The sequence below is a fragment of the Pteropus medius genome, unplaced genomic scaffold, assembly GCF_902729225.1.
Source record: "Pteropus medius unplaced genomic scaffold, Ma_sr-lr_union100, whole genome shotgun sequence".
In the NCBI taxonomy this organism is placed as follows: Eukaryota; Metazoa; Chordata; class Mammalia; order Chiroptera; family Pteropodidae; genus Pteropus; species Pteropus medius.
The window spans coordinates 2,387,547-2,459,635 of NW_024351647.1; the positions used below are offsets into that span (position 1 = coordinate 2,387,547).

Genomic DNA, 72,089 nt, shown 5'->3' on the forward strand with positions numbered 1-72,089 from the left:
GAACGTCTGACTCTTATCCGCACAAAATTTTCCTGTTTTCAATTTAAGGTCAGGAGGGACATGTGAGAGAAAAATGAGGTTTCCCTCCCACTTGAGGTATAAAGTAGAACGAGGAAAAATCAAGAATAAATGTCAGTGCCTAGCCTCATACCAGACATATGAATGATGTGTGGTGCATTCTGTCTTGTTTGTCTCATAGCTCTGGGGAGTGATCAAACAAGGATATCGATGTAAAGGTAAGGCTCAACTTGGTCAACTGCATTGTTTTCCCTTGTCTTAGGGACTCTTCTATAAAGCGCAGTTTACCCATAGTAGTTGTCCATTCATTCCACAGCTTCTCGGCACAGCCTCATCCCCAAACTTGCTTCCCTAGACTACCTCCTAAGACGGACTGCCACCACAAAGTATAGAGAGGAGTGCCTGAGTGACCAGTTATGCAGCTTCCCCTTACAAGATCCTCTCTCTGCCTTGTTTGCCCTAGAAATAGGGATGGCTGGTAGATTATGCTCTAATGGTCATGGAATGTGGATCGCGAATGAAAGGTACAGAATCCCTTTGGGAAAAGAAGTGATTAACCAAAGGCCCTTGTCAGCTTCCCTTTTATCAGTAGATACCTCCTTGTGACTAGAAAAGTTCAAGAGTAAAAAAAAGGAGGCCTTTTACTCTAAGGGAAAAATAATATGGCCTAACAGCTGGAAGCTCCAGAGGGTCTCCTTTGAGTAGGCACTATGCATGAGATAACCAAGACGCCACCTCTTCCCAAGGTGCCACTTCCACTTCAGAGACTCATGATAAGGGTAACAAGACTGAGAGGTCCAGGGGCTGACCAAGTGAAAATGCTAAGTTCATTAGGAATGTTGGGTATCCTAGTCCCAAAAGATGGGACAAGCATGTGTGACAAAAGAATACTGCATAAATGTGGTTTTGAGACCCCGGAAGAAAGTGAAAGACTTCCTGACTAGGGTGTCTTTTCCACAGACTGTGGGATGAACTGCCACAAACAATGCAAAGATCTGGTTGTGTTTGAGTGCAAGAAGCGAGCCAAGAACTCAGCAGCTCCCACAGAGAACAGCACCTCTGTGGGGCCAACTCCTAACCTTTGCTCACTGGGAGCCAAAGATCTGCTCCACGGTAAGTAGGCGCTGGAACTTTCCTCTTGTAAAGTGAAATGGAAAGGATAAAGTTTCCAGGGAAGAAAGATTACCTTTGTCCTTCCCTTTCTTAATAGACATCACCAGCACAGATACCACTGTGGAAGACATGCCTGTATATTATGCAGCCTATATTTTAAGAGTTATACATCACCTTTGGGCAACACAATTCTGTCATTTAAAATGTAAATTTTCATGGAAGAAAAGTGGCAGAGAACAACATAAAGGTGTGGGGCTTCAGTGTGAAGCCTGGAAAGGAGCTTGTACCTTTTTAAACTTACCTACTTTTCCTTTGTTAAAATGTACAACTCTCCTGACTTTTATAACACTGTGGTCTCCTGGAACTTTTCCTGCCATTTTAAGGACTCCTTTTCTGTTGCTTTTTTATTTGCTATTCTTTTTGCTCCTAAAAAGATAGAATGTGTAAGAATCTATCCCAACCTTTCTGTATGTCTAGGAATTTGACCTAAATAATAGAAGTGTTTATAATTTCGGCTGGTAAAAGGAGCATACTGCTACAGAAAAGTTGGAAAATAGAGCTCCAAAAATATCACCCACGATATTCCTCCAAAAAAGACAGTGTAATTATAAGTTTGAGATTTAGGTAAACACCTAATGTTTAATTATGTTCCCCTAGGAAAAAATTAAACTAGGATCTTTGTAAGCTTTCTCATATCAAAACTGCCAATTCAGATTACAAATGCTAATTAGAGAACTTTTGTTCATGTCCAGAAGTCATTTTGACTACACCAGGCCACTGTCTTGGCTAGAAAGTTTAGTAATGACTAACGACCTATATAAAACATTTTAATAAAATTGCACAACACAAAATTACTGCTGAATCTTAGCAGTAAACGTAGATCTAAAATATATCCACTGCTATTATTTTTCCAGGCACTTAATCCTTTTGGTTAATATCTAGGCTGGGCAGGGGTGTTGGTTCAAAGAATGACTCCTCTTTCAATCAGTATCAAACCAAGGAAATACATTTTGATTACCTGCACACAGCTAGAAATGCCCTCTCACAGTTAAGCTGTGTCCACTGTACAAAAGGGAAAATAGGTGCCATAGCGAAGTCCTACCAGCTGTTGAAGGCCACCTGTTTCAGGACCAAAACCTGAGTGCTGACAGCTCCCAAATCCCAGGGTGCACTGAAGGTATTTATAAGGCATGTCTGTCTATATAATGACCCTGCTCTAATTTATGAAACTTTATAGCATTGATGCAGGGGCTTCAATTTTTCTGCAGAAATAAAAATCCTCTAGAAAACCTTTGTGCAAATAGAAAAAGATGCCCTTCTCCCGGGGAGGACGCAGCCTGACACTAGGCTGCCCCTTTCACTCTCCAAATTGGGTGCCTGAAAATGAGTCCATTTTAGACCTTTGGAATTCCTGTAACAATAAGAAAGATCTCATTTGAAACTAATGTGTCAATCTTGAGTCTCTGCTTTTCTAGAGTACTAATATGTCATGTATCTTCCCGCAGCACCCGAGGAAGGATCTTTTACATTCCCTAACGAGGAGGCTGTAGAACAAAGTGAGGAAAGTAAGGATCGGACCATCATGCTCATGGGTGTGTCCTCACAAAAGATTTCTGTTCGGCTCAAGAGGACTGTCGCCCACAAGGCCACCCAGACCGAATTACTGTCTTGGATTGGCAGTGAGGGCCCTTCTGGTCCTTTCACATTGTATTCCCCAAGGAAGACAGCCCAGGACACTCTGTATGTGCTTCCCAGTCCCACATCTCCATGCCCCAGCCCAGTATTGGTCAGAAAGCGGGCTTTTGTCAAGTGGGAGAATAAAGACTCCCTCATAAAATCAAAGGAGGACCTCCGTCACCTCAGACTCCCAACTTACCAAGAGCTGGAAAAGGTACCTTTTTTTTTTCAGACTTTCTGAGAGAAGTGGGGCTAAACCAGGGGAGGGTATGTGAACTGAATAGTCAGACCAGGTCGATTATTAGCAGGATAAAGGATGGAAAAAAAGGATTCTGGCTTTCTCTCAAAGAAACCAATGGGGGCCCTGGTTCACATTACATGAGTAGAACAAGATATACAGGGCTCCTTATTACCATAAAGGTACCATTTTAAAGTGTTGGTGCCAGGGCCAAAAGCACTGTTCACAATAGGCTCCTTGAGAAAAACCAGTTTCTACTCATCAGTTTTACTGTGCTGACACCACATCCTTTTTCTAGATGGAACTTCAAATAAACTTGCCTAAATCCTTCTTCCTTAGAGGTCTTTGTTAATTTAGTCATCAGGATTATGTTTGGAGACATTCATGGTTGCCTAGGTATATTCTTAAGAGGAAGGTAGGTGATCTTTTTGCTACCAAGAAAAAAAAAAGTATATTATACCTCACCAAAGGAAAAAGCCTCCCTTTTAATATGAGGGAAATCTTTTCTAACAACATCTCAGGTAGAAAGAATAGCTAAATCTATAGTAGCTGGCCAATGCACAGTTGAATATAATTATAAAATGGTAACAACTGTTGATATTGGGAGCTGCTTTTTTGTTAGGCTCACAATATCTAATAAGGTACCTAATGGAGGCAAAATAGGAGTTTGGGAATATGGTGGCCAAAGGTTTGAGAGGAAGAGATAAAACAGCAGTCAGTTGTTCAAACACTGAATTCTGTGGAGTCAATTAACTAATGTACTTCTTTTTGTTTAAGAGTACAAAACTCGAGTTGAGCTGACTTAGACTTCTTATGGGGACAGTAGTTTCTTACCAATAACAGGCAAGCAAGGATATATCAGATCCAACATTATCATTTGCTTTATTAAAGGGGAGGAATGACTATCTGCCTTGTTTCAAAACATCCAGGTTGACAATGTGTTTTTAGAGACCTATCAGTATAAATGTAAAACCAATATTCACCTACGTAGAATTCCTTTAGTAATTCTACACAGTGAAACTGTACAAGAAGGTCTCAAGATTTCCTACCTTGTTCTCAATGTTGTACCCTCCCTGTCAGACTCCCAGGAATTGAGTTAGATATACATGAAGAAACCCTTAGTTTGGTACCTGGAACAAAGAATATAATATTAGGAGGAACATAGAGAAAAAGAACAGATTTTCTGGATGAAAAGTACTCTCTTGCTCAGAGTATTTTTAAGACATGCTTTAAGACTAAAGTCAATCAGATGGCAAAATGTGGGTTACACAAAGCCCTCTCTTTTTAGGGGTAGAAATTGCCAAGAACAACTTTTAAGAAAAATGAAAGAAATTTTGAAGAGTGAACTCAATAGAGAGAAAAGAACTTTGGCCTTGAGGACAAAGATTGGCATTTCTAGTCCCAGATATTTCTTACATTAGCTGTTAAACTCTATGACCTGTTTGGTGCTCTGTAAAATACAGGGCTGGGTTTCCATGCCCTCCCTGCTGTTTGCTTCAGATCTTGACATTTTACATGCACATGAAAAGGTACCATGTAGTTGGCAACGATGACTTCTTGCTGCGAGAAGGTGGTAGAAAGATTTCAGATGCGTTAGGTCCAAAATAATTCCCACCCAGTAATACCAGAGCTCCTAAAGCCTCTCGCCATCTTCCCAGTTGCCTCTACTTTTATCCTTGTCATAGAAACCTAGGGAAAACTATTACATTTTAAAAGAACAAGTCTCACTTTACAGTTAACTAAAATGCTTACAATGACTTGTCTATCTGTAATTCAATAGCCCCACTCACAGCTCACCATGTACTTTGTACTCTAACAAAAAGAAGTACATTGGTTATTGACAATACAGAATAGAGTATTTGGACACCTGCTGTTGTCCTATCTCCTACTTTCCGACAATACTCTAGCAGAGGTGAAAAGTAAAGTCAGAATTAGAAAACTGTAACTATTAGATTGGTGTTAACCAGTTAATTTATAAAGGCTTAAAAAGTATTACAAAGTGTAATCATTGTAAATATATATGCAACCATCACTGCAGCAATGAAATATATTAAGCAAATACTAACATCGAAAGGGAGAAATAGACAATACAACAATAGGGGGTTTCATTACCCCACTGTCAGCAATGTATAGATTATCCAGACAGAAAATTAACAATGAAATGTTGGAATTAAACCACACTCTAGAATAAATTGATTTAGCAGCCACACGGAGAAAATTCCATCTAAGAGCAACAGAACACATACTCTTCTTTAGTGCACACGGAACATTTTCCAGAATAGAGCATATAAGGCACAAAACAAGTCTCAGAAAATTTAAAGACTGAAATCACACCAAACTATCTTTCCTGACCACAATGGTATAAAACTAGAAATCAACAAAAGAAAAGCTGGAAAACCTACAAATATATGGAAACTAAACAACATAATTCTGAACAACCAATGGGTCAACGAAATCAAAATGGAAATAATCTCAAGACAAATGAAAAAGGAAATACAACATATCGAAACTTACGGGCTATAGTTCTAAGAATAAAGTTTATAGCAACAGTGCATATCTTAAGAATTAGAATGATCTCAGATAACCTAACTGTACACCTCAAGGGACTAATAACAAATTAAGCCCAAAGTTAGTAGAGAGTAGGAAATCATAAAGATCAGAGCAGGAAAAAAATGGAATAGAGACAAGAAAAATAAAGACTCAACAAAACTAAAAGCTGGTTCTTCAAAAAAGAAAATTGACAAGCCTTTAGCCAGACTAAAAAAAAACTCAAATAAAATTAGAAATGCAAAAGGAGACAATACAACTGTTACTACACAAATACATAAAACCCGTAAGAGACTATTATGAACAATTATGTGTCAACAAATTAGATAACCTAAAAGAAATGGATAAATTTCTAGAAATACACAACCTACCCAGACAGAATCAGGAAGAAACAGAAATCTGAATAGACTAATAACAAGAGATTGAATTGATAATGAAAAACCTCCCAACATAGAAAACCCCCAGATCAAGATGGCTTCACTAGCAAATTCTACCAAACATTCAAAGAAGAATTAACACCAGTCCTTCTAAAACTTTCAAAACCTGAGAAGGAAAACTTCCAAACTCATCCTATGAGGGCAGCATTACCCAGATACCAAAGCCAGATAAGGATGCCACAAGAAAACTACAGACCAATATCACTTACAAATATAGATATTAAAATTCTCAAAATATTAGTAAACCTAATTCAAAAACATATAAAAAGGGTTCTACACCATGACTAAGTGGAATTTATCCCTGGGATGCAAGCATGGTTTGACATATGCAAATCAGTAAATGTATTACATCACATTAAAATGAAAAGTAAAAATCGTGATCTCAATAAATGAAGAAAATGCATTCGACAAAATACAACATCCCTTCATGATTAAAAAAAAAAAAACTCAGCAGATTGGGGAGAAGGAACATACCTCAACATCAGGGCCATATATAACGAAACCCAGCTAACATTACACTTGATAAAAATTTGAAGCTCTTCTAAAATCAGAAATAGACAAGGATGCCTATTCATAACACTCTTATTCAATATAATACTGGAAGTTTTAAAGCTGAAGGAGTTAGATGAAAAAAAAAAAAAAAAAAGTCATCCAAAATGGTAAAGAAGTAAAACTATTATTAAATGCAGATGAGTTTGTATATAGAAAAATCCCAAAGACTCAACCAAAAAACTGTTGGAAGTAAAGTTGCAGGATATAAAATCAATATATAGAAATCAGCTGCATTTCTATACACTAAGGATGAAACATCTGAAAAAGAAAACTATCCCATTTACAACAGCATCAAAAACAATACTTGGAATAAATTAACCAAGGAAGTGAAAGATCTATACAATGAAAATGACAAGACTTTGCTGAAAGAAACTGAACACATGAACAAATGGAAAGACACCTGTGTTCATGGATTAGAAGAATTAATATCATTAAAAGGTCCACGCTACCCAAAGCAATCCCCATCAAGATACCCGTGGCACTCTTCACAAAAATGGAAACAATCCTAAAAATTGTATGGAGCCACAAAGACCCTTAATAACCAAAGAATCCTGATAAAAAAGAACAAAGATAGAGGTATCACACCTCCTGATTCCAAACTATACTACAAAGCTACAGTAATAAAAATAGTATAGTCCTGGCACAAAAATATAGACCAATGAAAGAGAAAAAATAGTCCAGAATTAAACCCTTGCTTACACAGTCAGCTAATATTCGATAAGGGAGGCAAGACCGCCCAATGAGGAAAATATCCTCCCTTCAACAAATGTTGGGCAAATTGGAAAAACACAGAACAATGAAACTGGACACCTTACACCACTCACAAAAATTAACTCACTATGGATCAAAGACTTAAACATAAGACCTGATACTATAAAACTCTTGGAAGAAAATGTAGAGAAGAAGATCCTCGATACTGGTCTTGGTGATGATTTTTTGGATATGACACCAAAAACACAAACAACAAAAGTAGAAGTCAACAAATGAGACTATATCAAACTTAAAAGCTTTTACACAGCAAAAGAAACAATTAACAAAGGCAACCTAGAGAATGGGAGAAAATTTTTACAAACCATGTAACAGATAAGGGGTTAATATCCAAAATATATAAATAACTCATACAACTCAATAACAAAAAAAATCCAATTTTAAAATGGGCAGAACTTAATAGACATTTTTCCAAAGACACACAGATAGCCAAGAGGTACATGAAAAGATGCTCAACATCACTAATCATCAGGGAAATGCAAATCAAAACCACAATGAAACACCACTTATTAGAATGGCTATCATCAAAAAGACAAGCGAAACAAGTACTGATGAGGATGTGGAGAAAAGGAAACCCTTGTGTACTGTTGGTGGGAATGTAAATTGGTACACCCACTGTGGAAAACACTATGGAAGGTCCTCAAAAAATTTAAAATAGAAATACCATATGATCCAGCAATTTAACGTCTGGGTATTTATCGGAAGAAAACAAAAACACTAATTCAAAAACAAATGCACTACTATGTTCACTGCAGCATTATTTACAATAACCAAGATTCAGAATAACCTAAGGGTCCACTGACTTGATAAATGAAGAAAATGTGGCATGGAATATTATTCGGCCATAAAAAAGAATGAAATCTTGCCATTTGTAACAACATAGATGGACCCTGAGCACATTATGCTAAGTGAGATAAATCAGAGAAAAACAAATACTGTATTTTATCACATATGTAAAATTTTCCAAACTTGTAAAAAGAGAGTAAAACGGTGGTTACCAGGTGATGGGGGTTGGAGGACAGGACAGATGTTTAGGGTACAAACGAAGAACAAGTGGTAAATAAGCCCTAGAAATGCACAGTGCAATGAGTATAGACAACAATGTTGTATTAAAGTCATCATATTTGCTAAGAGACTAGAACTTAATTATTCCAGCTAAAAAGGATGATTACATAACATGACAGAGGTGTTAGTTATAGCTACAATAGCAACCATATTACAATATATAAGTATCAAATTAACATGTTGTACACTTTTAATTTACACAATGTGTCAAATATATTTCAATTGAAAAAAAGACTGGAAACCAACTGCTGCTTTATAATTAAATCACTGAAAATTAGATAACTAGATCTCAGTTTAGAGTGAAGAATAAAATTCCTATCTTTATCAAGAGTCCATTAGTTTTCGGTGATTTGGGGAGGAGGATTTTAAATGAACTGTAATATCTCATATTACAGTATGCTGAGACACTGCTTTCATACCTTAAACCTGAACACAGACTCTGTTTCTGCCAAGTTTAGGTCTCCTACTTCACAACATCCAAAGGTTTTGTCATTAGTCACCTATCGCTCAGGAATGGTTTATTCTGCCTCTTAGCCACTCACATCTTTGATATGAGTAACGAAAACTAATTGCTGTTTGCACCTGATCATTTGATATTTAACTTGTTATTTCCTATTCAGGGCAAAATACCTGTTTTGAAAATAGTTTTTAATTCTCAGCCACAGTGAATAAGAGATGCCAATCAACTGTAGTACTCCTCATACTGTAACTGATTTTACTATTCATTGTTGCTTTATTAACTTACCTCATTTTCCTTTCCCTTTAGGAAATAAATACCCTGAAAGCAGATAATGATGCTCTAAAGACTCAACTGAAACATGCACAGAAGAAGATAGAAAGCCTCCAGCTTGCAAAAAGCAATCATGTCTTAGCTCAAATGGAACAGGGTGACTGTTCTTAGCCCAAACACTCAAGGAGCACAATCTGTAGATAAGTGTTATCAGAGATCTTTCCTAAACTGATTAACACAAAGACCCAGGGAACCTTAGACTGACCAGCTTTGAAAAGGGTATTTTAAAAAAGAAAATCTCATTACCATTTTTTTAATCTAAAAGAATCTTACAGTGTGGTACTGTTTTCTCTTCCAGTCAGTTGAAACAAAGGGGAAAAAAACTGAAGAATGTAAAAGTTTTGCCATTAATACCACAGACTTTTCCTCCCTTAAGACTAATAGCAAAAGCATGATTTAAAAAAAAAAAAAAAAAAACATGACTAGTTAGCTTCTCCTATGTGGCCTGCTTCTTCCTTAGAACTAAAATCCCTGGAAAATGAATTTGCTTCCTTCCCCAGGGTTTTCTGTGAACTGAGAGATTTACTTTGTTCCATCCAAAGATTGCTTATAATATTAAAATACCAATATTCCAAAAGTAGATTCACTTGTTTATATTCCAGTATTCTTTATGAATCTGGTTCCCACTTCACTACCTCATAACTAATCAGTTAGCCTTTTCCCCATCCTTCCTCACTACACTCACACACACATGATATCTACCTAGAAGTGAACTTCTAGAGAACACAAATTTTTGCAGGTGGGCTTATTAAACAACATGACATTATCTAACTGCAGATCAACTCATAGTTTTAGTCTCACAATCATAATAAAGTAGCCAAATTAAATACCTGAAAATATGGTTATTACCATCTCAGACATGACTGGCTAAAGTAAATAATACAAAAAATGTTTGTCCTCATATAATCTATAGTGGATAGAATTGAGACTTTGTGGCTGTTTTTTTAAAGTCTGTTTAGTTTTACATGTACCATCTTTACCCTTTTTTGTGGAAAAACTGTTTTTGAGCTGAATTTGTGCTTATACTATCTATTAATATTATTTAGAAATAAGCTAATTGGATTACGACCTTCAATAACAGCTGACAAGCATGTACATATGTATATATACAATATCAGGCATGCATGTGACTTGGAATTTTGTTTCCTCCATAAAATGTGGAAGTGAATTAAACAACTTTTAGTTATTTACACAAATTCACAAATATAAAGTTCAGTTTGTTATAAGATGAAGAACTTGATCACAATGTAAACTGCAGTATTTGGCAAAATCACAAGTAAGAGTTCTGTAAGTTATCTATTAGTGAAGGTTAATGATAAATGGGCTCATTTCGTTGTCTGGGCAACTGTTCACAAATTTGTCAGCCTCTTTATTTCTCTAAAAAAAATTCATATGGTCATTTTCTTTTTGAGTGGAACTTACCTTCCATGCTTGGAAAGCCTGGTACTAAACCGACTTGAAATTCATGAGTTGACCAACTGCCAAGAATATAATCTCAATAATTAGAAGTTCCAAACCTAAAGCCAACACCACCAAGTCTTAATCAGAACACAAAGTACATATATACAGGGTAGCTTCCTTAGAGGATTCAGACCATTAAGAAGCTTCTTTGATGAAAGGCCAGCTCCTATTTGTGTACCTCCTTGTACTGAGCTTTAGGGACAAAGCTAGTGATTTGCTTTCGATTAGTGTTTTAAAGAATCATTTCACAAATTTACCCATTTCTAAATCCAAACTCAAAAATCCTACAGCAGAGCTGCTTAGGTCTACCACTTGGTATATAAACTTACAGAAGCACTCTGCTACTTACCTTATATGGAATGACATGAGGTTATGATAATATTTAAAATTCATATTCTTCACTATTATTTTCCTCTGATATAGACCAAAGACAGTACAGCTCAGTTTCTTTAAACAGTCATGTAACACAAATTTTTTCATTCTTCTTACCTGCTATCCAAAATACAGATTCCAGGTTAGTTTTGTGCGAAAAATCTGTAACTTATTGGAATTCAAAAGATCACAGTCCCCTTAGTCAAATTAACAAGGATAGAGGGTCTCAAACATTCCAGAATTTATCACTGAAATGGACAGGAACGAGTAGCTTCATCACAGGTTTTTACAGTCCAGCAAAGGCCAAAAAGTACAGTATGTAAATTAATATTATTTGTACTGAGCTACATGGGATTAGTGGACTGTTCCAGAAATAACTTGGAACAAAGTTTTCATTTGCCAAGCCTAGGATACAAATTTTTGTGTCTTGTACTGACTTGAAATAAGTTTGAGCATATGTTTATCTGCCAAAACAAGTACAATTTTGTTTTGTTAAGAGCATTGTCACTTCTCATTTTCTTTGGTAACTAACTTGCCTTTTTACTATATGTGAATTTCTGTCTAAAGATATATTATGTAAAAGAACTATAAGGAAAAACAAAATGTATAGAATGTAAAGATTTTTTATACCTAATGTAAATTTTCTTTGTGTAATATTTATATGATAAAAGACATTAGGACTCCTATAACAAGATGTCTTGTCTTCTAGTTCACAAATATGTAGAAACTTCACCTGAATTTTTACCATAATCCACAGCTATGACCACTCCCCTATCCTATTAACCAAAGTTTTCCTGGAAGGAAAAGCAAAGCAATTATTCGGTATAAGTTTTATACATCTTTTTATAACACGAAGTAACCTTGTCCCATCTTATTACATAATGACTTACAGTGATCCCAAATATTGTCTATAAATATTTAACACTGAAGGAGACAAATATGAAGTTGTCATTTCTCTGTGGCTTTCATCTTTAATTACGCAGTTCTATCTAAGAAAACTAGCAAGAAGAGAAGAGAAACTTTGAAACTGTGGGTGAAATTGGTAGAGGATGGTTCAACCCAGTGTACAGTCCATCCAGAGCAATTCATTTGTGCTCATGATTATTTAGTGATTAGAGATAGCCATGATTTTCCCTTAATTTCCCAGCCAACTTTTGTTTAACCAAACCAATGAAGGGAGAAAAATTCCAATCATGTTTCACTGTGAAATTTATCTTCATATATTTGGATGTGGGTTTATCATTTTGGCCATTCATAATACTTCATACAAAATAATGAAGTCACACTGACAACCTAAAGAAGAGATTAAATTGGCTCTCCCCCTCCAGCGCTGATTCTCATCCCAAATATCTCTAACCTGTGCTCTTTACAAGGTATAGATGGTATCGTTGATCAGAACATTCTCTGGTCACAAATCTTATTTGAGTTATTATACCTTCTTTTGACACGAATATAAGTAACTAAATGTTTTTGTTTAAAATGCTTTTTTCCTGTTTAGTGAGGCAAGGTCTCTCCGATCTGCAGAACACAAGGGAATAAGTTCAAAGAAAACACCTGATGCCCTCTTTTGCTTATGTATAATGGTGTAGTGGTTATGTATGGATAGGACTTATGTTCTTTATATGGTCCAGATGTGAGGTTACTTTCTTTAATCCAGAAACTCCCAATAAAGACCTATCTATAGATGTTATTAGATACCGCAGGCTAGACCAAGGCAAGAAAAAGAAAAAAGGGGAGGGACAACAAGGTAATAGGAAAAAGTGAAAATGAGAACCAGGTAAGAAAGAATGAAGAGAGCACAAAAAAAACTTGTTGGACTTTAGGAAGCAGTGAAGTGCTATTCATCACACACTACATTTGTATTGCACTCAATTTATAAAACATTTTCACATTATGGCCTTTCACGTTCAGGCCCCAGATTGCCTTATTGCTAATCTAGATATTGCTCAGCACATTCTTATACAAATGAATTTTTTACTGAAGATTATCATGAAAATCCTAGCTTACGGGAAAGAATAAGACATTAAAGTCTAGACCACTCAGCTTTTCATTCAAGCGACATTCATAGGAATGTGATAATAAGGTGTGGTTCCAGCTCCAACATGATTCAAGGAGCAAGTGCTAAACTTGGATAAGATTTACAGTGCCTCCAGTGGATAATCGAACAGCACTTCAATGAAGGTACAAAGACATCTTACGGAAAATGATGTTTCTGCCATTATTTGCTATAAACCTTTAGTGATATAAGTTGGAAGTAGTTGTAAACCCCTTCTGTTATCAACTAAAGCTCCCAAAATGAAATGAAGCAGAAATATAAAGGCTTTAAATGAGCGTTTTTCTGTTTAAACTAATAACTCTTGAAATATTTTACTCCAGTGTTCTCTGCTTATATATATATATTATTTTTTTAATTGTTTTTCAGAGTTCATAGCTACTGATAAAAGGGTTTTCTTAATCATGAAAAACATTTGCTCCTAGTATCATAAATGAAATTAAGTCTCTCCATTAAACATAAACACTAAAAAATAAGTTTACAAATAACTAAAAAAATTTGTTTTCCTATCCTGAACAAACTTCTTTGAAGGGCTAGCTTAAAAAGTACATGGCCAAGACTGCAGCATACACAATATTTACTTTTAAAGTTTTAACATTATCTTAGATTTTATCACAGGGTTTACTGTAAAACAAAAAAACAAAACTGCCAAAAATCAAATACCATTTGTCCACTGGTACTCAGCTTTCTATCTACTGAGTTGATTAGAGCACAGAAAGTTGTTATGCACAGGTGCTGACCAGACACCTATGTTGTGATATAGATTTTACAGTAGGAACTGAAAAAAAAAATGTGTGGCTATCTCTTTTTTCTCTACTAAGAAAAAAACTGCATTACTTGGCCCACCTCTTAAACCATTCACAAGACTGCTATAAATTCTCAACAAATTTCATTTGTACTCAAGCATCACATTCCTCATCTCACAAATGAGGACAAATCAATCCCTGAGACCTCCAGCCATTTCAACCATAGCACCCATGGGCTAGTGCTATAATTCGAATTCACAATACCTAGTCCCCAAGCTTTTGACTGTTCCACCCACGAAACCACATATAACCAACCCCTACCTAACCCTGTGTTTCCCAAATCTAGTTGAGAATCAGAATCACCTAGGGATGCCTTGGCCCTACCTCTGTTCTACTGAAACTGGAAATTACTGCTCTAATCCTATATCATATAACTCAGCCTGCCTTTTGATATTCTGATACCTAAAATGAAGGCCAAAGGATGAAGAAACCAATTTATAGGAATATTTTTACACCATCATGTAAAGTTGGTATACTTTTGTCCCTTTAGAGTAATTCTGACCTCAATTTAACTTTGCTTTGTCAAAGAAAATCACAGATTTCAAATCCAATTGGAAAATAAATCAGATATGCAAACCAAAAAGTAAACTCAGCCTTCAATTTATGGAACTTTACCAGAAACCTGGTCAGAGGAATAGCTTCTTATAATAGAGAAAACAAGTCATGACAACTACCTACTGAACAAAACCATCAGTCTCTTTCTCTATGTTGTAAAGTAGAATTAAAAAACAAAACACAGCTAGCTACAGGAATACAGATGAGGCAACAGTCTAATTAACAAGTGGGGTCATTTATGTATCGCAAATCTGAATAAAATACAGGTCACATCTAAATTCAATCATGACAATAAAATACTTTCCATTTTCCAAGTTTGATGATAATAAATATTTACATGTTAAAAAATAGTTTTTGCTCATTTTTTTGTTTTTGTTTTTTAAAAAGACATAACATGCTCAAGGGTACACAGAATATGGGGAAAAAAATCATCACTATGTCTAAGGGATCAAATGGTTGTATAAAACAATGCTCTTACATATTAACCCAACTAAGAATGGTATCATAAGGAATCTAACATGGTGTTTACTTCAAAGATGACATTCAAGTATGTTATTTTGAACACTATGCCTAATGTATCTCTCAAGAAGTAAGCATTGCTAATTTTTGTAGTTTTTAATATCTTCTATACCCACCACCACCTCCTCCATATGGATCTCCATAACCTCTTCCACCGTAGCCCCCTCTTCCACCATAGCCCCCTCTTCCACCATAATCTCCCCTCCCACTGCACCAATCTCCCTGCGGCCCCAGGCCCTCCTCCTCTGCTCACCTCCCCACTTCCTCCCCACCCTCCTTTCCCCTCCCCACCCTCCTCCACCCTCTGACCACCTCTCTTCCACCCCTGCACCTCCTCACCACCACCTCCACCTCCCCACCCCACCCCTTCCGCTGCCTTCTTGTCTCTTTTGCCAAGGTGGCATTTCAGGGGGTGGTGGTTCAATTTCATTTGGCCGTCCTCCCCTGTCAGGCACTCTTCCCATCAGCACCTGTGTAAAAAAACATTTTCTTTCAGTTTCTCATATTTTAAAAGTTAAAATTTACTTAAAGGATTCAAGCGATATTGAGGTTACTATTCTAATAAAGAAACAGAAGCCAAATATTTAAGGACATGAAAGTAACAGACATGGTAGTATGAATTAATATTGAAAATATAAATGTGATGTATGACAAATTCCTCACAATGTGGTATTATTTTTAAACAATTCGGGGAAATAGTTCTGAAACTTAAGGGCTTGTTAACTTTCTCATTTAAATTTGTTTAGCAAATTCTATAATAAATGTGGTACCTATCACGCTAAGAAATTTTTTTAACAAAACATTTTCAAGTACATAAACTATATACTTTAATTAAATTCATATCCATTTATACAACAACAAAAACTCTGAACTTTCTATTGCTACTGATTTGGTAATGAGCTATGTAATAAAAGATTATATTTCTAAGCACATTTTATTTCAACAAAGTATGAAATACATATAACATGGACATAATGAAATCAAGATGAATATAATAACTATAATCCAAGGTATGACTGCAAGGAGAAACAAAGATTCTCAATGAACTATTTCTTTTTTATGAGAAACTTAAGCTAACTTTCGATGATGATAGTAATTATTATATTATTATAAAGAAAATAAAAACTTGCTATACCTCCTTAACTATGTTTTACCTTAACTATGTTTTACAATACTTTGAAGGATAAACCAGGGAAGAGTTTGGTTTAAGCCCCAATGTCCTGTAGAAAGGACTTCCTTTATATATTCATGAACAAAGACAGACAAAAGCGAGGAGGGTGGCCCTCCATCCACCACAGCCAAGGAAAAGCCAATAGCTTCCAAACAATCTCTTTCAGGGAAGAAGGTAAAACCATAACTGCCTCAATTAAAATGACCTATGAATCAGGTTCTACTTCCACTGATCATCTAATCAAAATTATGTTTTAGTAATTTATGTTATAAATGACAGACAAGAAGTACAACATCCTCACTGTGGGGCAAGGTTTGAACGAAGTATGTAAAACATTCTTTTAAAGTCGGCAAAAATGCCCTAATTATCAAATCCCAAAAACGGCTTTTCTTCGTTGTTATTCTTAGTGGTCTCTCCACCAAACAAGCTATGTTGGTGGGTATATGGAAAGCTGCTGCAAGAACTGATCATAAGATTTCCCTCAAATAATCAGACTATAAATTATAAACTCAGAAAAGAGATGGGAAATTTCACTTAAAGAAGAACTCTTGATCCAACAAGACTAGATTGTAACCTGATGCAAGATATTAACATATTTCAAGACAGAACATTTTCAGAAGATAGGCTGATCTTAAAATGGAAGCAGGGAGGCATAAACACTGCTGTCTAACTGAGCAATAATTAGGTAAATTGACTTTATATACAACCATCCCTCAGATAAGGTATCATATATCAAGGATAACTTTCTCACCATGCTGAGTGAGAAACAACGTTTTAAAATTACCCAAATGCCCTAACTCCTGAATTTTTCCTCTTTTGTAATATAGTCTTTTTCTAAATAAAGAGTACATGCTAGCTGAGCTGACAAACATTCTAGATTAGTTTATTGTTGTTGCTGCCATTAAGGTATAAAATTCAGACTCTTTGAACTTGTTTAAGACCTGTCAAAGAAATGGTTCTATGCTCTGAATCAGGAAACAGACCCCCCAAGAGATTCAGTAACTTTCCCAAGGTGATTCCTCTAAGTAAATGATAGAGCTAGAATGTGAATCCAGATTTATGACTCCAAAGCATGTGCTCTTCCCTTTAACACCAAGGGTATAAGAAACCTGTCAATACCTGAAATGATTCCTATATATTTTCACTAACAATGAATGATTACATAGCTGGAAAGACAAATAATTCTTCATAAAGCTATTGATAAAAACAATTCTTAATTCCTCTAATTCAGATAAAACTTTGGTTTAATCTATGAACAAAGAAATTCAAATGAACACACACACAAAACATAACTAAGCCTTGATGGAGTGAAGCCCCCTCTACCACTCTTTTCTAGGAGTTCACCAAAACAAAAGAAAATGTAAAAACATCAAACAAGGATATTATAAATTCATTCTCCACTGAGAAAAACCAACCTTATTAATGGCACATGCCGTCTTCTCCCGGCTAGAGCCACTACTTGTTCTAATGATCTTGGATAGATCTTCACGAGCAGCAAGTAGATGTGCCAATGTAATCGTTGTCTTGGGTGACAAAGCATAACGCTTAGGCTGATAAATTCTTGCTATGTCATCTGTTTTCACCTAAATGACAAAAGTTAGGGAGAAAAGGAACCAAAGAACATTTCAATGAAAGAGCAATGGCAATCATTAATATCTGATAATTTCTATGTAGAATGAAAAAAGTAGACCAACAGATGCTTAAAGAATATACAACTACCAATAATAACTCGTTACAAAAGTAACACAAAAAACATTCTAGTCATAATAACAAAAGACAAACCTAAAAACAGCTTTACCAAAATCACATATAAGACCTTTAAGAAAAAAAAATAAAAACAAAAGGAAAACTTGAATAAATGGAGAGAAATACCAAGTTTCTGGATGGGGACACTGAGAATTGTCGGTTTTCCCCCAGATTAACTAAAGATTTACTGCAATCCTGTTGGAATGGTTTTCGAGCTAAATGGGGGAGAGGGTGATTCAAAGTTAATCCAGAAACTATGTAAAAATGACTTAAAGAATTTTGAAAGAGTTCTATCAGTTATTAATATGCAATATGAAATTATCATCACTGTCATAACAGCTAATAGTCCCTGAGCACTTATTAAATGTGCCAAAATACTGTTCACTTAATAGTCCTGTCTTTAATCCTGAAAATATCCTTTTTAGAGTATGGTTTTTATTACTCCTTTTTGCAAATGGAAAAAAAAAACAACCAGGCCTAGAAAGCTTAGTTTCCCCAAAATACAGAGAGAATCTCAGCTTTGCCTACTTAGTAATAAAGATACACTTGATTCCCAAGCACAGGTGTACAGATAACAGTATACTCTCCTGCCTCAGTATAATGACATGAAACTTGGGGAGGAAAAAAATATATTGATGAAACAAAAAAGGCAATTAAGATTCTGAGCCTCATAGATGTATGAATGCAATAAATGATAGAGGAGCATCAAAGACCAGTGAGAAAAAGGATAGATTATTCTTTTAAATGGTGCTGGAATAAACTGTTAGCTATCTGTAAAAATAATAAGGTGCACCGTATTGGAATTCCAAATACAGAGTTCACTGTTAAAGGTTTTATTTCATAACGAAAAATTTAACTTTATTACAAAGATTAAAATTATATATATATCAAACACATAAAACAAAATCAAAAGCCAACTGGGAAAAATATTTAACAAATACAGCAACTAGCTAACTTCCTTAATATATACAAAGCTCAATCAAAAGGAAAACAGGAAGACTCTAAGGGGAGGAAAAAGACAAGACACAAATAGAAATTCCAAAAAAAATAAGAGGAAATTCAAATGACTAATAAGCTTATGGAAAAAGTTAAACTTTACCAATAATAAATATAAATTAAAACAATTTAGTCTTTCTTAACCATCAAGTTAGCAATAAAAGTGATAATATTCTAAATATTAAAGAAACTAAAGTGAAGATAAAATTTCATTTACCTTACTGACAGGAGTTTAAATTCATACCAATTTCCTAAAAAACAATTTGGCCATGTGAATCAAAAGCACTAAGAGTCATAACCACTGACACAATAAATTTCCATTTAGGAATTCATCATAAGACTGTACTTTGATTCATAAATAAAAATTATACATATTAATATTCCTGGTATTTGTAATATAGAAAAAATATACAAAATAAGAAAATTAATTATGGTACCACTATACAATAAAATATAACAGCCATAAAAGGACACTGAAATGTTGTTACATGAGATGACATGGATGAACCTTGAAACCATTATGCTAAGAAAACAGACACAAAAAGCCACATATTATATGATTCTGCTTATATGAAATGTCCAGAATAGGCAAATCCAAAGACACAGAAAGTAGATCATAGTTGTGGCTGCCAGGGAAGTGAGGGGTGTTGGGAATGACTGCTAATGGGTGCATATTTCTTTTTGGGGTGATGGAAATATTCTGGAATTAGATAGTGGTAATGATTACAGAATACAGTGAATATACTAAAAACCACTGAATTATACATTTTAAGACGGTGGATTATAGCTCCAAAAATTAAAAATTAAAAATTAATTTTAAAAAGGGTATGGAAATAGAGCTTTTAGATAGGAGACAATGATCACAATATATTCTGTAAAAAAAGAAAACAATAAAATTATACTGTCCTAATTCAATATTAGTAAAATAATTTAAAAGAAACCAGATTAACCATACTAACAAAAGTGTATAATCTTTTTGGAAGGTAACTCTGGAATATATGTCAAAAGCACTAAAATCATGCATATTCTCTGATTAAGAGATTCTACTTGACCTGAATCTTGAGAAAGAAAAAAGAAAAACTGATGGCATCACACTCTCTGATTTCAAACTGTATCACAAAGCTATAGTAATCAAACAGTACGGTACTGGCATAGTAACAGACACAGATCAATGGAACAGAGTAGATACTCCAGAAATAAACCCACATATGTCTGGTCAATTAATTTATGACAAAGGAGATAAGAATATACAATAGGGGAAAGGACAGTCTCTTCAATAAATGGTGCTGGGAAAACTAGACAACATGCAAAAGAATGAAAGTGGACCCGTCTTACACTATACACAAAAATAACTTAAAATGGATTAAAGATCTTAAAATGGAATATAAGACCTGAAACTTTAAAACTTCTAGAAAAAAACACAGTTTGTAAGCTCCCTGACATCAGTCTTGGCAATGATTTTTTTGGATTTCACACTAAAAGCAAACTCAACAAAAGCAAAAATATATGACTGGGACTACATTAAACTAAAAAGCTTCTGCACAGCAAAGGAAGCCAACAATAAAATGAAAAGTCAACCTAATGAATGGGAGAAAATATTTCAAAATCATATATCTGATAAGGGGTTAATAACTAAAATATGTAAATAACTCATACAAAACAGCAAAAAAAAATCTGATTAAAAAATAGGCAGAGGATCGAATGTACATTTTTCTAAAGAGCATATAAAGATGGCCAACAGGTTCATAAAAAGATGCTAAACATCACTAATCATCAGGAAAATGTAAATTAAAGCCACAATGAGATACCATCTCACACCTGTTAAAATGGCAATCATTAAAAAGTAAAGAAATATCAAGTGTTGGCAAGGCTGTAGAGAAAGGGAACCCTCTGTGCACTGATGGAGGTTAATGTAAATTGGTATAGCCACTAGAAAATACAGAGGTTCCTCAAAAAGTTAAAAATACAACTATTATATGATTCAGCGATTCCACTTCTGAGCATTTATCCAAAGAAAACGAAAACAATAACTTGAAAAGATATATGTGCCCCCTAATTCACTGCAGCATTATTCACGATAGCCAAGATGGTAACAACCTGTGTCCATCAATGAATAAATGTATAAAGAAAATGTGATACACACAAACACACACACACATGCAGGAATATTATTCAGTCATAAAAAAATAAAATCATGCCATATGCAACAACATGGATATATCTTGAGAGTACTGTGCTAAGTAAAATAAATCACAGAAACAAATACCATATGATTTCACTTTTATATGGCATCTAAAAAAAAAAAAATCAAAAAAATAACCAAGCATAATCAAGCTCATCGATACTGAGGACAGACTGGTGGCTGTCAGATGTGAGGAATGGGGGAGTATGTGAAATGGGTGAAGGGAGTCAATGGCACAAACTTAAAGTTATAAAATAAATAAGTCACGGGGATGTAATGATGACTATAGTTAATAATTCTGTATTGCATATTTGAAAGTTGTTAAGAAAATAAATCTTAAAAGTTCTCATCACAAAAACAATTCTGTAACTTACGGTGATCATTTTGCAATATATACGAATATCAAATAATTATGGTGTACACCTAAAACTAATATATGTCAATTATAACTCAATTTTAAAAAAAGAAATTTTAGAAATATATCATGGACATGTACAAAAATTTAGCTGCCAAGGATTTCATTAAAGGGTCAAATAAGGAATTAAAGGAAACCTCAAAGTCAATCAATAGACTATATCTATATAAAATTTTCTGTAAAGTTTTAAAATGCTGTAGAATAAATGTTTGATGAGTCATTCAACAATATCAGGCATACGAAACAGGATAATTTAACAAGAAAACTCAAGGTATAAATGCATATACTTATATAATCAATTAGAAAGGCTGAAATGAAAGGCCTAAATTGACCCATAGCCTAAGAAAAAAACATTTCTAAAATCTCCCCAGACTAAGGAGAAAAGAATAAAAATACAACTTCCTTTGTCTTAAAACATAATGAAAAAAGATCAAGAAAATAAAATATGAAGGTATTTCCTAAAGGCATATTTTCTCAAAGTCTCCAAGTTCAAGGGTAGTAAAGAGTCAACATGCCCATTAGTCCATGCCACCCTAAATGTTCAAAGAAAAGAACATGTCAAAACTGTTTTGGATTTCTCTGTAAATTTAAGGCCAACACTGAAATTATCCTCTAAGTTACTATATTAAGACATATTTAATATACTACCTTCACAGTTGTCCTTCTATTCCTAAATTCCATTTTCTCATTAAAATTCTAACAGGTTAAACTGATAACCTGACATGTATAAAACTTAACCTATTAAGTTTCCAGAGGTCAGTAAAGCTAGCACCTCCCATACATCTGAACTCTATTGCATTTCTTGAGGCCAGCAATCATGTCATCTACTTCTTTTGTAAGCCACAGCTTAGAGCATCTCAGTTTCTTGCATACAACAGTTATTCCAATGACATGGACACTCACATATCTCTGGAGTTTATCCTGGTGCACATGCAGAAAAGAAATAGGCTTTAACCATCTGAGAAGCTGATTAGGTATCACAGACATGGAAATCTTCCAAAAATGTTCTACACTTAAGCATAGAGAGTACTAAAATGCTCATCCAGAACCTGGTACATCATAGTGCTTGACACATATGAGATGCTGAATAAATGTTTATTGAAAGAAAATACATAAAAGACAGTCTTCAACTCTGCCTTATAACTATTCAATTATTGTGCTTAAAAAAAAATTTTGTTCCCTGAAATAATAGATTTCACCAGCAACTTTGTTCTAAGCACTCTTCAATTTTCTGTATCTGTCTGCCAGGTGTTTGGAGGAGACTCTGTATAATACATGAGGGAGTAATTCTACGTAAATAAGTCAGAATGACCACACTACGTTATAAAAAGGTATACGCATACTACAACAAAAAATGGAAAACAGGAATACAGATAAGAAGGGAACCAACATCTTAGAAAATGAATTCTGGAGGCAAAAATAAAGGTTAACTCAAATCTGTTTGTCAAACAGTCTATTCCTTCAACCCTTGGTGCCATACTGCCACTCCACCTCCTCTGACCAAAGAAAGAAAAGTGTTTAGAAAAAATGAGGTTTTTCTTCTTGAAAAAATGAGCACCTTCAGAGAAAAGACTTCTACAAATCAACATTAGGAATTCTCACAGCACCATAGCCAGTTCCAAAGACTCATATCAACAATTCCAATCACTGACTGTAGTTCCCCATCAGTCTTTCAGCGTCTTGCTCCTTAATATGGACAACCAGTAACCATTGTGCATTTGAAGAAAGTCACCACAAGAGAGAAAACAAGAAAAATAAACAAATAATTACCCTGGAGGAAACAAAAATAATTGAAAGCCAAAAAAAAAGTAATTTTTAAAAATTGTTCATCCTCGTTCAGAAAGATAGCATAACTATAAAAGAAGAAAAATATGAAAAAAAAAAAAAACCTCTAGAATCAAAAAGAATTTCTGGATAAAAATGATGGCAGAAACGAAAATTCAATACCAAGGAAATTTCCAAGAAAGTAAAATCCAAAAGAGAAAGAGAAAATGAGAAAATAAATAAAGCAACATAAGTGGATCTATCCAAGATGTCCAACACCTGACTGACAAGAGTTTCAGAAAGAGAAACACAGGAAACAAAAGGAAAGAAATTAATTTAAAAAATATAAAAGCTAAGAGTCTACAGATTTAAAGGCCCACCTCGTATTTACAATAATGAAATAATAAATACCCAAACCGACATCTACTGTGAAATTTCAGATTCCAAGGATAGAGTCCAAAAGCTTCCAGAGAAAAATAAAAGGTCATCCAAAAGCATAGAAAATGACAAGTTTCTCAAGAGTAGTACTAGATACTAGAAAACAATGAGGCAAATACCTTCAATAGTCAGAGAAAAATATTTTCAACCTAGAATTTTATGTTTACCCAATCAAATGTGACAGCAGAATAAACATTTTCAGAATACAAGGATTCAGAAAAATCACTCCTATGTACCCTTTGTTAGGAAATTACTTTTGGATTTACTGTAGCAGAATGAGGAAATAAACATGAGGTGGCAATTTGATCTAAGAAATAGTGAGATAGCCAAGGATAGCCAAGCAAACAGCCCAGATTTACTACAATAAGAAGACACGTTTTGAGGAGGGAAAGTATACAGAAAGTGGAGAATTCATTAGACTATCCAATTTTAAAAGTCTATTTAAGAAGAAAAAGCAGCACCAGCATATGCTAGAGAAACCTAATACAAGAAAAAATAACATCCAATTAGAAGGAAGATGAGACATCTGGTAAAATGAATAACGGCCACCCGAAGATGTCCACATCCTAATCTCTGGAACCTGTGAATATGTTACCTTGCAGGTGCAGATTAAGGATCTTGAGATAGAAAAATTACTCTGGATTACATGAGTGGGCCAAGTGTAACCATAAGGATCCTTGTAAGAGAGACACAAGAGTGTCAGACAGGGGAAGGCAAAGTGACACTAAAAGCAAAGGAAGAAAGATTAGAGGATCCTACACTACTGGTTTTGAAGATGGAGGATGAGATAAAGAGCCAAGGTACACAGGTGACATCTGGTAGCTAGGAAATGCAAGAAAACAGATTCTCCCCTCAAGCGTCTGGAAGGAATGCAATCCTGCCAATACCTTCATTTTAGGACTTCTGTTCTCTCAAACTGTTAAGAGAATAAACGTGTATTATATAAGCCACTAAGTTTGCAGTAATTTGTTACAACCACCATAGGAAACCAATACAAGACACCACATGGAGAGAGAGACCACATCAGAGCCAAGAAGACAACCAAAGCACCCCAGCAGACAGCAGAACCCAGATATGTGAGACGAGCACCTTGGATGTTCCAGCTTAGCCCAGGTACCAGTTGAATAAAGCTGAATAAGTGCTGATGCAAGATGGGGCAGAAAAACTGTCCAGTTAATCCAAAGAGTATAATAATATTAACAGCAGAGAGTAACATACACTAGATTTACTCTTCCACTTGAAACAACTATAAAACTGGACAACCCATGTGAAATAGGGATTTTTTTTTTCCGACACTGGACATCAAGGAACATAGGACTGTGACCCCTGAAAACAGAGGGAGCAAATGATTTCCTAAAATTGTCCCAGCTTACTGTCAGGAGTTTCCAGTCTATGATGCAAGGTAGGACAAAGCCTGAGTACAGGTTAGATGCATAAAATGGGTGGGATAGAAGACAGATCTCTAGAAAGCTGTATGAAGAGATTCATATTTAGAGATGCCCATATCCTCCAAATCCCTCTTCAACTGGACCACACTCCACAGCCTTAAGACACTTTTAAGAAGACTTGTTCAGGATCAGTACTACCAATACCTATTCCTATGTCTTTCTTTCTTGATCAGTTGCTCACTTTATTTATCTTACTGTCTCATATAATGCCTTCTTTTATACATATCCTTGAATAAATCACAGTTATGTATGAGTTTAAAATAATGTGAAAGATTTGGGTAGAAATAAAATATTTGAAAAAAGGGATTTATACAAGACCAGGATCGTTATATAAGACCAGTAGTTGGCCTGGGTATGTGCTTCAGAGTGATAAAGTACAAATGTGGCATAGTTACATAATAGACAAGAAAGACTGAAGAACTGTCAAAGAGTACCACCTACAGGACACAGACGGCAAAACAGCCCTACCTTTGCTCTATCAGACCATCCGAAGGACTGCACTGTAACATCCAATCGTTTCATCAACATCCGCCGGCGGCACTCATATTCGCAGGAAAGAGCATCGTTGATTCTTTCCAGTTGTTCCTAAACAATTTGGAAACAAATATTACAAGTTTTAGATTCTTTCATTACGCATGGAAATTTAAAAATTGTGGTCAATACTTCCTATTAATTAAAAAAATACTGTACCCAATGACTATTTTCTGATCCAAGAGACTTTAACAGTAAATTATTTAAATAATAGAGTATCTGATAGAACATTTATGATATTCAGAAGATATTAAACATATAAATTAAACTCCAAAACTGGTAGAATTTACCTTATCTTCAATCAAACATATTAAGTAAAACATCTACTAGCTAAGTCGTCTGAACCAATAAGGAAAGAAATACCAGTAACTTCCAATCTTATTGGCTTTAAGCTATTATCCGTTTCAAATGACAACTATGCTAACATAATGGGCTCCATAAATACTCTTGGCCAAGTAGTTTTAAAATTAATAAGCTGATCAAAAAAAATGTCTGGACCTATTACTCTAGAATATCAATCCATTTTAATTCTCCAAAATAATACAAGCTACATATTGTAAAATCTAGATGTCCATTTGTAAAATTAAGTCATATTCACTAACTGAATTATATAAATCTAATAATAAAAAGAAGGGGGATTTACCGCCTGTTCCAGATTTAAATCAATTTTCAGCAGTGGTTTTCCCACATGATTTTTCTGGACTTTTGAGAGAATATCTTTCACCTAAAAGTAAATATAAAAGATTGTGAAACTATATATCCCTAATTTAAAGCAATCTTATTCTTGCTTAAAATGTTATTTTCAATGCTAGATAATAAAATGTTAAAGTGAAATAACTAAAATACACTCCTATATATTGGGAAAGAATATCACTACTATTCAGAATATCTTTTTCAAAGAAGTATTAATTCACACATTACTTTGCCAGAATAAGAAATAATGTAACAGACAACTAAAGTAGCTACTAAAAGGTTTTACTATGAGAATCCGTATGATTTTGGATTTTCTTAAGATGGCACTCTCTTACATCCTGGTAAATTCTCAAAAGGAATATTAACACCTTTGATGAGCACATGATTTTTCTCAATTAATTACTATCTACACATTCCAATTGTTAAGTATTCTGGTTTCACTGTTCAGCAAGACAACACAGATGAACAAGCCCTCTCAATTAGTCTCTACATATACGTTTCATTCCTTTTGCAAAGCCACTAATTTATATTACTTGAAACAGTTTTACTCTGGTGAGTAAGATAGTAGGCATTCTTTTTCACTTTAGCAATATAGGGGTTATTCCAATAACAGTCATTTATCCTGAAGGAAATGACTAAGAAATGATAGCCTAAGTTGGGCTCGCCCTCCTAACTGGAGAATCCTTTACTAAAGAAAATATTTCAAAACAGAATGAAATATTTACAGTGTCTCAGTTATAAGGTAACTAAAGAAAACAATCAGGGACAGTTCGGATTTTGAGGGGTATGAAGCTTATTTAATGTTGGAGGGCATTCTCTTTAAAAGAATTAAAAATTATGAAAATGAAATTAGCATGAAGATTAGTGGTGATAGGGAGTGACTGTAAAGAGGCACAAGGTTTCTTTTGAAGGTGATGGAAAGGTGATGAGAATGTTCTAAAATTAGATTTTGATGATGGTTGTACTCTGCAAATATACTAAAATTCATTGAACTGCACACTTAGAATGGGTGAATTTTATGGCACGTAAATGATATCTTGAGAAAGCTGTTTTTAAAAAATTTGCTTAGAAAGAACTTGTGCAAATGAGGAGTCTCAAAGCTTAAGCTTTATTAGCTTCATAGCAAATCTACCTCTACAACAATTACTGATACAATTCTTACGTATTATAATTATTAACTTATTCTGTTAAAACATACCTTTTGTATAGATTCACCAATTATTGTAAATACCTCCAATTTAATTATTTCATATATTACTAAAAGTTTTAGTGGTAACTCCTCACTCAAGAGGAATTCTGAATGAATATTTGCAGTTTCTTACACGTAATCACAATCCCAGGATTTCAACATTAGATAACAGTTTTAATACGTATGTGATAGTGAGGGAGTGAAGAGTGTAGACTCTGGAGATTGACTGCTTGCGTTCAAAAGTCAGATCCACCAGTACTTAGAAATCTGCTTGTCTAATTTATTAAACTTTTCAGTACCTCAGTTTCCTCATATAGCTGTTGTAGATAATGGGACCTAACTCATTATAGATGATCTAAGGCGGCAATGACTTGTTACATATAAACATTTAGGACAGTAAATGCTATATATCTGCTATTATTTCCATTATTATTACTATAATTACTCTAGATTCACATTTAAATAGCTTGGAGTTAGAAAATGATAATTTTCCTCCCAATGGTGACAAAGTCTCTTCTGCACAATATGGAAATTTCTGATAGAAACTGAATGGAGAAGGAAGTCCTTTTAGGTAAATTATTGAGCCACAATGACCATAGTAACAACTACCTTATAATTAGCCTGCCAGCATTTGAACACTGGTGTTATAGCCTGCTTTAAGTAGGGAAAAGAGAGGTTTGGGGATATTGCTAATACTAACTGAAATGCCTAAAAGGAAAAAAGCCTCTTTGGGGTAAATATGTGAAAGCACTGGGAGATTAGGAAGAGTCTATAATTCTGCCTCAATTTGAAATAGTCCTAGACATTTCAGCCAACCCCAGATCATTCTTAATCCAGAGGAAAAGAGAAAAAACTCTGAAGAATAACTTGTTAACCCAGAAAGTATTTTTGAGCTGGGATTCACAGACATTCCTTGGTTTGCAAGTTCTCCTCCCACCTCAAAAAAAGTTTTAATATTGTGTTTTCATCTTAATGATACTAAAATTCTCTCACGTGAAGACAAATCTTTTTCTTCAGTTCATAAATTATCAATGCAAAACAGTACTTTATTCAAGGACTTAAAGTAGTGTGCCTAAAAATGGAGTTTTAGTACCTATTTTTGAAAGTGAGAATTTTTTCTTTAAAATGAATCCTGTATTATTCTCTAGAGGGTTTCTACAAAACCTAGGAATTAGGCAAAAATTTGATCTATGAGAGCAACATTCTAACATATGGCTTGACTAGGTAGGAAAAGCAGTTTAATAACTGAAAAAAATCAAAAAGCTTGAGGTACATATTTTGTGGCTGTTTTTATGCCATCAGGGTACTCATTTATTCATTCACTATACAACATTTGCTAAACACTTATCCACCAGAAATTGCACTTGTTCACTACCAAAGACAACCACATTGCAATTCCATTAATGCCCATTTTAAAAAATTTAGTTTGCCTTTGACTTTATAGGTTAATTCTACTTTTTTCTTCATAATGTATTCATTCCAACCTTGTTTAGAAAAAGAATCCTTAAATTTGCAAAGTGATTTCTATCACAGCAACTCTCACAAAGCCTAAGAGCACTAAGATGTGATCATTGAATATTAGCTATAAGCAAATTAGGTCACATACATATTAACTCCAAATCTAAAATTTAGTTTCCATGAAGATAAACTTCTCCTGAAATGGAATGAATATCTTATATTTAAAGGAACTATTTACATGTTAGCATTTAGTTGCATTTGGGGAAAGAAAAATAAAACAAATACAATACCTTTGATTCCACTTGGCTTAGCATAAGCGGAATGTCAGAAGTTGTTGACTTAGGAATACCAAGGGTGTCATAGATAGCGTGAATTTCCTGATAAATTTCACTATTTTTATCCAATTGAGAATTTTTACGTTTCTTGTTCTGTAATATCTGTAAAGCTTGAAGCTCTGTACTTAAAAATACTATAATAAGGAAAAAAACAAATAATGTTAAAATCCACACAAACTCCTTAACAATCCCACTTCTGGGCATATATCCAAAGGAATCAAAATCAGGATCTCAAAGAGATCTGCACTACCATGTTCACTGAAGTACTGTTCACAATAACCAAGATACAGAAACAACCTAAGTATTCTTCGAGAGAGAAAATGTGGTATATACATAAAATGGATTATTATTCAGCCTTAATAAAGAAGAAATCCATTTGCAACAACATAGATAAAGCTGCGAGACACCGGGCAAAGTAAAAATGTAGACATAGAAGTACAAATACTACAAATTATTTTTATGAGAAATCTAAATTAGTCAAATTCATAAAGCAGAAAGTAGAATGGTGGTTGCCAGGGGTGGGGGTAGAGGGAGAAACAGGGAGTTATTAAACATAAAATTTTTAAGAACCAATAATCTATTTGAATGAAGTTTTGAAATCAGAGGGATCGTGGCATAGTCCTAAACCAAAGTGGATACATATTGGTCACTTATACAAGATGAGTAAGGCCTAGAGATCTATTACTTTGTAGTACAGTGCCTATAGTTAATAGTACTGTACTGTATACTTAAAAATTTGCTAAGAGGGTAGATCTCACATTGTTTTTTTTTATCACAAAAAGAAATAATAAAGAGGGCGGGAGGAAAGAGGCAGGCAGGCAGGCAGGCAGGCAGGCAGGCAGACAGACAGACAGAGCCTACCCACAAAGAGTTTAAAGTTCAGTAGGAGAAACACAACAGTAAATCAATAATTTAAGAATGTCTAAGAATATGTAAAACTCTGATAAAATAGTCTCACTTATATGCACAGAGTACTCAAGCCAGGGGAGAATGTATAGCTCTAACTGATCTATTAGTAGACAGAGTAATCAGAATAATTGTTTGCCTTCAAGATACACCACCCCTTTACTGTCACCATTTCATTTAACCCTTTCAACAGCCATATTTAAGAAAATTACTCAAAAATCTTAGGTGGTTATTTATAGCCTTGTTTTAAATTAACTCTCACTACAGTAGTTAAAATATTGGGGTTTTGTTTTTATTTATTTTAAGTAATAATCACGCACTCCACAATTTAATACAGTGTCAACTTTAGCTGAGCAGAAAAAATATCTGAGAAACTTTAAAAGTAGAGGTGCCTGGGTCCTACCCTGAGAGATTCTGAACCAGTAGATCTGAAGTAAAAGTAGGACATCTGTGTGGTACATTTTACAACCAAGGTGATTCTCATGGGCAGGGAGGATTGAAAGCCACTGATGTAAAGTCTTTTCCATGCAATCTACACATGTCACACAATCTAAAGAGCCCACAGAAAGTTAAGACCAACATGTATCAAACTTTGCTTCTGTGGACTATGCCAGGGTCCCTCTGGTTTTAAAACCTCATTAAAACAAATCACCCATTCAAAAATTTATATTTTGGACAGAACCTTGGCTGAAGTCTGCCTTTGTTCCACAGAAACATGCGCTATGTTACAGTAACAACAAGAGTTCAGTCTAATACTTAAAATGGCTAATCCATGCAGATGGTAAAAAATACTATGAAGTCTTTCCACTGTAATCCTCAGATTCCCCTTCCCTTGAGGCAATTAGCATTCTTAGTTTCTTATCTTTCTAGTCATAAATATGTATGTATGTATGTATATTTAGTATATGTATCTACCATCTATATATTTTGTAGAAACAAGGTATACTATACATGTTCTCTATTTTCATTTTTTATATACCAATATATCTTAGAGATCATTCCATATCAGCATATTTGATCTGTTTTCATTCTAATAGCTATATTGTGGTATCATTGCAAAGATGTACCATTCCTACTTAACTACTACAATGCCATAATGAACATCCTTTTCATATATTTCTGTACACTTGGGGAAATAAATATGTATTCCTAGACATGGAATTGCCAAGTCAAAAGGCACGTGAATTTTAATTGTGATATTAATAATCTGCCTTTCCAAAAGCTTGTACTAGTCATTCTACCACACGCTAACACCTATTGTATATGAGAATGCTCACTCCCCTAAACTTGTATTATCAATTTTCTTTTTTTGTTGTTATTTGCTAAACTGTTAAGTGAAAAAAAAAAATAGTATCCTGTCATTTTACTTTTTTAACTCTGAGGGATACTGTGCATTTTTTCATGATTAAAAGCAATTTTTAAAAAACTTTTTTCTGTAGAATGCCTGTTAATGTCTTATGTATTTCATACGTTTTTTCAGTGAGTTTTCTTTTTCTTCTTGATTTATAAAAGCTCTCCACATAGTAAGGAATTTGGTCCTTTTTATTTTATACATGTTACAAACACTTCCAAGAAGAACGTGAAGCTTCTTTTGTATGTTTTAAAGATAGTCTAACTAAAGATAAAGATGGAGTAGATGCTGGTAAGATTGTCAACTGGTATAACCTTTCTGGAGAAAACTATGGCGATATATACCTAGACCAAAGATTTTTGTTTTTCACGTTCATAATCTTGGTCTAACTAATCCAGAATTATGAGCAAAGAAATTTAAAATGGAAAAAGTCCAAGTACCCTCAAATTTGAAATCTATTAAGTAAAAGTATGTCCATAGCATACAATGTTATAATAGCCAATTTAAATGATTTTTTTTAAAATAAGTGATGGGAAAATGTTCACATTAATGGAGGAGGAAGTAGTGAAGAAACTGCATTTGTATAGGATCTCAATCTTATTTAAATGTGTATATACAAAGGAAAAAAAGAAAACAAAATACACCAAAAAGTTAGTCATGATTCTCTCTGGGGAGTGAGATTATAAATGGTTTTCTTCTTTACAATTTTATCTATTTCATAAGGTTTATATGATGAGCATGCAATTTTTTAACAGATATAAAATCTACCATTCTATTTTTAAGTGTACATTATCCTTAAGTACAGAGTGTTGTGCAACCATTACCACCATCCATCTCCAGAACCTTTTCACCTTCTGCAACTGAAACTGTACACATTTAACACTAATTCCCCACCTTACCTGGCCTCCTAAGCATGTTTCCGTAATCAGAAGAAAAAAACTATACCAATTTCTCTTATATATCCTCTTTACTTTTACCAGAAGCCTATATTACTATTATTGCTGAGCTTCTTAGCAGCTAAGGCAAAAAGGTAAACATGATGAATTACTTAGCTCTCATTAACTGAAAGAGTATGCAAGTTCCTCTAAGCCATGCTTTTTAGAATCCTTTGTCTCAAAATACCCAGGGGTTACTATGATCTCCAATTAATAACAATGGTTCAGGAAATCAGTGACTCACACTCAATGAAAGGAAGGTGAGGAAACAGTGCAAGAAAGGGAGGGAGCATAATTTTTAAACCCCCACACACACAGACATACAAGGTTATTCAAATATCAAAACTCCTATCATCACACTGGTTAAACACAAACACGTAATTTCAGCTCAAATAAAACAAACATTGCCAACACTAGCGCCTAGAAGGAATATATCACATGGATCTTTGTATAAATGGTACAATCTAATAAAAAATATTCAACAATAGAAAATGTTAGAAAATTTTTTTCAAATGGTCACTGTTTGTACAAGTTTCAAAATAGCATGAAATTAAATTGAATTAAAAATTTTTTGAAGGGACCCAATGGATTAATTACCATAAATAGATTATTTATGGTAATTGTTTAGATATAAGGTAATTTATACTCCAAATGAAAATAAGCCAGACTCACTAAAATTCAAGTGGCCTAAGGGTGCCTTTTTGCCTAGAGCAGTTTCTAGTACAATAGTAAGTATCAAATAAATATTTTTGAAACCACTACCATTCAGTGCCTATCACTAAAACAAGATCCGATAATCTGCTTAGCAGCCTAGTTTCAGAGAGTTTTAAGATTAAATAAGACTTTGGAGATCACCAACTTTTTTGCCTTCTAGTCATAAATACTAAGAGGTGAATTAGGCAAAAGAAAAATTACTAAAATACTATATAAATCACAAACACAGGAAATTCTATATTAGCCAAATAAATCATAAGTGTTAGAAATCTTATAGAGTACATTATAATTTATTATATACAAAATGCTTCATTAATGAAATTTCACAAATCTTGAAAATAACAAAAACCAAGTCAAACACATGCATTTAAATGTTCAAAGATAACTTACATAGAAGTTTCAAACAGTCATCTTTCTTTTTTAAACGGTCTTTAATATCTCCTGATATGAGTACAGAATATGGACATGCCATTTCTTTTAAAAAACCACTTATCTCAAGCTGGAAGCTTTCTAGATCATCTCTCCCTGTAAAAAAAAAAAAGAAAGAAATCATAAGATAGTGATTGAATAATTACTATTTGATCTGATACTATAAAATCCACCACTAGTTGATTTCAATTTTACATTCAATTTTACTTTTTCACTTTGACATTCGATCCTTATGTGTAACCCCAAAGCTTAGGTAAAGGTATCTAATTTCCATATATAGAAAGCAACACTTAAATTCAGAAACATAAGTATCAATTTAAGAACATAAGTATCTAATCGTGGTATTTTTATATTTAAATCCCTGAGGATTGTCCAATGGACTTTCCATAAAAGCAGATAAAATGGAAATATTTTATGTAACTGAAATATTAAAAAGCAATTATTATAGCTATTATTAATTGGCTTCAGAGCAAATGGTCCATTTCTATTGTATTTCTATGGATTCGGATAATTAATGCAACCACCTAATTATGCTTCACTGCTTACCCTTCTTTCATAATCTAATTATGTAGGAGCCTGTATCAAGTTTTGAATTTAGCTTAATTTACTCCACATCACATAAATTCTATTAGATTTGGCAAGGAAAAAAACAATTTAAAAGTAAAGATAGCTTCAAAACGGAAGGCTATTTTGTCCCCTAGCAAATACCCAATAATTTTTATTTTTTAATTTTATTACACTATTTGAAACTCTACCAAAGACTCACAAAGACTCCAGTTACCAAGACAGTAATGAATTAAACTTTATGAGCTAGTACAGGAGTTTTTTTTATAAAAGTATTCCTCTGTGAATCCATGTCCTGAGTTACAGGTTTAGTAATACAATTTAAACTAGGGATTACATGTACTTTAAAAAACAAACAAAAAAAGGACTTTTAATTCAAAATAAGCAGTATTCAAAAATTAAACTTTTTGAATAACCAAATTCAGACTCTACTTTTTCTAAAGAACAATACTAAGGTTAAGACAACAGATAAACAGTAATTGTTTATAATTTCATACAAATTTAAGAATTTTGGGTTAAAATGTACTCCAAAGATATTTAATATAACATACTGAAGTTCTTCATACTGATTTTTCTTTGTACTGTGGGCATACTACAGATGAAACTGAAAATTATAAGCTATCATTTCATTTTACTATTAAACAGAAAAGTAAATAAAACACAATGCCAATACCAGCTGAAGTGATACTTTCTTCCAAGTTGCACAATGATTTTATTTGAGAGCCTAACCAAACACAGAGCTCTGAAAATTCAGGTGAAGATAGTCCATCCTCAGCTGCCTTGGTAAGAGCTTGCTCTTCTAACAGTGGTCCCCTATACCTAGAAAGGAAGACATAAAAGGTTAAAACAAGGAGGAAAAAAAAAAAAGAAACCCTAATAGTCTTTATCATAGCCTACTGCCTGTTTCTGTAAATAAAGTTTTATTGGAACACAGCCAATAAATGTATCCATTTACAGACTGTCTCCAGGTGCTTTCATACTGCAATGGCAAAGTTGAGCAGTTGTGACAGATACATTATGGCCAGGAAAATCTAAAGTTTTTACTATCTGGTCTGTTATAGAAATAGTTTGCCAATTTCTGCTCTATATAGTTTACATTTGGCTTTTTTTCTATATTTTAACATTTTAAAAAGTAAAATTATCAACCAATTTTAAGAGAATTACATATAACACAAAGTCAAATAGAGCAGTCTAATAACTACACTAGTTACAAGAATAAAAAAAGGAAATATAGTGAAAAAAGATCAGGCAAATTTTAAATTAAAAAAATTAAAGCTGAAAAAGACCTATGAGATCATTTTAACCTAACCCATTTATAATTTTATACTTTTAAAACAGTGCCACAAAGTATATTTGAATAGAACCTTAAATTTTTAAATCATTTTATATATTATCTTAGTTGGATTAGATGCCAGCTTTCTACTTTTGTTGTTCTTTCTGCAACTGAACTTTTTTTCACATTATAAACTTAAATATTTTAACATACTTGATAGGTTTTAATCCATTGCAGTTATTTTTCTTTTGATATTCAAACTGCCCTATCTCTGGTTAGTGGGAGGCCATTCATGTTAGCCAATGAGACCTCTGATTTATCCCCAGTATTCTTTGAAAACTTTCCCTGCTTTCTATGACAAGATGTTCCCGCCCTAACACTGGTAATCAGCATTTCTCCACGAAACCTTGATTCTTTTTAATGGTAGTTAAGAGTACTCAACCTGGTACTAAAGGTTAGTTACTGTATCTGTACCTTTTTAAGAGAAATTACATCAGAAGTTCACATTGCTATTTTCTATTCAAATTTAGAACTGTAAGTTTGTGGGAGGGGTTTAAATTTATTTGTCTTACATTGTTATCTATTTTCTCTTACAATGAAAATTCTGGTTTCTAATGATATTTACATAATCTTAGTAAAAATAAATGTAAATTACATATAGTTTCAAAATAGGAAAACCAAAATTATTACTAACACCAATGTTACTAAAAACAATGTTTTTATCTTTAGAATATATTCCAGTTGGATGTGTAAAAAAACGATTCCTTCCCATGTGATTAAATACCTACTCAACATATTCAAAGACCTTTGTTTCATTTTGCTTTTAATTTTTTGTTCTGATTTTCTTAGTTAATTATGTCTTATAATTATGAAAAACATCTATATGGTTTCGAAGTCTAATTTACAAAACAAGGTACATTCAGACAAATCTAGTTTACAATCTTAATCTTGTTCCCTCTACTCTGTTCTCTCTCTCCCCCATAGGTAATTATATTTATTAGTTGTGGTTTGTCATTCCATAACATTTTTAAATATAAACATATAAATACTTTTCCTTTATTTAGATAAAAGGTAGCCTACTATATACTGTTCTATTCATTGTTTTAAATATACACACACTTACATACACATATTTATGTGTACTAGAGATCAGTAGAGCTACTACTCCACCTTTATTGTTGTATAGTACTCCACCACCTAGATACACCATATTTTATTCACTATGGCCCCACTGAAGGACATTTGGGTTGTGTGCAATGCTTTTCTATATTAAGAAATTTGGCAAATTTTTGTCAGTGTGTATCTGGGATAGCTTCCTAGAGATGGAATTGTTAGGGTAAAGGCTAAGTGGATATGTAACTTTGCTAGATACTATTAAATTTTGCTCTACAGGGGTGGTACCATAAAGGTATAAGAGTACCCACCTATTCCCCCATAACTCAAAGTTGTCAAACATCTGGATTTATGACCATTTAGTATCTCAGTATATAGTTTTAATTTACATTTCTCCCATGAATAAGACTATATCTTTTCATATGTTTAAGGCCATTTGCATTTTTTTTCCTCTGAATTCTCTGGTCATATCTAATGAAGGTATTTTCAAATCTCCATTTTGCACATAAGAAATTAAGAGTTAACGATGTTAGGATACCTGCTATTTATAATTCATTTAATCTTTACAACAATGCTTTGAAGTTAATACTATCCTAATTCTGTAGGATTAGAAAATAAATGATGACATGCTGATTTAAATCTAAGCAAATAACCTGGCCAAGTAATGCAGCCAAGTAAAGGCAGAACTGGGACTAGACTGCTGTCTCTACAACTCCAGTCAAGACTGGTTCCTCTATGTGTTACTTTTCCTCCATGTCTTACAATGCCTTTCATTGAGATTTAATAGTAAACATCTTATTTCCTCCAACTTGCTTTCATTTCTGCAATTATCATAAACCCTTGAATTTAATTCACATAGTTTTTAAGTTATTTTTACTAAAATACCAACTATAAAATTCAACGAAAATTGATTAAATCACCAAAAAATTCTAAATTTAGAGGAGAAGAAACCCCACAATCCTTAATGCCTCACCTCACCAAATCAGGTAAAAAAGAAAAAAGAAATACACTTAACAAACCTAACATCTAAAAACAATCATTATAGCAACTAACATTATGAACTGCTCTTAGGCCAGTGCTATGTGCCTTATGTATATTAGCTCATTTAATTACCACAATGTCCTAAAAGACAGGTATTAGTATTATGCTCTTAGTTTGTCCTATAAATTTTTTTATTTAATTAGGAAAATACTACTCTTATTCCAAACACTAAGGATACCGCCCCCTAGGCCCAGAGTCCCCCAGAAGTTCTCCATACACTGGAACCATAGCTGCTGGTCTGACACTACTTCAAGATGGGTGATCCAATCTTCAGTGTGTTAGGGCCATTGGCAAACCCCCACAAAGATACAGCCAGGGCCTAATTTACTTTGTATTCTATTTTCATTAGCCGACACATAAAAATATGAGATCCTTCCTCTCCCCCTATCATTTACCCACCCTAGTGGCTTGCCTCTGATCCAGCTCTCTACTTCTCCCTGTTTCCCAAACTCTTCCATTATGTTCCATCCATGAACAACTCCTATATCGCCAATCTGTTCTCAAAAAGGTTATTCCTACCACCTCTAGCTTTGGCTATTTTACTCTCTCAAGTTCCATAAGATCATATGGGTTTGTCTTCCTTGCTTCCCAATACAGCATTCATATCATTGCTCCCCCATTATCTTACAAATATCTTCTGTTCTCTCCAGGCTCAGGACAGTCAGATTTGCCACGCTCTTTCTCTTGTGATTTTCATCTATCAACCTCTTGGATATTGCTCAACATTCCCTGTGCTCAGTTTCCCTTTCCATTCCCATTTTTGGTATTATATTAAGTTTCTTCAAAGTCTACATATATACCCTATCCAATACCCTGAGCTCTCGACTCCCTAACTTCCTCTTTTCTAACTTTTGCCACCTGTCCGTCAACCACCCCCTGGACCTTGCCATCACCTAGAAATACGCCATCTCTGAAATCACTAATTCAAACATGTCACTCCTCAACCACAACCTACATTTATCCTTCCAGCTTGCTCTTCTGACCACGCACTTATACTCTGTTATCATCCTTACCTCCATTCCATTGGTCCCTCTATATTTTCTGTATTCACTAGTTCCCTGCTGTCTTTACTTTCTTTCCTTCAATTTATATTCCAAGGAGTATCATTTCATTTTGGTGCTCAATAAATACTTACTGAAGAAACGAATCCTTAATATTGTTATCTCCTTCAGCTCTAATATCCAGTCAATCACTAAGTCCTGTAATATACTTCTTTCCATATCCAGTGCCACTAAGCAACCATCACCTCTTGGCTAGACTACTAACTAAATTCTCCAATCTACTCTGCACCTTGCTGACAGAGGTCACTTTTCTAACTAAACATCTAATAACTCCTTTTTATTTAAAATCCTTCAATCATGTCCCACTGTTATGACAAAAAACAAAATCTACAACACAGTCTAAAAGGTGCTGCACGATCTGGTCCTCATCTAACTCTCCAATCCAATCTGCCAACACTCTGGTCTTTGCTCTGACCTCCAGCCACATCAGTCTCCTTCCAGATATTCTAATACAGCATGCTCTTTTCCAGTTCAAGGTTTTCCATATTTTGTTCTCACTATAAGGATACCTTTATCCTCCTTTCCTATCCAACCTCACCTAGTTAACTCCTATTTACTATTCCTATTTCAACACAAATGTCACTTCCTCAGGAATCTATCACTAACACATAAAACTACATAGGTCCTCCTATCCTGTTATGCCACCCTGTTATTTTCCTTTAAATCACTTATTATAGTTAATAAATGTTTGTGTAATCATGTCTCTCCACTAAATTGTAAGCTCCACAGGGACAGGCACTAAGTCTATTTTGCTCACCACTGATTTCACAGAACAACGTCCAATATAGAGTTGTGCTCAATAAATATATGAAATAAACTTCTCTCCATAATGGTGGTCCTCAACCTAGTCTGTGAAGCTTTTTAAAAACATGCAGGCCTACAGAATACCACTGAAGATCATGATTCAGTTTGTAGTATATACCAGACTAGAACATTTTTTGCAAGCTTCATACATGATTTTGATGCACAATCAGGGTTGAGATCCATTGTTCTATAAAATCAGACTGTTGGAACTGAAAGAGACTTCTGAAATAATCTGCTCCAGTCTGCTCCTTTCACAGATGAGGAAACTAAGTTATTTCTACTTTGTTTTCATTTATAATAATACTATATCACTAAATTGTTCTTTCACATAGATTTCCCTTTTTAATTCTTCCCTTTCATTTCTATTTATCTAACAAACTAAAGTATCTTCTCTGATATCCTAAATGTTTTAATCACAATAGAAAATGCATTATTCACAATGTACATGGACAGTATTTTTAAAGTGTTCAGTTATAACATACTGTAAGTAAACAACTACTCTTTTTTCACATTTCATTATCATTAAGGGAAAATTTAAACTTTCAAATCTTGTCTTTAGTTATTCTAGGAAAAAAATCAACTCTAAAGTATGCAAACTGTTACACTTTTCATATTAAATAATCTGAAACTAGTTCTTGATTAAAGCAAAAATTACAGCAAACTTTATTTTTCAAAACATCTATAATATAAAAAAATTCGAGGAATGAAGAAAAAAAGCACTGATTTAACCTTTTTCATTAACTATTTACAGAATCCCACTATTCTTATCTGGAGTACTTAAGAGCTCAAACTGTTTGAGGCCTAAACACTTCAATTAATTATTTTAACTTCTTGCTTTGGTTACTTCCTTAACCAAGTTAACTGAAAATCTCCAAGGGATATCACAAAAGTGAAAATACCCCCTAAATAACTGATGGCTCTGTTCTTTCATTTGGCAAACACTTATTCTGGATCTACTAAGTGCAAGGCTCTATAACACTGGGTCACTGCAAAGTATCATCAGGGTCCAAAAGAATCAGTTCATAGAGTAACAAGTGCAGCTTTAGGGGAAAAAAAGGGGGGAGTGGGAGTTTCGAGCTTCACAATAGCACTATTCCATTCAAGAAACTCCAGCGTGTGACAAGGCAAACAATTGTGCCAGATGGCTCAAATCTCTTAACGTGTATTTTGTGACTCTCAACTATCTGGCCCTATGCTTACCTCTGTGCACTCTCTTCTTTGAACTTTTCTTCATTCATTTACCCATTCATTCAGCCACTATTTATTGTGTCAACACCACTATAGAATGGTGCTGGTAACAAGACAGGTAAGACACCTGTTTTCTGGAGCTGACTGGGGCTGGGGGCAGGAGTAGGGTGGGAGCATTAAAGGGACAAATGCGCAGGACAAGCTAATTTGGGATAAGAACAATGGCTGTGAGGTAAAATAAGATAAAGCTGAGAGACCACGTTGCATTTATTGCTCCCCATACCTAGAAGTATTACCACCATCCCAGGAGTTCTCATAGCACTTCCCACTCTAAATTGTAAATACCAGCACACTCTTTGTAGCCCCCACGACTATGTAAACTACTAGTAACCTGAAATTCTTTCCTCTGTCTAGCACACAAATATGCATTAATGAATATCTATTAATATCAAGTAAATATGTTAACACGTGAACGAAATAGTTGAATGAATGGACTAGCACTGAACTAAAACATTTTCTTCGGTCAAGGAAGCAAGAGAGATTCGCTCCCAAGCCCTAATTAAGCCACAGGTTGTACACCATAGCAGCCTACAGTCCCTGGCCGCAGTCCAGAGTTCCAGCACCTCCCCCTGGGCGCGACAACTACGTCAACAAAAATACCACCCGCGGGGTAGGGACATGCTTCTCCAGAGGACTGAAGCTAGCCTGCCTGGCTGCTCCGCGCCATTGCCGCCAGTACCCGCTGCGGAATTCCGAGGCGAGGAGTTTGGGAGAGGGGGCCGCGCGCCCCAGCTCTCCGGCCCTACTCCACCCCCAACCCCGCAAAAGGATTTCTCTCCCACCTCCCTCTTAACTCCGTCGGCGCCGGAGGGAGTGAGGCAGAGAAAGAGGCCTGCACCGAGCTGCCCGACCCCAGAGTAGACCCATGGGGAGGAGACTGCAGCAGCCAAGCCGAGGGAGAGCTTACATTTAGGGGGAAAAGACGGCCCCAGGAACACTCACCCCAGCGCCTCTAGCGTGTCCAGCACGTCCCCCTCCATCGTAGGTTCGGGACCCGGCTCCGGCCCTCTCATGGTCCTTCGGCCCAAAGCTGTTCACCGCTCTAAGGAGCCCGCCGGAAATTGGCGTTACCGCACCAAGGTTCCGGTGGGGGTCTCGACCAGGACTGTTTAGGACCTTCTCTGACTGAGGGCGCAAAGGTTCCCGGCCTGGAGGCAATCAGTGGTGGTTGCCTAAAACGGCTTTATGTAACAATAACTGTTTTAGGTAATAATAAATAATAATAGTAATAAAAAGACTTGTGTTAAGTCTGTGTATTGAAATCTATCTTAGCAAACATCGCGATTCTACCCAAGATCTTAATCTGACTCCTGGGACCTCTCTTTTTATAACAAAAATTCTGAAATAATTATCGAGCTAAAATTAGTACCTATACATATAATTTTTAAATCAATATACACGGCAATACTCTAAGTTTAAGAAATAAAAGAAATTTGTAAAAATAATATTGTTTCATTATGAAATGTAAATCAACGAAGTGATCAGATGTTTGCACCTACCCGTAGAACCTTCTTAAACACACATACAATGTGTTGTATTGCTGACAAAATATAATTGAGTCGTATAAACAAAATACTGTGAGCAGAGTAGTGTAGTTGTGATTTTCAAAAATTGTGACTAATGCTCCATAAAGTTCCAAACAAAACACAATATTCCCTTTGTGTATTATTCACGGAGAGTTGTGTCTATCTAAATGATGGGAGCGAATGTATGTTCTGAGGGGTTACTGCCTCCCTCAAAGACTTTAAGAGTCATAGAAAGTGCTAGTCTCAGTAATCTTGGCAAAAAGTTCCTGTAAAAAAATCAAATAGAAATGAGGTAACTGTTCATCATTAATGTTGATCTTGAGTGTTCTGATGCTGTTTTTCCTTAAAAATAAGTAAAAAACAAAACTGAAGCACAGAAAAAAAATTGAAATTTTTTTTAAAGTATGATAGTTATATGGGAAAGGTAAAAGAGTCTAACATAGTAATTGGAATAATTGGACTTCAACAAGGAGACCACTGAGAAAACGTGGCAGAGGCAAGAATTTTCTGAGAAAAGCCATCGATTTAAAAGCTCTACTAACCCTAAACAAGATAAATAAAATCACAACTTAAGAAAATATTAGTAAAACTACTGAAAACAAAAGATAAAAGGGAAATCTTAAAATCGGAGAAAAAATATTCAAACTTCAACAATATCATAAGCTGACTTCTCAAGTGAAACAATGAAAACAAGAAAATGGAATTACATCTTTAACATGAATAACTCTAAATCCAGAATTTTATACACGGCGGAAATATTCTTAAGAAATGAAGAAAAATAAAGACATTTTTAGATAAACAAAAACTGATATACATTGTATCCAGCAGACCCACATGAGAAGAAATATTAAAGAGTTTCTTCAATAAAAAGAAAATGATCCCACAATAAAGCAAAAGGAAATGAATAGTACCGCTAGAAAGGGTAAATATGTGAGTAAAATTCAATGTTATTATTGTTCAAAACAGTAATAGCAATGTCTTGCGAAATTTAAAAAATAAAGAGAATTCAAGAGGGGAGGATAACAAAGAGTTAAAGAATTATAAGGTTCTTCTAATGTCTATGAAGTGGTAAAAGAACGAATTTATAGTAGAAAATAAAAGTTGTATGTCACCCTCATTACAATATTCACTAAAGAAATAATCATGTTGTATAACAACTAAGGGAAAAATAGAAAAATATTTTAAAAACACTTGATTAAATCTTAAAAAGGCAAAAAAAGAAAACTTAAACCATAAGATAGCTGTGTAGAAATATTAATATCAGAAAAAAATAGCTACTAATGCAAAAAGTATCAGAGAGACATAAATAGGGACATTTCATAATGATAAAAGTGTCAACATCACAGGGAGCTATAACAATCCTAAATGTCAGCTTAATAACCAGCCTCAAAATATATAAATTAAAAAACAAACTTAAAGGAGAATTAGGCAAATCCAAAATTATAAAAGATTTTAAACACATATCTCTCACTAACTGATGTAACAAGCAGTCAAAAAAAATCATCATACATACATGAGACTTGGAAAACATGATCTATAAATTTGATCTAAATGATATATAGATCACTGTTCCCTAAAACTTCAGAATATACATTTTTCAATAATTGGCTTCACACTGTACCTGAAAGTCTCATTACAAAGACTGAAAGCATAAAAAGTATGTTCTCTAATTACAGTAGAATTAAACTAAGAGCTGAAGATCCCAGAGCAGCCACCATGGCAATGAGGCCTTCAGACTGCAGGAGCAGGGAAGGCAGCTGTCTCTACAAACCACTTAATAGCAAGAGCTATTGTTAGGGCCACTCTGGCCAGGATACAATGTATGTGTGTGGCTCTGGACAGTGTGTAAACTAAATCTAGCCAGTTCAGCCCTTGCTGTATTCAGACCCACTTGTATTCACTTATATCTGGGACTTCTTCCCTGACAGGAGAGATACAAGACCAATCTAAGGTAGTGGATGCTGTGACCTCCTTAGAAGACAACAAAATGGTCAGCAACCCCAGCTGGAATCCAAGCTATAATACAGGCCTACCATTTTCCTCCTCTATACCTATATATATTTTCCACACTCTTGGCCAGAATTTCTGTTAATCTGAGTGACAGCCATATTAGCAGAAATTATCCATTTGCAGACATAACAGGAACAAGAGCAACAAGAGGTGCCCCAGTAAGATTTCGGGTTTCAAACAAAATCCCACCTCTGCTGTGTAGCAGCAACCTGAGATGTTCATGGCAAATAGGTATGTCTGTACAGTATTCTTTGCCTGCAAGTTCACTGGCTTATAAAGAGCCCAAGCTTGTAAAAAGACAATTGCCACAGTTGACATCCTCCCATCCTGGAAGCCGGAGTCTCCAAGCCATAAGAGCCTAAAGTTTTAGAAATAGCACATTCTACAAGTGATGGAGAGGGAGCCAATGCTACTTTCTCCCCTTAGTTCCTAGGTCCATGTTTTCTAGCTCATGAGCACAACTATCATAAGTCATCTGTTGATTCAGCTCATATACCTTAACCTGGAGATCAGCACCTCAATCTGTAGGATGTTCAGCCTAAGCTTATGCCTTTCCTAAGTCTTCAATAGGCCATTACACCATTCTATCTGGACAGCTGATTCTCATAAGGTAAGACTCATAACATAGTAAGTAGCACCTGTAAATATTTTGCTGTTTCACCCATTGTCTCATCATCTTTGCCATAAAATGAGTTCCCTACTTCAAGGCAATGTCGTCATAGGTGAGACATCCTGTGAACCCTCAATTGATGAAGCTAGCAGAAAAACTATGGGCAGGAAAGGCAAACTCTTATCCAGAATCACAACCCTCTCCAAAATGGAATGTAACCAACCTTGCGCCAGGAAGCTGGCTGGAATTCTAAAGAAAAAGCCATGTTCAGCTCTGTTGCTGGCACGTTAACATTCAGTAGTGCAATAACGTACAGTACTTCCATATATTTGCCTTCCTTTCTTGCCTCACTTCATTCTTCCATCTTCCTTCCCTAAGACTGCACTTACTAATGATGTGATAACACCTCAGCTTTTGCCTCAAACTGTTTTCAGGGAACCCAAGCTAGGACAATTGACAGCATTAAGTGCTCTACACTGTTTTAAACACTTTACCTGATTTACTCATTTTTAAAGTAAACTTTTAAAAGAAATTAAAAGCAAAATATAAATACAGACAAGAACAGACTTAGTCAACTTTAGTGAAGGGAAACAGGCTGTTGAGTCAATACAGAAGTCATCCTTGCCACCAAAGCCTCTCTGTTCTGGGCCTTTTAGGAAAGCTCTGAGGTGGCTGAGGATAGAGTCTGGCTGACATTCATGGGCTGGATCAATTTGTCCTCCTATTATTGAATGTATCTTCTGCACTAGATACATTCTCATCGGCCTTAAGATGAAACACAAAGATCCATCTTTTGGGCCCATTCCTTTATATTTAACCATGGACCTCTCCCCTAGACCTTCTAATTTTCCATCCAAGCCATTTGCTTTCCCAAGAGTCAATGTATATCCATACCTCCAACAAGGTGAACTGCAAGAAAAAACTGTCCTATGATAGTCCCTGGGCTGGGGAAGAGAGAGGATATTTATCTGCTTAGCTCCCTCTGTATCTTCCCCACTGGCCAAAAATTTCCCTGCTCTTTAGGTTGTGTCATTTTCCCCTTTGACAGGTTATCTAGGTGCCAGATCCCACATCCCAAGTCTGGGTTTTCTCCAAGTGCAGAAATGACAGAAGGAGCCCAAAACTCCACATGTGTATGGCTGTGTGACAATGACAAAGGAGGAGGATTTAAAACTATTAGGGCAAGAAACAAGTAAGCCTCAGACAGAGGCCCAAGAGGAGTCAAGTAGTTGTAGCAGTGGCTGAGGTGAAACGAGCAGCTAACAGTCCAGGAAGAAATCTAAGAAGGCACATAAAATCTGTGTCCAACATACGCATGACTCAAAAGGCCATGCCTGATCTGGCTTTTGCATACCCCTCCAAACTCATCTACAAACACTCTCCGCATTGTTCACGATACAGGCCTCTAATCTGTTCCTCCATTGCACTGTGTCCCACATTTCTAGAGTGCTCAGAAAATATTTGTGGAATGCAATGCCATGCAATTCAAACTTAGTATCCAAGTATATATTGCTTTGGATTCTGTGAATATTCTCAAACTTGTAGCCTTAATATTACCTGTTATCAGGAGGTATCAACTTCTGTGGCAATTTCTAGATTTCATCAAGAAGACATCAGTAATAGTGCAAGACACTATTAAGCAGTTACTGATTGTTTGATTAGAAGAATGATGGTCCTTGTACCCAGGATCGACTACCTAATGTGCAGGTCCCAGTACAAAATGAAAAGGTTTAAAATTAAGAATTTCGAGATAGCAACAACAGAGCATTAAACCAAGCATGGAGCTCTGCTAAGAGCAGGTTTGCAGCTGCACAGGTCACATGCCAATAAAGCTGGCCCTCCTTGTACCCACCAAAAGGCCAAGAAGAATTTGTGACTTCCAGCATTGAATTATAGGAGGCTCTATGGTAAAACTGTACTCTTTTAGCCCTCCCAGACTATATTATATGTATAGAAAACCCAAAGAGAGTTTCTACTGGGCATTATACAAACTAGAGAAGTCAGTAGCCATTCTCTCTTAACATAAGCTCTTTGGGCCCATGAACAACAGAAGCAAGATTCTTGAAAGGTAGAAGTGTGAGACTATATCCTTGACCAATATACAGTTACTATGTCTAGAGGTTGGCAGTTCTGCTTGTTCCCTGATACTGCCTGTAATGTGATAATGTCCCAGTGGAACTGAGCCAGACTTCAACTCGGCAGCTGGAACATCGTATACTAAATGGCCTTCTGAATGGACTCATCTAGGACTAAATATTCTGTTTGAAATAATGCTATTCTCATTTGTAAGATTTCTTACTCAAGCTGGAAAAAGACATTACTGTGAATCCCAGAGACAAGAGGGTGGCCCCATAAACTGATGCAATGTTATGTGTGGTATCGAGATAAATTAACTGCTGTAACAAACTCAGAATCTCAGTAGAATAAAATACAATTGTGTCTAGCTCATGTCATAGTCTGATGAGGTATTTGGTGGGAGGGTATGTCAAACTGTAGTTCCGCAGATGGTCATAACAATGACATCAATATCATATGCTCTTTGGCAACATGACTTTGCCACTCTCCCTTCAGGAAGTAGTTTCCCTGTTAAATCAAAGCAGGCCTAGCAACTACTTCAATCTACAGAATATGGTAGAAATGATGCTGTGCCAATCTAGGTATAGTCAGTTCTTAATTGGCTGGCTACTTCCATTTCCTGCCTCTTTGAATGCCCTCTGATGGGATGCTTCCTCTTGGAACCAGGCACCAGGCTAGGAGAATCTAGAGCTATGTGGAGAAGCCACATGTAGGCACTCCAGTTGACAGTCCCAGCTGGATTTCCAGCAGACAGCCAGCATCATCTGCCAATTTAAGTGGACTTCTTTTGGTCATCCATCCCAGTTGATCCATCAAATAACTACAATCCTATCCAAAATGGCCTGCAATTGCGTGAGAGATCTCAAGTGGTAAAAACCAGTTAAGCTTAGACAAGTCACAGAATCATAAGAGATAATAATACAGTTATTTAAGCCACTAAGTTTTGAGGTAGTTTATTAGGCAGCATTTGGGGACTTAAGATCCTTCCTGTGACTGCCATTTTGACACGTGGCAACCAAAGTCAGCATATAAAAAGAAAATGAGAGAATAGAGGATTATACAAAGAGTTTTGTGGTAATTCTAAAAGAAAGCACAACACTTTCTGCCCACACTGCACAGATTAAATTACCCCCACATTACCCCAATCTATCTGCAGGGAAGCTAGGATATATAGTCCTTCTGTGTGCCTAGAAGAAAGAATAAATGGTTGGTGAAGACATCACAATTTTTACTACCACAATATATTTTTTAAAAGACTTATCTCCCAGTTAGAAACATCTGGCAGGGAGTATCTGAGTCCCTTGATCCTACTTGCTGGCTACATATACTCTCTCATTATTGGCTCTTTCCTGGAAATTTTGTTTTTTCTAGCACTAGAGATTATAATATTGGCCTGTGCTGTTGCATCACCCTCCAGATCTCAGAATTCTGTTGCTTAGAAATATACTAAGTTGCAACAAAATAAAAATAAAAACAAATCAACAACAAAAACTTAGCTCATATTGGAAACCAAAAGAAAAACACCTTCTTAGCAATAGGCTAAAGAGAGTCCTTTATATAATAAATCTTTCTGGAGAAAAAGCAGAATACACTTCCATTAATGCCCAGGCAGAGAAACAGTCCATCAAATACTACAAACAACCAAGGTGACAAGTCAGCTCAGAAAGAAAAATTTCCAGAAAATAAGCTTAAAAATATAGAAATATGTGACTTAAATGACAGAGAATTTGGGATGGTACTTCTGAAAAAGCTCAATGAGATTTAAAATAACTCATATCAACAATTTCAGGAATTGAAAAACAACTAGATCAGCAGAATGAGGTTTTTAGGAAGGAGATTGAAACCCTCAAAAAGAACCAAGTAGAACTTCTGGAGATGAAGAACACACTAAAAGAGATGAAAAATGAAACAGCAAACTTGAGAACAAGAGTTGGCCAAATGGAGGAAAGGATCAGTGATATAGAATACAGAAATCTAGAAATAAATCAGAAGGAAGACAAGAGAAACCAAAGAATGAAAAATAATGAGAGAGAAATACAAGAACTAGCTGATACCATCAGGAAAGGAAACATAAGAAAAATGGGCATTCTTGAAGGGGAGGAAAAGATGCAGGGATTAGAAAGCATTTTTGGACAGATAGTTAAGGAGAATTTTCCAAATCTAAGGAATGAGCTGGAGCGTGGAATTCAAGAAGTCGACAGAACACTCGATTATCTCAACCCAAAAAGGCCTTCTCCAAGACACATTGTATTAAAATTATCAAAAATCAATGACAAAAAAAGAATTCTCAGGGAAGCCAGGGAAAAGAAGATGGTAACCTATAAAGGAAAACTCATTAGATTATCGTCGGACAAACCTTATAAGCACAAACCTTGTAAGCCAGAAAGGAGTGGAATCAAATATTCAAACTATTAAATGGAAGGAACTACCAACCAAAACAATGTATTCAGCTAAGCTCTCCTTTAGATATGAAGGAGAAATAAAGACCTTTCCAAGCATACAAAAATTGAGATAATTCTCCACTACGAGGCCTGAGTTATAGAAAATACTGAAAGGGGTCACTTCACCTAAAACAAAATGACAAAAAAATACATAATTACTAGTAAGGTGACTAGCAGGCAGATAGATGCAGAGGAGTGCAATCTTTATTAAGAACAGGGCATTATAAGCTTAAACAATAAGAGATTTGCTATTGCAAGATAGTAATGAACATTCAGCATACATAGGGACAAACTGAGACAATGATGACTGAAAAGAGGAGATTCAAAGATCCAAATTCTCAAAGCGAAATGGAGATAAGGCACGTGCAAAAGAAAATGGACTACTATATATATATATAACTGTCCTCTACATATACATAATGGTAACTACACACCAAAGATTCAGAACTGAAGTGTATAACATAAAACAAGAAAGATCAGAGGGAAAATCCACAAAACCCAACCAGAATATTAAAAAAACAAAAACAAAAACAAAAAACAGAATCACAAAGACAAGGAGCAATGGAAACACCAAGCTACCAGAAAGCAAAAGATTATTTCAATAATCATCCTAAATGTAAATGGACTGAACTCATCAATAAAAAGGCACAGAGTTGCAGAATGGATCAAAAACCAAACTCCAATCATATGCTGCCTCCAGGAGACACATCTCAGTTCCAAAGATAAATATAGACTCAAAGTGAAAGGGTGGAAAATGATATTTCAAACAAAAGGCATTCAGAGAAAAGCGGGAGTAGCAGTACTAATTAATATCAGACAAAATAGACTTCAAAATAAAAAAGGTAAAGGAGACCTAAATACTCCACTGGCAGATATAGACAGATCATCCAAACAAAAAATCAATAAGGAAATAACATCCTTAAATGGCACTTTACCAACTGGACATAATCAACATTTACAGAGCCTTTCATCCCAAAAGAGCTGCTTATACATTCTTCTCTAGTACACATGGAACATTCTCAAAGATTGACCACATACTGGGACACAGAGATAACCTCAACAAATATGAGGGTTAAAATCATACCAACCATATTCTCTGATCATAATGCTTTGAAGCTGGAGATCAACTGTAAAAAAAAAAAAAAGTGGGAAGAACCACAGATACATGGAGATTAAACGACATATTACTGAAGAATAATTGGGTCAGAGAAGAAATAAAAAAAGATCAAGAGATAGATAGAAATGAATGATAATGATAGTACAACATATCAAAACTTTTGGGACATGGCAAAAGCAGTAAGAGGAGGAAAGTTCATTTCATTACAGGTCCATCAAAAAACAAGAACAAGCCCAAATAAACAACCTAACACTTCCTCTTTAAAAACTAGAAAAGGAGGAACAAATGAAGCCTAAAATCAACAGAAGGAAAGAAATAATCAAAATTAGAGTAGAATCAAATGAAATTGAAAACAAAAAAAAGAAAAAGTAAAAGAAAAAAGAGAAAGGACAAAAATAAACAAAAAGAGGGATGAAAGAGGAGAAATTATGACAGACAGCAGAAATACAAAGGATCATACAAGAATACTATGAAAAAGTATATAACACCAAATTTAATAACCTAGAAGAAATGGACAATACTTAGAAAGATACAACCTTCCCAGACTGAATCAAGATCTGGAAAACCTAAACAGACTGATCAGCAGTATGGAAATTGAAACAATCATCAAAAACTACCAAAAAGTTAAAGTCCAGGACCAGATGACTTCACCATTGAATTCTACCAAGTCAAAGAAGATTTAATACCTATTCTCCTTGAACTCTTCCAAAAAATCAAAGAGGAAGCAACACTTCTTAACTCATTTAATAAGGCCAATATTATCCTGATACCAAAACCTGGTAAAGATAACACAAAAAAAGAAAACTACAGACCAGTATCTCTCATGAACACAGATGCAAAAATCCTAAATAAGATACTAGTGAATCAAATACAGCAACATATTAAGAAGATTATACACCATGATCAAGTGGCTTCATCCCAGGGGCACAGGGATGGTTCAACATACTGAAATCAATTAATGTGATATGCCACGTAAACAAAAAATAAGAATCATATGATCATATCAATAGATGCAGAAAAAGCCTTTGACAAGATACAGCATCCATTTATGATCAAAACACAACAAAATTGTTACAGAAGGAAAGTACCTTAACATAATAAAGGCCATCTATGACAAACCCTCAGACAAAATCATACTTAATGGTGAAAAACTAAAAGCTTTTCCTCTAAGAACAGGAACAAGACAAGGCTGTCCACTAATACCACTGTTATTCAGCGTAACATTGGAGGTCCTAGCAAAATGCAATCAGGCAAGAGAAAGATATAAAAGGCATCCAAATAGGAAACGAAGAAGTCAAACTGTCACTATTTGTGGATGACATGATTCTCTATATAGAAAACCCTAAAGACTCTACAAGAACACTACTAGAAACAATAAGCAAATACAGTAAAGTTTCTGGATATAAATCAATGTTCAAAAATCCATAGCGTTCTTACACTCTAATAATAAAGTGTCAGAAAAAGAAGTGGAAAAAATTATTCCTTTTGCAATTACAACAAAAAGAATAAAATACCGAGGAATAAATTTAACAAAACATGTGAAGGACCTATATATATAAAAAAAACTATAAGACCCTAGTAAAAGAAATAGAAGATACAAAGAAATGGAAAAATATTCCATGTTCTTGGATCAGAAGAATCAACATAGTTAAAACAACCTTATTACCTAAGGCATTATACAGATTTAATGCAATCCCCATCAAAATCCCATTGGCATGTTTTAAAAGAATAGAACAAAAAATCATCAGATTTGTAGAGAAGAACAAAAGACCCCAAATCGCCAAAGCCATCCTGAGAAAAAAGAACGAGGCTAGAGGCATCACTCTGCCCAACTTCAAATTATACTACAAAGTGACAGTAATCAAAATGGCATGGTATTGGCAGAAAAACAGGCACACAGACCAGTGGAACAGAATCGAGAGTCCAGAAGTAAACCTATATATATATATGCAAATAATTTTTGACAAAAGAACCAAAAACATACAGTGGAGAAAGGAAAGTCTCTTCTATAAATGGTGCTGGGAAAACTGGAAAGCCACCTGCAAAAGAATGAAACTAAACTGTTGTCTATCACCACACACCAAAATTAACTCAAAATAGATTAAGGACCTGAATATAAGACTGGAATCAATAAAATGCATAAAAGAAAACATAGGAACTAAACTCAAGGACCTTGGACTTAAAGAGGATTTTATGAATTTGACCTTGAAAGCAGGGAAATAAAAGCAAAAATAAATGAATGAGACTACATCAAACTAAAAAGCTTCTGTACAGCAAAAGAAACTGTCAACAAGGTAAAGGGACAGCCATTCAAATGGGAAAATATATTTGCAAGCAACACCTCCAATGAGGGCCTAATATCCAAAATATACAAAGAACTCATACAACTCAATAATGACAACAACAACAACAAAAAAATCAATCCAGTCAAAAAATGGGCAGAGGACCTAAACAGACACTTCTCCCAAGAAGACATACAAATAACCAACAAACATATGAAAAGATACTCAACAACACTAGCTATTAGGGAAATACAAATCAAAACTACAATGAGATGCCATCTCACACCTGTTAGAATAGTTGTTATCAACAGGACAAGTAATAACAAGTGTTGGAGAGGATGCAGAGAAAAAGGAAGCCTCATACACTGCTGATGGGACTGCAAATTGATACAGCCACTATGGAAAACAGCATGGAGTCTCTTCATAAAACTAAGAATTGATCTACCATATGATCCAGCAATCCCTCTGCTGGGTATTTACCCCAAAGACTTGAAACCCCAAAGACTTGAAACCCATATCCGAAAAGATATTTGCACATTGATATTCACAGCAGCATTATTCACAGTGGCCAGGACATGGAAGCAATCAAAGTGTCCTACGATGGATGATTGTCTAAAGAAGCTTGGTACATATATACAATGGGATATTACTCAGCCATAAGAAGAGATGAAATACTGCCATTTGTGACAATGTAGATGGATCTTGAGATAATCATGCTAAGAGAAATAAACCAGACAGAAAAAGTTGAAAACCATATGATACCACTTATATGTGGGATATAAACCTAAAAGCAACAAATGAACAGGACAAACAGACTCATATACATGAACAACAGACTAGGAGTTACCAGAGGGGAGGGGGGAGGGGTGAGGGGAGGTAGACAGAGTAAAAGGGGTCAAATACGTGGTGACAGAAAGAAATCTAACTATGGTGGTGAACATGCAATGCAATATATATATGTCTTATTGTCGAATTTTACACCTGAAACTTACTAGTTTTGTTAACCAATGTCACCATAATAAAAAAATTTTTAAATAATAAAAATAAAATCATAAGATCACTTGAATAGATACAGAAAAAGCATCTGACAAACTTCAGCATCCATTTTTAATAAAAACTTTAGGCAAAGTAGAAGTAGAGGAACATACCTCAACATAATTCAGGCCACATAAGACAAACTCACAGTTACCATCATACTCAACAGTGAAAAACTGAAAGCTTTTCATCTAAGATCAAGAACAAGACAAGGATGTTCACATTCACCACTGTTATACAACATAGTATTAGAAGTCCTAGATACAGCATTCAAACAAAAAAGAAAAAAAGGTATCCAAATGGGAAAAAAGAAATGAAACTCATTATTGCAGATGATATGATACTGTAGATAGAGAATCCTAAAGATTCCACCAAAAAACTATTAGAACTGATAAATTAATTCACTAATGTAGCAGGATACAAAATTAATATTCAGAAATTGGTTGCATTTTATACACCAATAACAAACTATCAGAAAGAGAAATTAAGAAAATAATCCCACTTACAACTGCATCAAAAAGAATACAATACTTAGGAATAATTTTAACTAAGGAGGTAAAAGACCTGTAATCAGAAAATAATGCATTAAAAAAAGAAACTGAAAAAGATTCAAATAAATGGAAGAATATACAGTGCTCATGGATAGGAAAAATTAACACCATTGAAATGTCAATACTACCCAAAGCAATCTATAGATTCAATGTAATCCCTATCAAAATACCACTGGAATTTTTCACAGGAGTAGAACAAATAATCCTAAAATTTATATGGAACCACAAAATATTGCCAAAAGTCAAGGCAATCAGGAGAAAAAAAGAACAAAGTTGGAGGGATCACACTACCTGATATCAAACTATACTACAAGATTATGGTAATCAAAGCAGCATGGTACTGGCATAAAAACAGGCACATAGGTCAATGGAACAGAATAGAGAGCTCAGAAATAAACCTATGCCTCTATGGTCAATTAATCTATGACAAAAGAGGTGAGAATATACAATGGGGGAAATATATGCTCTTCATTAAATAATGTTGGGAAATCTGGACAGATAAATGCAAAAAATATATAAAAGTAGACCCCTTTCTTACACCATATATAAGAATGAATTCAAATGGATTAAAGACTTAAAAGCAAGACTTGAAACCATAAAACTCCTAGAAGAAAACATAGGCTAGTAAACTCTTAGATATAGCTCTTAATAATATTTTTTTTGGATATGTCTTCTTGGGCAACAGAAACAGAAAAAAAAATTTTTAAATGGAACTACATCAAACTAAAAAGATTTTGCACAGAAAAGTAAACCATCAACAAAACAAAAAGACACCCTACTAAATGGGAGGAGATATTCGACAATGATACATCCAATAAGAGATTAATATCCAAAATAAAAGAAACTCACGAAAAAACCAACCAATCTGACTAAAAAATTAGGCAGAGGACCTGAATAGACATTTCTTTAATGAGAACATACAAATGGCCAACAGACATATGAAAAGATGTCCAATACCAGTAATCATCAGAGAAATGCAAATTACAACCAAAATGAGATATCATCTCACACAGAATGGTTATCAATATATCAACAAACAAGTGTTGGAGAGGATGTGGAGAAAAGGGAATATTGGTGGGACTGTAAGTTGGTACAGCCACCATGGAAAACACTATGGAGGTTCCTCAAAAAATTAAAAATAGAACTACCATATGACCCAACCATTCCATTTCTGGGTATTTATGTGAAGAAATTCAAAACACTAATTCAAAAAGATATAAGCCCTCCTATGTTCATTGAAGCATTATTTACAATTGCCAAGATATGGAAGCAACCTAAATGTCCATCAATAGACAAATGGATAAAGAAGTGGTACATATATACAATGGAATATCAGCCACAAAAAAGAATGAGATTATGCGAAGTGAAATAAGTCAGAGAAAGGCAAATACCATATGAATTCACTTATACGTGGAATCTAAAAATAAATGGAGATGCAGCTGAGGAGGAGGAAAAAAAATGGCATAGATGATAGAGGTTCTGTTCATCCCTCTGGTGACCAAATCAAAGTTGTGATGGAAACAAGGAGCAGCAGCAAGGAAAAATTGCCTGGGATCTTGATGAACAAGCCATACAACTTAGGGAGAAATACAAGAAATCATCCTGCAACAGCAGAAGGTAGGACAAGGTGAGGACGCTGGGCTGCCAGGTTTCGAGTGGCTGAGTGAGATGGAGGCTGAAGTAGTGGCAGCAGCAGAAGCCTTTTAAAGAGGCCGCGTGCGCAAATGGATTTTTGCAGTGACAGACTTGCTCGCTCTGAGCACCAGTGCCAATTTGGCTACGCGCAGGGGCACCAGGGACTTACAGGAAGATACTGTTGGAGTGGGGCTGAGGCGAGACTCGCTCTGTACAGAAGTGCTGGTGGTATCCATTGTTTCCTGTTGAGCCCTTAATCCCCCAGTGTGCTACAGGCAGCACCGCCATAGCCATGACGCCATCGAACTGGATAACAGAAGTCGCTCTGCCCAGAGGATTCCCTGAAACTCCGCCTCCCCCAACTTGCGGCTGCACCCAAACCACAGCCAAAATGGGAAGACAAGGAAGCAGAAACCACATGAGAGAAGAGAACAGAGATCCAGATATAAGGGAGTCAAGTCATCTAACAGATGCAGAGTTCAAAACACTGCTTATAAAGATGCTCAATGAACTTTTGGGAAATGTAGATAAATTCAGTGAGAACTTCAACAAAGAGATAAAAAACATAAAAATGGAAATTATAAAAAGGAACCAGTCTGAAATGAAGGACACATTATCTAAAAAGTATATTAAATGGAATAAACAAAGGAAGAAACAAAGTGAATAAAGGATCAAATGCCCTATCTAGAGGATGAGAAAGCCGCACAAATGCCCTATCTAGAGGATGGGAAGGACACACCATCAGAATGGCAAGAGATAAGATGCCAAGACTATAAAAATAATTTAAGGAGCATAGAGGACACTATTAAGGGTCCAAATATCTGTCTGATTGGTATAACTGAAGAAAATCAAGATGTTGAACAACTGTTTGAAGAAATAATTATGGAAAACTTCCCTAACCTGGTGAAGGAAATGGACATAAGACCCCAGGATGCTCAGAGAATCCCCAAAACCAGGAAGACAAAGAGGCCCACACCAAGACACATTATAATTAAAATGCCAAAGGTTAAATACAAAGAAAGAATATTAAAAGCAGCAAGAGAAAAAAAGATAGTTACCTATAAGGAAACACCCATAAGACTGGCAGCTGATTTCTCAAAAGAAACTATGCAGGACAGAAGGGTTTAGCAAAAAATATTTGACAGGATGAACCAAGGATACTTTATCCAGCAAAGCTATCATTAGAGTTGAAGGACAGATGAAAAGCTTCCCAGACAAAAATAAGCTAAAGGAATTTATTAGCACCAAGCCAGTACTACAGGAAATGTTGGAGGGACTTCTTTAAGAAGACTCACTTCAGATTAAGAGACACACACAGACTAAAAGGAAGGGGATGGAAAAAGATACTGCTTTGATGGACCTAGAAGGTATTTAAGTCAGACAGAGAAAGATAAACACTATATGATTTCACTTACATGCAGAAATCTAAGAAATAAAAGAACAAACTAATCAATAACAGACTCACAAATATAGTGGACAATTTGGTTATGGACAGAGGAGAGGGGAGGTTGGGGGGCTGGGAGAATGGGGTGAAGGGTTAAAGAAGTACAAATTAGTAGCTGATGGATGGTCACGGGGATGGAGAGTGTGGTATCGGGAATGCAGTTAGCATTAATACGTTGACGTGGAGGGTCTCGAGAGGGAGGGAGAAATTGGGGGAATCGTTTTACGAATTATATAGATATCTAACCAATGTACTATATTCTTGAAACTAATTAAAAGAAATTTTTTAAAAAATTAAAACAAGGAATCCTTTTCATTCCAGCCTCCTCTGTTAATCAGTTAGGACTGTCATAGGATAGAGAGATGGAAAAGGCTGAAAAATACTCAGAGTAGAGTGGTGGGAATAATAATCCCTGAAAAACTAAAAGTGGATAAGATAATGGCCCAGGGAGGAGAGGAGGGTGCAGGAGGTTATGTCTACCTAACCACTCCATCCCCATGTCCAAGACAAAAGCATCAAGATATTAGGGAGTGGAGCCCCTAATAGAAGAAAAGGGATTATAAATATCTGAGAGCTGGTAGGACAAAGCTGAGATTTTCTTGAAGACATTCAGAAGCCCATTTGGAGATGATAATATCCAGAGAAAAGAGTCTAAGGGCTACATCTTAGTTTGAACCATCAACTTTCCTTCTAGCTTGTCCAGCTCCATTCATCAGAAAGAGTCAGGAGTTAAAAATCTATGCCAGGTGGACATGGACAATAGACTAGTGGTTACCAGAGGGGAGGGAGGAGGTAGACAGGGTAAAAGGAATCTAATTTGTGGTGACAGAAATCTAACTATAGGTGAACACAGTGTAAATATATATATATATTTACACACACACACACACACACACATATATATGTATATATATGTGTGTATATATATGCCTTACTGTTAAAGTGTACAGCTGAAACTTATTGCATTTCGTTAACCAATGTCACCATAAAAATAAATAAATAAATTTAAATTAAAAAATCTATGTTGGGGCCCACTGTCTTGCAATGAGGACCATGTCTAGAGCATTGTGGAATTTGTGCCTCAAGAAATGATGAAGGAGAAAATGTGAAGACCACAGGAATCTCCTTATAGGCAGCCTCCTGGTCTTCTGATTCCTGAAGAATGGTAATATTAACAGAAACTGGGGACTTTCCAGTGACCAAGGCAGAGGGAGAGAATAAAATAAAACACAGATTTGTAACACACCCATTCAGAGCTCTGGGGTTTCCTCTTAGATCCCTTTTATCTGAAGAGAAGATGCAACTAACCTGGAGATCTCCACTTCCCACACCACCACCAACTGGAGCAATTTCAGTTTATTTTCTTGTTCTCAGAGTTTATAGATAAAACTAGCATTTCTTTAAACAAAGATTTTTAACTTAAACATTTTTTGAGAACTACTACTGCAAAGCATCATTCCAGATGCATGTTGGTTCCCAGCTTTTCGGTGTTATTTAATACAAAAATAGAAATTTGACTCACTTCACCTGTGATGGCCCAGAAGCAGAGATGTCTGCCACTGAGAACCACCTGGAAAGCTTTCTACACAGAGATATATTCAGGCTCTGTCCTCAGAGATTCTGATCCAGTTAAAGAGATGGGGCCTAGGGAAAATGGATTTGAACTGCATGAGTCTGCTTGTACACAGATATTTTTCAATAAACATATACAATACTGTAAATGTATTTTTCCTTCCTTATGACTTTATTAATAACATTTTCTTTTCTCTAGCTTAATTCATTGTAAGAATATAATATATATGTAACATACAAAATATGTGTTAACCAACTGTTATCAGTAAGGCTTCCAGTCAATACTCGACTATTGGTAGTTAAATTTTGGGAGAGTCAAAGTTATATGAGGATTTTTGACTGCATGGGGGTCAACACCCCCACTCCCTGTTTTGTCCAAGATTCAACTATATTTTAAAGTTCAGATGATTCTAATGAAGAGTAAGCCTTCGAAACTACCATTGTACTAAATATTTACATATATTTTGAATCGAAACAACAGTGTAAATCAGCTAACTTCCCCTATAAGTTACAGATTTAAAAGTTTTTAAATACAATTTTAAAATATATTTCAAAAGTGTGGGGGAGAGATGGGGAAGTAAAGGAGATGTAATGAGGTACCTTTCATGATGCTCGTCTTTCCAGTTCTCCTCGAAATATACACGTGTATATCCATCTCTCTCCAACTGGTCTTCACATACAACTTTTATGTCTGCATTCATTATGCATTTAATACTTCGCTTTTCTGTTTTTTTTCCAGTCTGAGCCACTGCTCCAGCAGCCAAGCCATTGCGGAGTCTCGTTCTTGTTACCCAGGCCAGTGACTCTCCTGCCTGAACCTGGTTTTTATAGATTACTCAGGTGATTCAGGTGATCAGCCAGATTTGGGAACTGCAGCCTAAGTACTATTTTCAACTACCTACCATGCTCTTGCCTGTCTTAACACTTCAGTGTTGTGTCCCTTCCAGGTGAATAATACTAAAGGTGATAAACTCTCTTCCTTTGGAAGACTTTGAAACTAATCAACAAAGCATTAGTTTCACAATCTGAAACACGTTTCTTCACACAGATATTGAAAAAGTTGTGCAAATATCTAAGCCCTGAATAAATGCATGAATTAAAACCTATTTCCCCATACATAAAAGAAGGGAAAAAACCTTATGAGTAGGTTTGTGAGGAAAGAGAGTTTTGAGTTATGAAGTTTCCTGCACTGAGTTAGGAATAATGTGAACTTAATTCAGATTGATTATTAAAAGCACTTTGTTTAAATGTCACTGGATAGTTCTAATCTGATTGAATTTGTAACTGGAAATTCTGTAAAGGTAGCAGGTTCTGAATTAAAAGTATTGCTCAAAAATAAGCAATTGCTATTATGTATCGACTTAAATTTTGCCCAGCCAGCAATAACTTCTGAAAATACCTTTTCGGGGAGATGTATGTCTTACACTTTTTAGAGCAAAGTGAAAAGTCTGATGGGAAAGACTTTGTTTAGTGGGTTTTTGTGTTCGTGAAGGCTTAATATGTCTAAATAAACATTTTTCAGTTTCTAAGATGTAGAAGAAGAGATTAACTTTAGCAACAAATATATAATTTGATTCCCTCAAGTGAAATAGCCACTGAATTCAGGAAGAAAACGTACAAGGATTTAAAAAAAAATTCCATGCTAAATAAGAAATATTTTGAGACTGTGATGGGAAACATCTGATAGAATTTAGTGCAAGTTATAAAGATATATACTAATTAAGTTCTAGAACTGAGACATGGGTCAGATTAAAGCATAACTGGTAATAGATCATGATTATCAACTAATTACTGTATTTCCTTAATTATAATGTAACACTGCTTGCGAGATATACTATAGATCTAACAGTGGTTTTTATCAAGGTGTGGGATGTATATATAGATTTTAAGATTTTCAAGATATCAAAAAATGTATATAATAAAAACCAAGAAATAGGATAATTTGTTCATAAATGAATAGTCCTTAAAAAGATATGTTGACTTTTAGCAAGTTCTTGTTTAAACTATCATTTATTTGATGAGTGAAGTTTTTTAACTTGCTTTGCTGAAATTTTAAAGAGATGTTTTTCTGGGCTGAAACAGTAATTGTTGCTGTGCAGTTAAAAAAAATACATGTTGACAAAAATAAATTGGACTTCCTCAAAATTAAAAATTTTTGTGCATCAAAGGACAATGTCAATAAAGTGAAAAGACCCACATAATGGGAAAAATATTTGCAAATCATATATTTGATAAGACACTTGTATCAAGTATATCAAGAACTCTGACAACTCAATAATAAAAAGACAAGTAACCCAATTAAAAGATGGGCAAATGATCTGAGTAGACATTTCTCCAGAGAAGATGTACTAATGGCCAATAAGCATGAAAAGATGCCGGACGTTATTAATCACCAGGGAAATGTGAATGAAAATCATATCTACTAGGATGGCCGTAATCAAAAAGTCAATTAATAATGAATTTTGTCAAGAGTGTAGAGAAAGAGGAACTCTCACGCCTTTCTGGTGGAAATGTAAAATGGTGCAGCCACTGTGGAAAACAGTCTAGCAGTTCCTCAAAAAGGTAAACAGATCTGGCAATCCCACTCCTATGTATACTCCCAAGAGAAATGAAAACATGTCCATAAAAATACTCATGTGAATGTTCATAGCTGCATTGTTCATATCCAAAAAGTGAAAATCACTCAAATGTCCATCAACTGATGAATGGATAAACAAAATGTGGCATATCCATATAACAGAATATTATTTGCTTTTAAAGAGAAATAATGATATATGTATAGATGAACCTTGAAAATATACTAAGTGAAAAAAAGTCAGTCATAAAAGACTATGTATTGTGATTCCACTTATATAAAATATCTAGAATGAGTAAATCTATAAAGACAAAAAATATATTAGTGGTTGCTTAAAGCTGGGGCAGGGGGTTGTGGTGGATTTAGGAGTGATATCTGAAAGGTACAGGGTTTCTTTTTCAGGTGATGACAATAGTCTAAAATTAATTGTGATGTTTGCACAACTCTGTGAAGGTATTAAAATAAGTTGAATTGTACACTTTAAATGGGTGAATTGTATATGTGTGCAATGTTTCAATACAGCTGTTAATTCCTCCCAAATAATAATGTTAAATTTGTATTGCCTAAAGCAAAAACAGAACTGAAAATCAGTACTCTCTGTCCCCTAAAAATGCCTCTCCTGATTTTTCAATCCTAAAGATACCACAATTCATTTAGCAGCCCATGCTGGAAACCCTGCCCCTTCCCCTGAGCTCACTTTTCACAACCAAGGTAATTTCTGGGTGTATCATGGTTAAAGAAACACAGTCCAGCAACCAAAATACAATTTCAAAGTAACTGAAGTTCTTTACTGAGTTTCTCAAAAATTCTGGAGGAGATACATAGTTCCCAGTAACACTCTTAGAAATCCCCCATTCCTCTTCCATCTGCTTCTTTCGTGCCTCACGACTTCTCCAGCATTCACTTACCCCATATTCCCCCCAAATTCCTCTTCATGCTCTTCGCTTTATATGACTTTGTTCCCTCTTTACTCCGAGGCCTACATTTTAAAAGCTTTACAGAACCCATCTAATGATGACAGAACCTTTTCCAAAAGGCTGGTGTGGTGGAGACACTGAGTAGTCAAAGCCAGTACTCTTGAAAAGGTGGAGGCGAAGAAAGGCTTCTAAGGCTTCTAAGGATGGAGATCTTGTTAGGTTAGTCCATTAGGGGAACCTATTTAACAGGGACACAGCTGCCCAGAGTGTTCACCGCACGACCCACACCACTCAATAGACAAAGCTCCGACTCCCTGGCCTCACACTTCCCTATGGAGAAACTTCCATTAGTTTCTGGGCTCTCTGGACTCCTTTACTCACCTCTATGCAGGAATGAGTTATCTAATCCATGCAGTTGTAGGAGACCGATGTGCCCATCAACCACTTCCTCTTTGTCTTTTCAGTTTTGCTTCCCCACCGGGAGTGTCCATGCTATTCGTTCTTTGCCATGTGAGGGAGGCCGTGCAGTTGTCCAGCTGTGCCAAGGTCTGCATGTGTAAGTCTAATTCATAGATGGCCACAGATTTAAAGCCACACCGTCCAATCAGCTTTATTAGATAATAAAGGTGAATTTTTAACCCTCATTTTTATAAATCCTTCATATACCTCTCACCTGTTCCCAAAGTCTGGAGAGGAAGAAAGGGGTGTTATATACTGACTCTTAAAACTCTAGCATGGTATTTCAGCTTTTCCTTCAATTCCATTAGCCACCATAGTTAACAATTTCTTAAGTTAATTTCTGTTGTTTGTAATCAAGCAAAGCAAATGGAAACATCACTCAAAAATATTTAACTAAAACTAAAATTTATAATAAAATCAACACTAACTTAGGAATACATGTTATAGAATAATATTTAGAGGCATTTAAAAGGAAAGAATGCCTTTATCAAGAGTCCTTTAGATGCTACCTATAACTTAAAAATACTCTGGAGCCAAAGTCCTATGTAAATTATACTGTTGACCGCAGGACTCATTTTTCATCCCATTCTTATAATCCTATTATTATTAACTTGGTATAGCAGGTTCTTCCTAAATTATAGCCAGTTCTATTCATTATTGTTTTGTGGTTTATTTCAAATTTATTGCAAGACAAATATAATGATCACTAAACTAGAAGGTATGATTAAAGCTTCTGAAAGTAGGTTAATTTTACCTGGAGTCTATATGCAATATCATTAAAATATACTTTTTTTCTTCTCCAAAAGAAATAGTATCAAATTATTCCTTGCTCTGATAAAATAATTATATAAAGCTATTTTCTAAGAACTAAGTAATTTTCATGTCATTCTAAAGTGCACACTTAAAAAGAATTATATTAAGTAAGGTTTAGCACTGTTGGAAATGAAGTAATCTCTCAAAAAGGAATTAGTATTTTTATATCTGAAATAAGTAAAAGCATAAGTATGTTGCAGGTATTTCCTTAGTCCATTCGTTGTGTACAATTTGTGACAAATGTTCATGATGCTTTCTTGAAATACTGAGATAGATGTTGGCCCAATTACTTAGAATGATGAGGTCACGTGGCACTGTTTGATGCAAATCAGGAATGAGACAAAATGGAGAAGCACTGAAAGGACACTTTAGATATGGGATCACAGAAGAATTTTGGAGAAATTTCTGAGTCTTTTTATATGCAGACACTAGGAAGCTCAAATGTTCACAAGCAGAGAATGTTAAATTCCTGATTACCCATGCAGATTTTGGAAGCAATAAGCAAACTCTATTTTTCCAGCCCCTCAAATCATCCTCACCCACTTGCTAATTCCACCAGACATCCTGTGTCGGCTGTTTGGCTTGACATTGTGTCAATTGTTAAAACACAAATGGGACTGATAATGGTTTAGAAGCTTGGGACTGATAATGGTTTAGGAACTTGGCATAGTTTAAAGAACCTATTTTAATCCTAGCTCAATCACTTGCTAGGCTACAGAAACACCTGAGGCAGAGATTTAGGTTCCAGCGGTACATGCCACAGTACTGATTATTTTATAAGAACTCTTTGAAAGAGGACAACCTTCCCAGCATTCTGCTCCACGAAGAAAGTTTTGGACTCTCACAGAAAAAGCTTCTTGTGTGACAGGCCACTTTGAGAGCATTCCTTTCAGATCACAACTTGGCCACTCTGAGGAGGGCTGGGACCATCTCAAAGGCCTAGACCATATCATCCCTGAGTCAGTGCCAGACTTGGGCACTAATCTAATGTCCTTGCTGCTTTAGGGTAATTTTGTTTCAAAGGACCTTTAGCCCGAGTCCATCTCAGTGGCCCATTGCAGCAGGGCTCCCTAATGTTGACTCTTTCAGGGCATAGAGTTTGGGATATTAGTTCCTCCTAGCCCAGGAGGCCCTGGCTGGTCTCCTTATGTCAGTTGGTCCACCTTCTCCCCAGAGGTTTTGCTTTCTGGTTCAGGCTGCTTCCCAGTTTTCAAAGAGCAACAGCAAACTGCAATATCTGGTAAAATGAAAGAACTATATCAGAAAATGTAGAGAACATTGTGTCGTGATCTGATGACATAGGTTACTAGACAGTAGTGGGTAGTCTTTCTATTCTCACCATTCTCATCCACTTTAGCAAGGTACCAGTAAGAGTGGAGCAGAAGATCAAGACAATGCCAGACCAACAGGTAGGGAGGGGTACAGAAGGAGGGTCTTGGGGGAGTCATGGCAACCCAGGGGTGGAGCATCTTGTTTAGGAAAAGTAATGCCTGGCAATGATCTGAGATCCATGTGATGGAGTAGAAGAGGAAGGGGAGATCAAGGGGGTAGCAGGAGGATGCTGGTGTTGAAGGACCATGCATGAGATAGTCTAGCACAAGAAGGATACAATTTCCTCAATGGAGACTCAGCCAGAAGCTATGGTTCAGTTGCACTGATTCATAGGCCTCTATCTAAATTTTTATTGTTAAAATAAAAGTTAATTGGCTCATAAGAACAGAATAATTTAAAATTTAGAGTTAAAATCACAGATTCTTATAAGAGTTGGCAAGGACTTTAAGAGTTTATCTAGTTCTCTGCTAACTCCCTGTGACCTTTTCTGTACACCATCCCCGACAAAGCTACCATAGCCCCTCCTTAGTACTTACTCCCTCAAATGGCAGCACATGTTGACTGTTAGATCAAATTGTCCGATTGCTAGGCTCTCTATAAGACTCCAAAATGGATGGACTCGATGTCCTCACACCATTACTATTTACAGGTCTACAATTCTGGATTAAAACAATGTCACAATCTATGAGCGGTCATGGTCTATGCCGATAGCTTTCAGTTTGTCCCCAGAAGGGGTGGAAAACAGGAATGCTTTTTATTAAATAGTGTTTATCTCTTCAAGGACTATTTTCAAGTATTAAATGATTCTAAATGGGGAGTATGCCAAGGGAAATAATGCATTTTCCCTATGAAACCAGAGTTGAGATGGGGTGTCATATACAAAACTAGTATGTATTCATTATTGTATTGTATTCAGTCAACACATTAAGCACATACTACATGCAAGACTTTATGCTCAGAGACAAAGGAGTCCAATACTCCCTGGGCTAGTGTACAATTCAACAGAAGAAATTTCTAGGGCCCTAGAGCCTCTAAGATATACTCAAACCACTTGAAGAGGTTAAAAGAACTGCTTAGTTCTCTTACAGCATCAGGGCTTTGGAGCACAGATGAACAGACGTGTGCTTAAAGCTGGGTTTCCTAGGAGTCGACCATTGGAGGTGCTGTGTCCTGAACCCGCACCTTCAGTGTCTCTGTGTACCTGAGCCCATTTGTGTTCTCTTGGGCAGAACATGGGAAGGATTTATCTAAAGAGAGCAGGAACTAACAACGAGAGGAAACGAAGAATTTCAATTATCTACTACTTCCATGCTTCACGGACCTTTTTCATTTAAAGCCACGCAATATGAAACACAAAGCCCTGAATACAACTGATTTCAAAGACATGCAGAACTTGATGAGATTCCCTAATTCAAACACACTGGAGCCACCAGCTGGTAGGCGGCGCAGCCCAACTGAATAAGGAAGACGCTCGCTGCAGAGCCACTAGGGGGAAACCGCAGCCCCAGGGAGCAGAGGGAGACTCCGGCACACCCAAGGAAGCCACAGGAAGGCCGCTTGTTGCCACTAATTTTGTCCTTTAAAATTCTTAACCCATGGATTTCTGCCTCTTCTCTCCAACACCTAACAGAAGAGCATGCAGTGCTGTATTTATACTTTAAGAACAATCATTAAGAATAAGAGGATATTAGATGATAGAAGCTAATTGAGGGCTCCATTAAAGGGGCAGGACATTTAGGGTCTCATCTCAATCTGTCCTTTTAAATCTGCCATAATTTCATCATGAACACAAAATAAGAAATAAATGGAGTATAAACTGCTCTACACGTCGTCGATGGGAGAAGACGGTCAGGTGGAGTAATAGGATCACAATGAAGTATAGCCATAGTCTGGCCTTGCCTCGCCTGCATCAAAACTGTAAATTAAATACAGCGGACTATTAACTACAGACCGGCAAAGGCAATGTTTTCAGAAGTGAGATTGCGTCTCGATTGGTCCAAGAATGAGACCTGCCTCTCCCTACAGGAACAGCGCTTAGCCATTAATGCTCAAAATGCAGTGGGCCCAACTTTCAGAAAATTCAAAATAAATGTGAGATGAGTCAAAACCTATGAAACAATAAAATACCTTGCAAACAAGCCAATATTACAACAGCACTATCGCTTTTTAAAAGGATGTACCTACTGTGGGATTTCATTTGAAATAAATCTTCCTAGTGCATTTAAAAATGGTAAAATTACAAAAAGTTTATAAATGTTTTCAGCAATGTATTTTCAGCATACTGAATTATACTAATAACAGAAAAAAGCATCATCTTTATAAATAATCAGTGCCATTACTATTAATTTTTATTCAAAGGTTAGTTTTATGTGCTATATAATTGTCTCATAATGGTGGTATTAAAATATTAGATGTACGACAGCATTAAAATTTAAATTTGGGAAGGAAAATGCCAATCAGTTGTTTAAAAAATATGGTGGACATGTTAACATCAATGAGAACAAAATTTCTACAATTGTTTTTTCCTTTGTGCCTAAATATTTAATACTTTGACTATTTAACTATTTAAATGCAAAAATTTCCATCGTATTGCTGAGTTGGAAATTGCTGAGATCTTCAAAAATATCATTTATGAAGGAAAAATATTTGCACGATCCCTATACTAATTAAGGCTACGGATATACATTTTTCAGGGACTGTTTAAGCCTTCAGACTGAGGATAACATGGGCTGCAAGAAAAGATGGAATATGTAGAAGCTGAAAAGCCCATCAACCCCCAGGCAACCAGAGTGCCAAGCCAAGAATGCCTTTGGCAACGAATTTGTAGGGTCTAAGCTTTGCACAAGAATGACCTAGAGCAGCAGTCTTCCATTGGCCTGTGGAAGGCTGAGCATCCAGCAGATGGTCCTGCAGGTCTTTCATGGGCAAAGAGAGTCATACTAAGCAGCTGGGTCCCAAGTCTCCTGCCTTCAATCCAACTGAAGCATCTTCATCTGTTTACATATTGGGCTTCCGAGTGCAATTTTATTTGAAGGAAAGTTTTTGCTGCCAAACACACATACACACACACACACACACACACACACACGAATTAGAGAATTTAAAAGTGCTGAAAGTTTATCTTTGGCTGGTTTTTATTTTTTGAATCATCAGTGGTTGCTTTCCTATTTTTGCTTTCTGCATCTTCTAAATTTTCAACAATGAAGAAGTATTGCTTTTGTAATTAACACACACACAAAGTTATATTAAACTAAAGAATAAGCTTTGCCTACTTCTCCAAAAAAAAGTGCTGAAAACAGGCTTTCTGTTGGGATCGTAGCATTTTGAGTGTGAGTTGCAGTTTTCAAACATAAAGCACAGCTGTTTTGTCTCTTATCCTGAAGCTGTGAAAAAGGGGAAAGATTTCGAAAGTGGGAACAGGAAAAGACTATTGAGAAAAGTGGCTGTTATTTTTAGGCTAAAGTCTCCCTGGCAACACTGTTCTCAGAAGCTTTGTCTTCCGAGGGGGACTTAGTAAGGTTTATGAGTCATGGGACCCAAATCAGCAGAGACCAGGAGAGATCTGAGACCAAGCAGAGAGTCAAAGCAGGTCAGAAAGATGTGACAGACAGATGGTTTACCGCATTCAGTGCTGTGTAGAGGTCAGTAGAGCCATGTGGCCCACGGAGATCTGCAAGAAGATAGGAACAGAGAGGTCATTGAGTCTCTGCCATGCAGGTTCCTGAGATGAGAGTGGGCCAAAGACCTCAGGGACTGTGGCTAAAGAAAAGTGCAGCTTTAAAGAATGGTTACAAAGAGCAGAAGGTGAGCTTAGTCAGCAGTTGGCCAGAACAGGAAAACTGCTGCATTATAAAAAATGGGTGGTGGAAATTGGGAATAAAGAATGATTTAGAGGTGAGAAGCTCTAAAGCCACTACCATCATAAAAACACTAAGCCCAGTGCAATTTTAGAACTGAATACAACAGATAAAAAGAATAGTCATAGTTTTCCAGACTAGATCACAGATGTTCCCAACCCAATTGGCTAAAGCAATTCTTGAATGTATGAATGCAATGAGACAGAGAGATATGTTAGAGATTTAAAAAACAAAAACTAGAAACTTGCATCGGAAAAGATGTAAAAAAAATACGTAATAGGAACAAGTCTGAAGCCAGTAGAGAGCCTGAGTACTCTTCGCAATCAGCATATACCTAGAGTAATGGTTCTCAGTGTGGTCCCCAGACCAGCAGCACCAGCAGTACCTGGGAGCTTGCTGGAAATGCAAATTCCCAGGCCCTGCCTCGGACCTACTGAATCACTAGGAGTGAGCCCCGGGAATCTATGCTTTACCAAGCCCACCAAGTGATTCTGATGCACACTGAACTACGAGAATCACTGAGCTATAAGCATTAAAATCGCCAGGAAAAGCTACCTATCAAACCAAGTAAGGCATAGCGAGACCATCAATAGAGGATAATACTAAATACAGCCAATCGAGGACCGAGATTCAGCAGTAAGCCACCCATGGCTAGAATGCGTACCAATCTCCTCATCCTATCTAGTCACAATTGTTTGTTGCCTGGGCTATAATAGCTCGGTGACCATCTGTCCTGGTTTGGCCAGGGGAGTCCTGGCTTGAATCTGTTGTCCTGGTCTAATGAAAAGAAGTCTCCCTTTCACTCTCAAAATTGTCCAGATTTTAAATATATGGTTCCCCTGGTAATAGCCTTCTGCCCATTTTCCCTGCTTTCACTCTCACCCATCTCCAATATGTTCTCTTCCCAGAAGCTAAAAATGTACATCATTCGTGTCACCCATCTTCTACAAAAGCTTTCAATGACTTTTCTTTGCTGAGATAAAACTCACAGGCCTCACAATGGCCCACAGCACTTAACCTTCCATCTTCACTGCATTCCTTATTTTCACTTGCTTTCTTTGTTCCAAGAACATTAGCCTCCTGTTGATACCTTCGCAAGCCAAGTTCATCAGACCTCAAGGTTTCTGCACATGCTGCCGATCCTTCTTGTATTGTGCCCAATCTCCATCCCTCTTCCAATGTCAGGTAGTCTCCTATTTTCATTTAATAGTATTTCAAGTGATTTCTCAAATATTCTTTGAAGATATTATTTTAATAACTGCATAATTTCCCATCATATGGATTTGACATAATCTACTTAACCACTCCCTAATATTACTGATTAATATCATTATTTTTCTGCTGTTATTAGTAAAGCTGTTTTTCAATCAGTCATGCTTGGTTTCCTGTTGCGACCAACTCAAACTACCTCAGGACAAAAAAGGAAATTTATTGGAATGATACAGGGGTTTTTCTATACATGAAATAAGAGTTAAACAATGAAATTGCAGAAAAGGCAGGGTTAGAGAAATAATTGAGACCAAGAATACAAACGTAACTAGGACACACTGGATAAGTAGGCAGATGGATGGATGGATGGATGGATGGATGGATGGATGGATGGATGGATGGATAGATGGATGGATAATCGATGGATGGATGGATGGATGGATGGATAAGTAGATAGGCAAAAGATAGAATGTACATGTGTATCTATATGCACATACATATCCATGTATATATATCCACACATATATATGTATATATCCAAACATATTGTGTGTGTGTATATATGTATGTATATATATGTATGTATATGTACATATACATATACATACATATATATACGTCTCTTCTTTCCTCTGTGTGCAGTATTACCCTTTCTCACTAGAATAGACTCACCTCCTTGCCAATACTCTCAAACCATGGCTCCCAACACCAGAGAGAGATACTGATTCATACTCTCTAGTCTCAGGTTCAAAATTCCCCAAGGAAGGAGTCTAATTGGCTCAGCTAGGGCCATGTGCCCTTTCTTGGGTCAATTGGCTATAACAGCATTTATACAAACACCATCACTGCCAAGGAAGATGAAACCTAGCAAAAGGGGGCTGTTCTTCCTAAAACAAGAACAGAGAGATGCTGAGCAAACATAATTATAGACACTACTACAGATAAATTGTAAGGACATGGTGGAGAAGATTTTTTTAATCACATGCATATTTTTAAATAATTTAATAAAGATATAAAAGAAAAAGATTTTTAAAGCCCATAATTTCGATCTCTTAAAAATCTCATTTCTGATAACCTTTTCAAATATCTTTCCATATGTATATATAGTTTTATATAGTTGCATTCAAATTAAATATAAAATCATATATTATGGCTTTAAGCCATTTAACATTTTATTCAATATTTTTCATACTTCTGCATTGTCTTTCTTGATTTTTCTTTTTATCTCACTATAAAAATAATCTTTGATCACTGTACTATGACTCCTACTAATAATGGCTAACACTTTTATGGGACTTCTATGTGCCGGACACTGTCCTACACACATTATGTACATCGATGCATTTAATTTTGGTCCATCTACCTGATTCTGGACCTTATGAGGTAGGTGCAATTATTATCACCATTTCTTTAGAAGAGGAAACTGAGGCACAGAGAGGTTAAGCAACGTGTTATAGTAAGTGGCAGAGCCAGTATTCAATCCCAGGGAGGCTAGCTCTAGATTCACAAGAGCAACAGAGGAAGGAGGAAAAACACCACATAAGATCCTGACTCCCTGTCTACGTACATTTTGCTGTATCTTCCTCTAATCTTTTTCTTAATTTGCAGTCTTCTTCTGACACAGTCGAAATTATAACTTGAGATAGATGGTAAATATTTGGCAAGTATTACATCACTCCCTACCCTGACCCCCATCCTGTCCCATGTCCACTTTCATTCACAGCATTCTTTCCCACTGAGCCCAGATGTGGCCTCAAAATCTATCTGAAAAAAAAAAGTCACACACAATCAATTCTAGTTGATATACAAGATGAAATTATATATAATTTCTGTACTTTATATCCTGATTTCC

The 72,089-nt window shown here is 35.6% G+C and overlaps 2 protein-coding genes across 11 annotated transcripts in view; one reads left to right on the top strand and one right to left on the bottom strand.

Moving 5' to 3' along the window:
* The window catches only part of RASGRP1 (RAS guanyl releasing protein 1), an 86,194-nt gene extending 74,467 nt beyond the window's left edge, over positions 1–11,727 (top strand). For 7 of the 10 annotated variants that reach the window (XM_039843935.1, XM_039843934.1, XM_039843933.1 and 4 more), the window contains 4 exons: positions 200–236; positions 979–1,131; positions 2,637–3,022; positions 9,182–9,674. In XM_039843935.1, coding sequence (XP_039699869.1) covers positions 200–236; positions 979–1,131; positions 2,637–3,022; positions 9,182–9,316 — 711 coding nt within the window. In that variant the 3' untranslated portion in view covers positions 9,317–9,674. Of the gene's footprint in view, positions 1–199; positions 237–978; positions 1,132–2,636; positions 3,023–3,344; positions 3,462–9,181 lie in introns of all 10 variants that reach the window. The other 3 variants (XM_039843941.1, XM_039843940.1, XR_005648889.1) reach the window with 2 other exon arrangements.
* A 2,754-nt stretch (positions 11,728–14,481) lies between these two features.
* On the bottom strand, positions 14,482–41,861 carry FAM98B (family with sequence similarity 98 member B). Its single transcript, XM_039843943.1, is given in 10 exon segments — positions 14,482–15,188; positions 15,190–15,332; positions 15,334–15,441; positions 17,558–17,725; positions 25,600–25,716; positions 26,306–26,386; positions 29,293–29,471; positions 33,634–33,768; positions 34,910–35,055; positions 41,719–41,861. Coding segments are annotated over 10 exon segments (1,269 nt in total). The 5' UTR covers positions 41,790–41,861; the 3' UTR covers positions 14,482–15,067.
* Between the last annotated feature and the right edge of the window lie 30,228 nt (positions 41,862–72,089).